At 40.5% G+C, this 72,089-nt stretch overlaps 6 protein-coding genes across 6 annotated transcripts; 3 read left to right on the top strand and 3 right to left on the bottom strand.

The window, feature by feature from the left end:
* Window positions 1-15,285: 15,285 nt before the first annotated feature.
* On the bottom strand, window positions 15,286-16,230 carry LOC101679367 (olfactory receptor 51I2-like). Its single transcript, XM_004779012.1, has one exon. The coding sequence runs from the start codon at window positions 16,228-16,230 to the stop codon at window positions 15,286-15,288; it is 945 nt and encodes a 314-aa protein (XP_004779069.1).
* A 12,783-nt stretch (window positions 16,231-29,013) lies between these two features.
* LOC101694499 (olfactory receptor 51I2-like) lies at window positions 29,014-29,964 on the bottom strand. The gene has a single exon (XM_004779058.3). It carries the CDS (start codon window positions 29,962-29,964, stop codon window positions 29,014-29,016), a length of 951 nt encoding a protein of 316 aa, XP_004779115.3.
* Window positions 29,965-41,695: 11,731 nt separating this feature from the next.
* LOC101679079 (olfactory receptor 52D1) lies at window positions 41,696-42,653 on the top strand. Its single transcript, XM_004779011.2, is given in 2 exon segments — window positions 41,696-41,998; window positions 42,000-42,653. Coding segments are annotated over 2 exon segments (957 nt in total).
* A 6,733-nt stretch (window positions 42,654-49,386) lies between these two features.
* LOC123389583 (olfactory receptor 52D1) lies at window positions 49,387-50,343 on the top strand. Its single transcript, XM_045071468.1, has one exon. The coding sequence runs from the start codon at window positions 49,387-49,389 to the stop codon at window positions 50,341-50,343; it is 957 nt and encodes a 318-aa protein (XP_044927403.1).
* Window positions 50,344-60,889: 10,546 nt separating this feature from the next.
* Window positions 60,890-61,846, top strand: LOC123389568 (olfactory receptor 52D1-like). The gene has a single exon (XM_045071357.1). The coding sequence runs from the start codon at window positions 60,890-60,892 to the stop codon at window positions 61,844-61,846; it is 957 nt and encodes a 318-aa protein (XP_044927292.1).
* A 4,037-nt stretch (window positions 61,847-65,883) lies between these two features.
* On the bottom strand, window positions 65,884-67,803 carry LOC123389579 (ubiquilin-1-like). Its single transcript, XM_045071425.1, has one exon. The coding sequence runs from the start codon at window positions 67,601-67,603 to the stop codon at window positions 65,975-65,977; it is 1,629 nt and encodes a 542-aa protein (XP_044927360.1). The 5' UTR covers window positions 67,604-67,803; the 3' UTR covers window positions 65,884-65,974.
* Window positions 67,804-72,089: the final 4,286 nt, after the last annotated feature.

The raw sequence follows: 72,089 nt of genomic DNA, 5'->3' as shown, positions 1-72,089 counted from the left end.
CATTGTGTAAAAATTCTAAATGAGCTTTAAAACCATGTTGTTGTATTCCCCAGAATACTCAGAATTAAGTAAATTGAATTGGGAAGAAATGAACTTTCAGTATTTGTTTAACCTTTCAACCTAGGCGCATGCTTTTGTGTCCATTCACCCAGCTTATTTTTTTATTTTATTTTACCTTTTTAGGGGTGTTGGGGCAGAAAGGGAGGGAAAGAAAGAATCTTAAACAGATCCCACCTGCAACATGGAATCCAACCCGGGGTTCATCTCACAACCCTGAGATCATGACCCAGCAGAAATCAAGAGTAACTGATTATGCCACCCAGGCAACCCTCAAGTTCATTTTTAAACACATCAATCATACATGAAGTTTTGTTCCATAACATAGACCATTGCAATATTACTAACAGAAATTAAATTTTTAAGTTCAAGAGTTGAATTAAAATATTTGTTGTTTTTGAAATTGCCAGTTTTATATTACTATATTTGGCAATTTTTTTTCAATTTTTAGTGATTTTTCTTCTCAGATCTTTGTGTTTTTTTAAATTTTTTTAATTATTATGTTAGTACATTATTAGTTTTTGATGTAGTGTTCCATGATTCATTGTTGGCTTATGACACCCAGTGCTCTCCTTAATACCCATCACTGGGCTAACCTATCCCCTCAAACCTTCTCCCTTCTAATACCCTCAGTTTGTTTCTTGGAGTCCATAGTGTCTCATGGTTCATCTCCCCATCTGATTTCCTCCCCCTCATTTTTCCCTTCTGCCTCTTAATGTCCTCCATGCTATTCTTTATGTTCCACAAATAAGTGAAACCATAGGATAATTGACTTTCTCTGCTTGAATTATTTCACTTAGTTTAATCTCCTCCAGTCCCATCTATGTTGATGAAAAGTTGGGTATTCATCCATTCTGATGGCTGAATAGTATTCCATTGTATATATGGACCACATCTTGCCCATTCATCTGTTGAAGGCCATCTTGGCTCTTCCCACAGTTTAGTATTGGGAACATTGCTGCTATGAACATGGGGTGCATATGGCCCTTCTTTTCACTACATCTGTATCTTTGAAATAAACACACAGTACTACAACTGCTGAGTCATAGAGTAGCTCTATTATTAACTTTTTGAGGAAGTTCCATACTGTTTTCCAAAGAGGCTGTACCACCTTGCATTTCCACCAATAGTATAAGAGGATTCGCCTTTCTCCACAGCCTCTCCAACTCTTGTTGTTTCTTGCCTTGTTAATTTTTGCCATTTTAACTGGTGTAAGATGGTATCCTAATGTGCTTTTGATTTGAATTTCCCTTATGGTTAATGATGTTTAACATTTTTTCATGCATCTGTTAGCCATTTGTATGTCTTCCTTGGAGTGTCTATTCATGTCTTCTGCCCACTTTTTGACTTGAGTATTTGTTCTCTGTTTCTCAACGGAGTTTGAGAAGTTATTTATAGATCTTGGTTATCAGCCCTTTGTCTGTAATGTCATTTGCAAATATCTTCTCCCATTCCATGGGTTGCCTTTTTGTTTTGTTGACTTACCTTTACTGTGCAGAATCTTTTTATCTTGATGAAGTCCCAACAGCTCATTTCCACTTTCCCTTGCCTTTAGAAATGTGTCTTGAAAGAAGTTGCTGTGGCTGATATCAAAGAGGTTAGTGCTTATGTTCTCCTCTAGGATTTTGATGGATTCTTGGCTCACATTAAGGTCTTTCACCCATTCAGAGTTTATCTTTGTGTATGGTGTAAGTGAATGGTCAAGTTTCATTCTTCCCTATACCACCATGCAATTTTCCCAGCACGATTCATTGAAGATACCGCCCCCCACAACTGGATATTTTTTTTTCCTGCTTTGTAAAAGATTAGTTGACCATAGAGTTGAGGGTCCATTTCTGGGCTATCTATTCTGTTCCATTGATCTATGTGTCCATTTTTGTGAAAGTATAATGCTGTCTTGGTGATCACAGCTTTGTAATATAGCTTGAAATCAGGCAACATGATGCCCCCAGCTTTGTTTTTCTTTTTCAACATTTTCTTGGTGATTCGGGGTCTTTTCTGGTTCCATACACATTTTAGGATTGTTTGTTCCAGCACTTTGAAAATGTCATTGGTATTTTGGTTGGGATGACATTGAAAGTATAGATTGCTCTGGGAAGCATAAACATTTTTAACAGTATTTATTCTTCTGATCCATGAGCATGGAATGTTTTTCCATCTCTTTGTGTCTTCCTCAATTTCTCTCATAATTGTTGTTTAGTCTCTAGAGTATAGATCTTTCACCTCTTTGGTTAGGTTTATTCTCAGGTATCTTAAGTTTTTTGGTGCTATTGTAACTGTGATCCATTCCCAAATTTCTCTTTCTACAGTTACATTGTTAATGTATAGGAAAGCAACTGATTTCTGTGCATCGATTTTGTATCCTGCCACATTACTGAATTGCTGTATGAGTTCTAGTAATTTAAGGGTGGAGTCTTTTGGGTTTTCCACATGAAGTATCATGTCCTTTGCAAAGAGAGAGAGAGTTTGATTTCTTTGCCAATTTGAATATATCGTATTTCTTTTTGTTGCCTGATTGCTGTTGATATTACTTCTAGCACTATGTTGAGCAATAGTGTGAGAGTGGGCGTCCTTGTCATGTTCCTGATCTTAAAGGAAAGGCTCTCAACTTTTCCCTATTGAGAATTATATTTGCTGTGGGCTTTTCATAGATTGTTTTTATAATATTGAGAAATGATCCTTCTATCACTATGCTCTGAAGAGTTTTAATCAGGAAAGGATGCTGTATTTTGTTAAATATTTTTTCTACATCAATTGAGAAGACCATATGGTTCTTCTATCTTCTCTTTTTGATGTGTTCTATCACATTAATTGATTTACTAATGTTGAACTACCCTTGCATCCTAGGGATAAATTTCACCTGGTCATGATGGATAATCCTTTTCATGTACTGTTGGATCCTATTAGCTAGGATCTTGTTGAGGGATATTGGTCTGAAATTCTCCTTTTTGATGGGGTCTTTGCCTGGTTTGGGGGTCAAGGTAAATGTGGTCTCATAGAATGAGTCTGGAACTTTTCCTTCTGTTTCTGTTTTTTGAAACAGCTTCAGGAGAATAGGTATTATTTCTTCTTTAAATCTTTTGTAGAATTCCCCTAGGAACTCATCAGGCCCTAGACTCTTGTTTTTTGGGAGGTTTTTGATCACTGCTTCAATTTCATTACTGGTTATTAGTCTACTCAGATTGTTAATTTCTTCTTGTTTCAGTCTTGATAGTTTATAGGTTTCCAGGAAGGTATCCATTTCTTCTGGGTTGATTAATTTATTGGCATATAATTGTTGGTAATAATTTTTGATAATTGTTTCTATTTTCTTGGTGTTAGTCATGATCTCTCCCCTTTCATTCATAATTTTATTAATTTGGGTCTTTCTCTTTCCCTTTTGGATAAGACTGGCCATGGTTTATCGATCTTATTAATTCTTTCAAAGAACCACCTTCTAGTTTTGTTGAACTGCTCTACTGTATTTCTGATTTCTAATTCCTTGATCTCTACTCTAATCTTAATTATTTCTCTCCTTCTGCTTGGCTTATGCTTTATTTGTTGTACTTTCTCTAGTTCTTTAAGGTGTAAAGTTTGCTTGTGCTTTGGGGATTTTTCTATTATTTTGAGTGATGCTTGGCTGGTTATGTGTTCCCCCCATAGGACAGACTTCACCATACCCCATAGGTTTTGAACTGATGTGTTTTCATTCTCATTGGTTTCCATGAATTGTCCAAGTTCTTCTTTGATTTCCTGGTTGATTCAAACATTCTTAAGTAGGATGATCTTTAACTTCCATATGTTTGAATTTCTTCCAAATTTTTTTCTTATGATTGAATTCTAGTTTCAAAGCGTTGTGGTCTAAGATAATGCAAAGGGTAATCTCAGTCTTTTGGTATCAGTTGAGCTCCAATTTGTGTCCTGTATGTGGTCTATTCTGCAAAAGAATGTGGTCTCTTCTCAAGAAGAATGAGTATTTTGTTCTTTTAGGGTGGAATGTACTGTATATATCTATGAGGTCCATCTGGTCCAGTATGTCATTCAAAGCTTTTGTTTCTTTGTTGATTTTCTGCTTAGATGATCTGTCTATTGCTAAAAGTGGAGTGTTGAGGTCTTCTGTTATTAGTGTATTATTATCAATACCTCTCCCTATTATGGATAACAGTTTTATGTTAATGATAATAACTAATATTAACTTGTGTAATTGGCTGCTCCCATGTTGGGAGCATAAATATTTACAATTGTTAGATCCTCTTGTTGTATAGACCTTTTAAGAATGATACAGAGACCTTCTGTATCTCTAGCTACAGTCTTTAGCTTAAAATCTAATTTGTCTGATATTAGAATTGCTACCCTAGCTTTCTTTTGAAGTCAGTTGACATGCAAAATTGTTCTCCCAGATCTTTGTGTTTTCTTAATCCACAAACTATATCACTTGCAAATAATAATAATATGATCGCATTCATTCATTTACCCAATCCATAAGCATTTATTAAAATGTGTACTATTTTGCAAGGTTAAGCTCTGAGAGTAGTTTGGTTATTTTAATGTAAGATTTTTCCTTTTTGAATACTTATTATATGCAAGCAATGTACCAACCATCTTGCAAACATTATCTCTAAACTTTATAAAAATATAATCTGGTTATTTTGGTAACAATATACAGATGAGTAAACTGTGAGGTTCAGAGAAGTTGGGATTTTTCTAAGGCTATGATCTGCCTTGTACAAAGTTCACATTCTTTCTAATGTTGAAAATTCATTCTTTCAGGAGGCTTATGATTCAAATAGGAGCTATATATGAAATAGTACAGAATGATATCTAGCTGCTATGGTGTAAATATACACAAATACATTAGAAGCATAAAAATAATAAAATCTCTGTTTTATCACTATTAGAGATGAGGGGACCAGGTAGCTAGAAGGCAGGTAGTAAAGGAATTCCTTAAAATGTTACACAAAGCAGATAACTGAGAAGCTGAACCACTGTCTGGCTCATTGTATCTGTCTAATACATATTTTTAATAAATAATTAGAATGTTATGTAATTTCTAGGCAGATAAAAATGGACAAGATTTTCTAAGTAAAAGTTTTCAGAACAAAGGTACAGAGGCATAAAACAGCCTGTTGGTTTGGGAATCACATATAGTTCCATATGGCCAGAGCAAAATAACATTGTTTGGAGGGCGGGGATGGTTGAGATATTAAGACATTGGAAATACAGTGGTGATATTATTAAGAGACATGCTAAGGCTTTTGGACTTTACCCATAGACAGTAAGAGCCATTGAAGACTAGAGGGTTTTGTAATCAAATAGAGTCTTTAAGAAGATCGTTCTGGCTGCAGTGTGAGAAAACAAGAGAAAAGATCATTAAACAATAGATCAGTTTGGAAGATATTGCCAAGTGAAGTGAAGATGATAATGAAAGCCCGAAATAAGGTAGCAACAGTTGTTAGGTAGAGGTAAAGATTGGAAAAATCAAAATCTAGAGTTGTCAGGATTTAGTATCAAGTTACAGATACAGGGTAAGGTAAAATACTAAATTCTGTCTTTTTTATTATTAAAGATTTTATTTATTTATTTGACAGAGATGACAAGTAGACAGGCAGGCAAAGAAGTGGGGGGAAACAGGCTCCCTATGGAGCAGAGAGTCCAATGCGGGGCTCAATCCCAGGACTCTGGGATCATGACCTGAGCTGAAGGCAGAGGCTTTAACCCACTGAGCCACCCAGGTGCCCCAAAATAGTCATTTCTATTTCAAGTTTCACTTCATCGCTTAAAGATTCCTCTAGAAAGTGGTAAATGGTGACAAAACAAACAAAAAAAACTAGATATATATATATATATATGGCAAATTTTTAAAAATTTAACCAGAAAGTATACCACATTAAGAAAATATATGGAGGAGGAGTCAAGATGGCGGAGAAATAGCAAGCTGAGACTGCTTCAGCTAGCCGGAGATCAGCTAGATAGCTTATCTAAAGATTGCAAACACCTGAAAATCCATCGGCAGATCGAAGAGAAGAAGAACAGCAATTCTGGAAACAGAAAAACAACCACTTTCTGAAAGGTAGGACCGGCGGAGAAGTGAATCCAAAGCGACGGGAAGATAGACCCCGGGGGGAGGGGCCGGCTCCCGGCAAGCGGCGGAGCAACCGCGCACAAAATCAGGACTTTTAAAAGTCTGTTCTGCTGAGGGACATCGCTCCAGAGGCTAAACCGGGGCGAAGCCCACGCGGGGTCAGCGTGGCCTCAGGTCCCGCAGGGTCACAGAAGGATCGGGGGTGTCTGAGTGTCGCAGAGCTTGCGGGTATTGGAACGGGAAAGCCGGCTACAGAGACAGAGCCGACAGTAAGCTCGCAGCTCGGTGTTACCTTGAACCGGTCGCAGGCTCGGTGAGCTCGGAGCGCGGCCAGAGGTCAGGCAGACGGGAGTAACTGGGCGCTGTTCTCTGAGGGCGCACTGAGGAGTGGGGCCCTGGGCTCTCGGCTCCTCCGGGCCGGAGACCAGGAGGCCGCCATTTGTATTCCCGTCCTCTGGAACTCTACGGAAAGCGCTCAGGGAACAAAAGCTCCTGAAAGCAAACCCGAGCGGATTACTCACCCCGGCCCCGGGTAAGGGCGGTGTAATTCCGCCTGGGGCAAAGACACTTGAGAATCACTACAACAGGCCCCTCCCCCAGAAGATCAATAAGAAATCCAGCCGAGACCAAGATCACCTACCAAGGAGTGCGGTTTCAATACCAAGGAGAGCAGCAGAATTCCAGAGGAGGAGAAAGACAAGCACGGAACTCATGGCTTTTTTCCTGTGATTTTTTTTAGTCTTGCAGTTAATTTAATTTTTTCTTTTTCATTTTTTTTTCTCGCCTTCGGGTAAAATTTTTTTTTAACTGTTACCTTTTTCTTTTTTAACGATTTTTTACTAGTTTATCTAATATATATATATATTTTTTACATTTTTCTTAGGTGTTTTCTTTTTTTAAAAAAATTATTTTCTTTTCTTTTTTTTTTTTTTTTTTTTCTTTCTTCCTTTTTGAACCTCTTTTTATCCCCTTTCTCCCCACTCACGATTTTGGATCTCTTCTAATTTGGTTAAAGCATATTTTCCTGGGGTTGTTGCCACCCTTTTAGTATTTTACTTGCCCCTTCATTTACTCTTATCTGGACAAAATGACAAGACGTAAAAATTCAACACAAAAAAAAAGAACAAGAGGCAGTACCGAAGGCTAGGGACCTAATCAATACAGACATCGGTAATATGTCAGATCTAGAGTTCAGAATGACAATTCTCAAGGTTCTAGCCGGGCTCGAAAAAGGCATGGAAGATATTAGAGAAACCCTCTCGAGAGATATAAAAGCCCTTTCTGGAGAAATAAAAGAACTAAAATCTAACCAAGGTGAAATCAAAAAAGCTATGAATGAGGTGCAATCAAAAATGGAGGCTCTCACTGCTAGGATAAATGAGGCAGAAGAAAGAATTAGTGATATAGAAGACCAAATGACAGAGAATAAAGAAGCTGAGCAAAAGAGGGACAAACAGCTACTGGACCACGAGGGGAGAATTCGAGAGATAAGTGACACCATAAGACGAAACAACATTAGAATAATTGGGATTCCAGAAGAAGAAGAAAGTGAGAGGGGAGCAGAAGGTATACTGGAGAGAATTATTGGGGAGAATTTCCCCAATATGGCAAAGGGAACGAGCATCAAAATTCAGGAGGTTCAGAGAATGCCCCTCAAAATCAATAAGAATAGGCCCACACCCCGTCACCTAATAGTAAAATTTACAAGTCTCAATGACAAAGAGAAAATCCTGAAAGCAGCCCGGGAAAAGAAGTCTGTAACATACAATGGTAAAAATATTAGATTGGCAGCTGACTTATCCACAGAGACCTGGCAGGCCAGAAAGAGCTGGCATGATATTTTCAGAGCACTAAACGAGAAAAACATGCAGCCCAGAATACTATCCAGCTAGGCTATCATTGAAAATAGAAGGAGAGATTAAAAGCTTCCAGGACAAACAACAACTGAAAGAATTTGCAAATACCAAACCAGCTCTACAGGAAATATTGAAAGGGGTCCTCTAAGCAAAGAGAGAGCCTACAAGTGGTAGATCAGAAAGGAACAGAGACCATATACAGTAACAGTCACCTTACAGGCAATACAATGGCACTAAATTCATATCTCTCAATAGTTACCCTGAATGTGAATGGGCTAAATGTCCCTGTCAAAAGACGCAGGGTATCAGAATGGATAAAAAAACAAAACCCATCTATATGTTGCCTCCAAGAAACACATTTTAAGCCCGAAGACACCTCCAGATTTAAAGTGAGGGGGTGGAAAAGAATTTACCATGCTAATGGACATCAGAAGAAAGCAGGAGTGGCAATCCTTATATCAGATCAATTAGATTTTAAGCCAACGACTATAATAAGAGATGAGGAAGGACACTATATCATACTCAAAGGGTCTGTCCAACAAGAAGATTTAACAATTTTAAATATCTATGCCCCCAATGTGGGAGCAGCCAACTATATAAACCAATTAATAACAAAATCAAAGAAAAAACACATCAACAATAATACAATAATAGTAGGGGACTTTAACACTCCCCTCACTGAAATGGACAGGTCATCCAAGCAAAAGATCAGCAAGGAAATAAAGGCCTTAAATGACACACTGGACCAGATGGACATCACAGATATATTCAGAATATTTCATCCCAAAGCAACAGAATACACATTCTTCTCTAGTGCACATGGAACATTCTCCAGAATAGATCACATCCTCGGTCCTAAATCAGGACTCAACCGGTATCAAAAGATTGGGATCATTCCCTGCATATTTTCAGACCACAATGCTCTAAAGCTAGAACTCAACCACAAAAGGAAGTTTGGAAAGAACCCAAATACATGGAGACTAAACAGCATCCTTCTAAAGAATGAATGGGTCAACCGGGAAATTAAAGAAGAATTGAAAAAAATCATGGAAACAAATGATAATGAAAATACAACGGTTCAAAATCTGTGGGACACAACAAAGGCAGTCCTGAGAGGAAAATATATAGCGGTACAAGCCTTTCTCAGGAAACAAGAAAGGTCTCAGGTACACAACCTAACCCTACACCTAAAGGAGCTGGAGAAAGAACAAGAAAGAAACCCTAAGCCCAGCAGGAGAAGAGAAATCATAAAGATCAGAGCAGAAATCAATGAAATAGAAACCAAAAAAACAATCGAACAAATCAACGAAACTAGGAGCTGGTTCTTTGAAAGAATTAATAAAATTGATAAACCCCTGGCCCGACTTATCAAAAAGAAAAGAGAAAGGACCCAAATAAATAAAATCATGAATGAAAGAGGAGAGATCACAACTAACACCAAAGAAATACAAACTATTATAAGAACATACTATGAGCAACTCTACGCCAATAAATTTGACAATCTGGAAGAAATGGATGCATTCCTAGAAACATATAAACTACCACAACTGAACCAGGAAGAAATAAAAAGCCTGAACAGACCCATAACCAGTAAGGAGATTGAAACAGTCATTAAAAATCTCCAAACAAACAAAAGCCCAGGGCCAGACGGCTTCCCGGGGGAATTCTACCAAACATTTAAAGAAGAACTAATTCCTATTCTCCTGAAACTGTTCCAAAAAATAGAAATGGAAGGAAAAATTCCAAACTCATTTTATGAGGCCAGCATCACCTTGATCCCAAAACCAGACAAGGATCCCACCAAAAAAGAGAGCTATAGACCGATATCCTTGATGAACACAGATGCGAAAATACTCAACAAAATACTAGCCAATAGGATTCAACAGTACATTAAAAAGATTATTCACCACGACCAAGTGGGATTTATTCCAGGGCTGCAAGGTTGGTTCAACATCCGCAAATCAGTCAATGTGATACAACACATCAATAAAAGAAAGAACAAGAACCATATGATACTCTCAATAGATGCTGAAAAAGCATTTGACAAAGTACAACATCCCTTCCTGATCAAAACTCTTCAAAGTGTAGGGATAGAGGGCACATACCTCAATATCATCAAAGCCATCTATGAAAAACCCACCGCAAATATCATTCTCAATGGAGAAAAACTGAAAGCTTTTCCGCTAAGGTCAGGAACACGGCAGGGATGTCCATTATCACCACTGCTATTCAACATCGTACTAGAGGTCCTAGCCTCAGCAATCAGACAACAAAAGGAAATTAAAGGCATCCAAATCGGCAAAGAAGAAGTCAAATTATCACTCTTTGCAGATGATATGATACTCTATGTGGAAAACCCAAAAGACTCCACTCCAAAACTGCTAGAACTTATACAGGAATTCAGTAAAGTGTCAGGATATAAAATCAATGCACAGAAATCAGTTGCATTTCTCTACACCAACAGCAAAGACAGAAGAAAGAGATATTAAGGAGTCAATCCCATTTACAATTGCATCCAAAACCATAAGATACCTAGGAATAAACCTAACCAAAGAGACACAGAATCTATACTCAGAAAACTATAAAGTACTCATGAAAGAAATTGAGGAAGACACAAAGAAATGGAAAAATGTTCCATGCTCCTGGATTGGAAGAATAAATACTGTGAAAATGTCTATGCTACCTAAAGCAATCTACACATTTAATGCAATTCCTATCAAAGTACCATCCATCTTTTTCAAAGAAATGGAACAAATAATTCTAAAATTTATATGGAACCAGAAAAGACCTCGAATAGCCAAAGGGATATTGAAAAAGAAAGCCAACGTTGGTGGCATCACAATTCCGGACTTCAAGCTCTATTACAAAGCTGGCATCATCAAGACAGCATGGTACTGGCACAAAAACAGACACATAGATCAATGGAACAGAATAGAGAGCCCAGAAATAGACCCTCAACTCTATGGTCAACTAATCTTCGACAAAGCAGGAAAGAATGTCCAATGGAAAAAAAAGACAGCCTTTTCAATAAATGGTGCTGGGAAAATTGGACAGCCACATGCAGAAAAATGAAATTGGACCATTTCCTTACACCACACACAAAAATAGACTCAAAATGGATGAAGGACCTCAATGTACGAAAGGAATCCATCAAAATCCTTGAGGAGAACACGGGCAGCAACCTCTTCGACCTCTGCCGCAGCAACATCTTCCTAGGAACAACGCAAAAGGCAAGGGAAGCAAGGGAAAAAATGAACTACTGGGATTTCATCAAGATCAAAAGCTTTTGCACAGCAAAGGAAACAGTTAACAAAATCAAAAGACAGCTGACAGAATGGGAGAAGATATTTGCAAACGACATATCAGATAAAGGACTAGTGTCCAGAATCTATAAAGAACTTAGCAAACTCAACACCCAAAGAACAAATAATCCAATCAAGAAATGGGCAGAAGACATGAACAGACATTTCTGCAAAGAAGACATCCAGATGGCAAACAGACACATGAAAAAGTGCTCCATATCACTCGGTATCAGGGAAATACAAATCAAAACCACAATGAGATATCACCTCACACCAGTCAGAATGGCTAAAATCAACAAGTCAGGAAATGACAGATGCTGGCGAGGATGCGGAGAAAGGGGAACCCTCCTACACTGTTGGTGGGAATGCAAGCTGGTGCAGCCACTCTGGAAAACAGCATGGAGGTTCCTCAAAATGTTGAAAATAGAACTGCCCTATGACCCAGCAATTGCACTATTGGGTATTTACCCTAAAGATACAAATGTAGTGATCCAAAGGGACACATGCACCCGAATGTTTATAGCAGCAATGTCCACAATAGCCAAACTATGGAAAGAACCTAGATGTCCATCAACAGATGAATGGATCAAGAAGATGTGGTATATATACACAATGGAATACTATGCAGCCATCAAAAGAAATGAAATCTTGCCATTTGCAACAACATGGATGGAACTAGAGCGTATCATGCTTAGCGAAATAAGTCAAGCAGAGAAAGACAACTATCATATGATCTCCCTGATATGAGGAAGTGGTGATGCAACATGGAGGCTTAAGTGGGTAGAAGAATAAATGAAACAAGATGGGATTGGGAGGGAGACAAACCATAAGTGACTCTTAATCTCACAAAACAAACTGAGGGTTGCCGGGGGGAGGGGGTTTGGGAGAAGGGGGTGGGATTATGGACATTGGGGAGGGTATGTGATTTGGTGAGTGCTGTGAAGTGTGTAAACCTGGTGATTCACAGACCTGTACCCCTGGGCTAAAAATATATGTTTATAAAAAATTAAAAATTTTTTTCTGTGCAAGAAAAAAAAAAAAAAAAAAGAAAATATATGGAAAAATTTATGGAAATATATGGAAAATATACAGAAAAAATTATTTTATTTTTATATATTTTTGGATTTTTAGGTACCCTTTCTGGAATCTACTATTGCTTACAATTTTTTTCATGATTCCACTCATTAATATGATTAATTATATTGATGAATTCCTGAAAAATGAGTCATTCTTTTAATCCTAGAATAATGTTGATTATTCTTGGTTTATATTATTAATTGTACTCACAACTTTCAATATTTACACATATGTTCCCATTAAGATGTTTTGTCTACAAGAGTGTTTGCTGACATACTTTTTTTCTCTATTGTTTATCAGGATTATATGTGCTCTTTTGTAGTTTTCTAATTTTATTTATGACAAGATATATAAAAAGCGTGATCTATTTCTTGAAATGTGGGAAGAAAAGCAAAGAAAAAGATCTTGTACTATAATATGTTGGAGATGTGAGAGTGTAATTGTTAAGTTTTAATTTCTTCCTCAATTATCAGTTAAGTCTTCATGGATTTACATATTATAATTTTCCTTGAAACACCCATTCATCTAAGACTTCATATTACTTATAGGACATGCTACTGTAATTTAAAAAGATACCTCTAATCTAGTATTATATATGATTCTTAAGTTTATTTTTCATTTCATTAGATTTTTGGAGGTTGTTCTATTTTGGGAGTTTGTTAAAGATTGATTATTGGACTATTTTTAGTATTTGTCATTCACTGTCATTCAGCCCTTTTAACATTTTTTTTTTAAGATTTTATTTATTTATTTGACAGAGAGAAATCACAAGTAGATGGAGAGGCAGGCAGAGAGAGAGAGAGAGGAAGTAGGCTCCCTGCCAAGCAGAGAGCCCGATGCAGGACTCGATCCCAGGACCCTGAGATCATGACCTGAGCCAAAGGCAGCGGCTTAACCCACTGAGCCACCCAGGCGCCCCCCTTTTAACATTTTTGTTTTAAAATAATTTTATGTAATATTTTATTCTTTTACAATGTCTAAAATTGAATACTTAATTTCTTTATTTTTAAAGATTTTGTTTGTTTATTTGACACACAGAGAGAGATCACAAGTAGGCAGAGAGGCAGGCAGAGAGAGAGGGGGGAAGCAGGCTCCCTGCTGAGCAGAGATCCTGACTCAGGACTCGATCCCAGGGCCCTGACATCATGACCTAAGCCAAAGGCAGAGGCTCAACCCACTGAGCCACCCCAGCACCCTGAATGCTTAATTTCTTATCTTCCTCTCTTTTTCTGTCATAAAAAGTACCACTAACATTTATAAGACCATGGATTTACGGAGAATATACCACTGCATAGGTCTCATGTTTTGCCATGCAGTGTGCCCTCTTTCATTGTTTCTTTATTGTTTGTTAATAAAAATAATGATACTGTTATGCTGAAAATAAATGAAAAAAAAATAAATAAATGCATTTCTATTGTTCATATTTATATGAACATATATGGTGTGTATGTGAACATATATGCTGTATATTGTAATACACACTATACTAAATTTTATTTTAGAAACCTAGGTTACGTAGTACAATTTATATCACAATTGTCTTGATTTCATCTTAAAAGTTGGTAAATAGGGGCTCCTGGGTGGCTCAGTGAGTTAAAGCCTCTGCCTTCGGCTTGGGTCACTTATTCATCTTGCTTAACTTTTATGTCCATCAATTAATAACTGGTTATTTCCCTCTTTCCCCAGCCCCTGGCAACCACTATTGCACTCTTTGATTCTATGAATTTGACTATTTTCTGTAACTCATGTAAATGGAAGCATGCAGTACTTGTCTTTCTGTGACTGTCTTATTTCACTTTAGGGTGATGTCCTCAAGGTCTTCCATACTGTCACATAGTGCAGAATTTCCTTCTATGGATGAACAGTATTCCATTTTATTTATTTATTTTCTTTATCCCTTCGTTGGCTGATGGACATTTAGGTTATTTCCACGTAAATAGTGCTGCGACACAGGCACGGCAATATCTTTTTGACATCCTGTTTCAATTCTTTTATAAATATCCAAAAGTGAGATTGCTGGATCATATGGTTATGACAGCAAAAGCACAGGTAACAAAAACAAAATAAACAACTGAGACTACACCAAACTAAAAAGCTTCTGTATAGCAAAGGAAAAAGTCAAGTGTAAACTCAACGGTGAAAATATTTGCAGACCATATATCTGATAAGGGGATTTAATCTCCAAATATATAAGGAACACCTACAATTTAATAGGAAAAAACTAATAGCCTGATTTGAAGATGGGTTATGGAGTAGCATAAGCATTTCTCCAAATAAGACTTTACAAATGGTCAACAAGACATACAATGGCTCAACATCAATCACCATTAGGGAAACACAGATTGAGACCACAATGAGATATTACCTCACACCTTCCAAAATAGCTGTTATCAAACAGAACAAAATAAAACAACAACAACAAAAAGACGACACATGTAGAGAAATTTGGACCCATGCACACCATTGGTGGGAATGTAAAATAGTGCATCCACTATAGGTAACAGTAAGACTATCCCTCAAAAAGATTAAAAAATAGAACATTTGACATAATCTTGGGGAAACAAATTCCTTTACCCATTATGACAGAGGTTCCACAATTTCTTTTGTGCTGATTCACTTTCAGCAAAGATAAGACAAATATACCACACTGAAATGAGGGACTAGTTATGAGAATATATATTTTTAAACATTTAAAAAGGGAAACTGAGCAGATGTGGTTCTGTTTTCTTTATTTGTTTTTGCTAAATTATGACCCAGTTTACCTGGTCAAAACCTGTTGACTTGGGTCATAACTATTGTCAGGAAGAAATCCTAATATTGCTTTGTGACTAAAAAGAAATTTTAAAAGCCTTGTCAAAACAGTTTTTAGAAACTCAAATTTGTGGACTAACAACATATATCCTCTGAATCTTGGAATTTTAACATTTCTTGCTTAAAACTTATTTCCTAGTAGTATTTTGCAAAGCCTCTGTTGAATCTCTTTGGTTTTGATGGAATAGATGACCGGGTTGAGCATAGGAGGCACAAAGAGATAGATAAGGGACAAGAGTGTGTGCACGTACTGTGGGGCATGCCTCCCATAGCGAGCAGCCATGGACACACCAACCATGGGCACACAGAACATGAGCACAGCACACATGTGTGACACACATGTATTGAGAGTCTTAAGTCTTTCCTCCCGGGATGCAATGGCAAGTACAGAGCACAATATGAGCACATAGGAGAGCAGAATGAGTGCAGAATCCAGACCAAAGTTAGAGATGACAATGAATTGACCAAAAATATTATTGATGGTGATGTCACCACAGGGTAAGCGGATCAGATCTGGATGCAGGCAGTAGGCATGGGAGAGTACATTGGCCTTGCAGAAGGGCAACCTCTTCAGAAGGAAAGGCAGTGGAAAAGCCATACAGAAACTGCGGATGATAACAGCCATGCCCATGTGCACCACACGGGCATCAGTGAGCACTGTGGCATAACGCAATGGGTTACAGATGGCCACATAGCGGTCAAAACTCATAACCAGCAGAATTCCAGACTCCATGAAGGAGAAGAGGTGGATAAAGAACATTTGAGCCATGCAAGAATCAAAACTGATCTTTCTTAAGTGGAAGCAAAATGTGGCCAACACCGTGGGCAGTGTGGAAAAGGACACACCTAGGTCATTAATTGATAGCAGGGATAGGAAGTAGTACATAGGCTGATGCAAACTCTGTACCTCCTTGATAATGAAAAGGGTAAGGTCATTGCCCACAATGGAGACAATGTAGAGGATACCAAGGAGCAGAAACATCCAGTGTTGAGAGGTCTCCAGCCCTGGGAGCCCTGTCAGGGTGAAGGGAGGGAACTCTGAGCTGTTGTGGGGCTTACCTCCCATATTTGCACTACTGCTTAGGTTCTAGGACCACTAGTCTGTAAAGAAGACAAACATACAGTTTAATTCAAGGCATAGACCTAATATTTTAAGACTCTCGTGTATCATCCAACCCCTTACTTTAGAGTATTAATCAATCTTGTTCACCAAATCACTTAACCCTGTTCTCTCTTTGTCACCAGGATCTCTGGAATTATCTGAATTTTCTCAGTTTATCCAGTTGGCTAAATAGGTCACATTGCCTTCCTTACACCTGTGCCTACTGCCACAATTCTCCTTCTCATATTTAAAGCTGTGAATTCTTCTCATCGATCTCTGGGCATCATTTTATTCAAGACCTGTGACAAAATGGACCTGATCACTACTTCCTTGCTAATGCAGTCCCCTTTCTTAGCATGTCACGTCTTCACCAAACCATAATCTTTTCCTCGTTCCACTCTCTCATGCTACTGAAACTTTACTATCTTATTTTGACTCTCCAACTTCTCTACTCTTATATAGTCTGTCAGTTCTTCTATCATTCATCCTGACACAAGATAAATGGGTAGAAATATATCCATCCATAGAGATAACCTTCCACATGTTCAACAAGATGCACTAGACTCCCATATTCCCACTCATCTTTGCATTCTTCTATCCAGTTAACTTAATTTACTTTACTGGATAACTTAATTTACTGAACATCAGTTCTTAATAATGTCTTTCAGAACCAAATGGCACCTGACTTTTGGATCAATAATCATTTATTTATTCCATGAAGTTCCTTCTTATCTATGTTCTCCATCTCTTTGCATAATACCATCATTATGCCTAAGATTGAGACTCAAGATCCAAATATCATTTTGACTTTCTTTCTTGTATCTATTGCATTAAACCAGGTAAGACCCAAGGAAAATAAAGACCCCAAAAATGCCTCTGTCAGTACCTTCCTCTATTCCCTTTCACCTGCAGTCTCCCCTGCAGACCCAGACAATCACACTCTTATACCATAATAACATCCTCCTAATAAAGCTCACACCAATCTCTGTTTCATTCTGGAGTAGGACTACTTTAATCTATAGTAGAACTAAAGTAATATTTTTTAAAGGTAGGATCTGAAAATAGCACCGTTCAATTAGAAGCCTTGAATGCTCCCTCATTACCAAAGGATCAAATCCAAACTCATTAGCCAAGAGTTGAAGGCCTTTGTAGTCAGTACTAAATCAGTAGTTTTGGCCTCAATCCTCAAAATTCCCTTCCTTGTACCTCAAGGAAACCAAATGGATAAGAACTACAACCCCTCAGCTCCCAAAGACTGCCCTGAGCATGAGAGCATACCCATTCAATCCATCTTCCATGGTCAGGATCAGCAATGCCCTCTGTCATGAAGACTGGCTGGTCATGGCCAGCAGTAGTAATTTGTCTCTTTGCCACAGCTCTTGTAACTGTAAGTTTGCATCTCATTTTGTGCCCATTTCTCTGTCTGGTCTCCGTGAAATCCTTGTGAATTCTATCTTATCGTCTGACTGGCCAGCTCCAAGAACTCAGCCCTGCCTCTCTTTTGTTGTTGAGCCCCTCTTGCACTTTAGTGCAAGGTCTCACACAGGAGACGTACCCCCTGAGTCACTGATCTCTCCTGGGTTTTTGTTCTCTTTGTTGTAAACTAGAGATGCTAAGAAACTGAGCTAATGGGGTTGTGAGGATCCAAAAGCAGAGAGGTGTGAAAACTTTCAGGGCTTTGCAACTCTGAGTTCTAGAGCTGCTCTCTGCCCTCACCTCCAGCCATTCATCTACCTTTGCCAAACCTCCATCTGACTCAGGACTCCTCTAACCTTTCCTCACAGGATGCATTTTCCCCTCTCTTCATATTTTTAGGGCTGCTTCATCTTCCTTACCTGAAAACTCTTCCTAAACATGTTTGTTTGTCTCTGCATGCAATATGCAGATGCCCTTGATTGATCATAGGGTCTTTTAGCAATAAGTAAGGTCCTGCCAAGTGGTTTCCAAAGTAGCCAATATCTTTTTATATATGCCCCTGATGCCAGATATTTGGAGGGTGCTTGTTCACATCAAAGCATCTATATCCAGGTATAGCCTAATGGGAAAGTCATGTCTAAAGCAGAAAGCATGGCAGGATTTAGAGAACAAGAGCAACACCTAGCAAATGTAGAACTGGGAAGGTGATGAAAGTAAACATGTGCAGGAAATAAAACAACCTGACGCAAATTAGGAACAGGTTTTCCTCCTTCAGACAGTCATATTATACCACTCAGGGGCAGAACACGTTAAGGCTTGAGACTGGAGTATCTGACCCTCCCCTTGACGTACCTGCGAGAGCTCCACAGACAGAAGGTGCAGAGGAAGGAAGAGGGTAATGGGGGCTCTTCGTACCTTGCCCCAACCTGCACCCAGTTATGTCCACCAACTCCCTGGCCTGAGAATATAAGGCCCCACCCAGGAAGTCCCTTGAGCTTCTATCAGCTCAGGTACTCATGGGCTGCTGGGAATATGGAACATCTACATTTACTTTCCTGGGAGGACGGTAAAAGAAGTTGGGTTTAGAAAGATGCCCTAAGATTACCTAATAATTGTCTGGGACGAACCAGACTGAAAATACAGTCATCACTTCCAAAAACTCCAACTTGTAGATAAGTCAGACCAAAGGATTCAGTGTGTCACCTGATCCCCTCCTGCACCTTCTTGCAGTCACACAGATGGTCATGGGAAAAGGTCAGGAGACCACCCAAACCCCAATCAATATGCACAGATTTATCAGTATTCTGTGTCTACTGGACTTTTGTCATAATTCTTGCTCTTTAATTTCCCATATAAAAAAATGCTGTCTTTTCCTTTAAACAAGGTCACAATTTTTACCCTAAATTTAGGTCTATGGTATAAGGTATAAGGTGTATGGTAACAAAAGTCATTATAAATCAAGTCATTTATTCAATAGTCTTGGGGAATGTGTAGATAAATAAGCATAACAGTTCATAGCCCAGTCAGGAAGACTCCTAAGGAAACACTTATGTATATTTCAGTGACTGAAGATAAAAGACACAAGGTAGGACAGAACAAAGGAGGGGGATTTGTAATATTCTAGGGCAGCCAGAGAAGATTTTCAGGTGCATCTCTTGACTCTCAAATTATGAGCAAATATTTAAGGGAATGTGGTAGGCATATGCCCCCCACAAAGATGTCCAAGTTTGGTACCTATGAACATACACATCTCATGGCAAAAGGACTTTGAAGATATAATTAAGATTATGGACCTTAAGGATTTTTTTTTTTTCCTTATAGATGATCCATGCAGACCTAATTGATTTACACGAGTCCTTAAAATTAGGGAACTTTCTCAGGCTGGAATCAGAGAAATATGGCAGAAGAAGTCAGATTCAAAACGAGAGAGGTGGTCTGTCCACAATGACTAGAGGGGGCAGAATGAACATCATGAGAGTGGTGTGGACAATGTTAAGGAGCATTTGCAAGCCCTTAGCTTATAGTCAGCAAGGAACTTGAAATGTCAGTCCTACTTGTATGAGGCACTGAATTCAACCAACAGCTTAAATGAGCATCAAAGTGGCTTCTTCCCCAGACTCTTCAGTAGGGAACTCAGCCCTGCCATCACTGTGATCACTTTGAGAGACCCTAAACATTTAAAGTTTCTGGATTTCTGACCTACAGAAACTATGGCATAGAGATTTTCATTGTTTTATTGTTTGTGGTCATTTCTTTTCTTCTTTTTCTTTTTCTTTTTTTAAACATTTTATTTATTTGAGAGAGAGAAAGATAATGAGCTGGTGTAGAGGGATAGGGAGAAGCAGACCTCCCACTGAGCAGGGAGCATGACATGGGGCTCAATCCCAGGACAGTGAGATCATGACCTGAGCCAAAGGCAGATGTTTAATCAACTGAGCCATCCAGATGCTGCTGTTTGTGGTAATTTCTTAAAGCAGCAATATACAGTGAGTCTCAGGTAGAAGGGAAAGGACAGAGAAGCAACAAAAGAAGGATCATTTCTGGTGGATGTGTCATACTTGCACAGGTCTGAGGGCTTGAGTATCACCCTCGCCCTGCAAGGATGACAAGAACCCTGGTTCGGATGCATCTTCTCTCTCTTTATTTCCGCAAGTCTACACACTTATATACACTTACACGACCAATCAGTGAGCAGGGTACAGGAGGGAGCGAATCAGGCTGTGCACCTAAACGAACAACTTCGCTAGCAACCAATGCTGTTTACTTCCTCTTTGGGCGTTCCGCTTAGTCTCAAGAGGCAATCCTAACCTGGCAACTAGCCAGGTGCCATCTTTTAATGGTGGAGGCCGCCCTGGCCAGGGGCCTGCCTCCGACATTTCCCCCTTTTTTCTTTTATGGCAGGGATCGTGCCTGTCTTAGGTTGTCAGTGGTGGGGAATATCCTTACCAGTCATCAGACGGCAGATATCAATGATCTGCATCCTGTCTTAGGTTGGTATATTTCCCCCACCAATCTTACCCGTCGTTGACTACCGATCCAGCATACTTAGCCACACTTGGGGGGATGTTCCAGCCTCGATGGCTAACAAGGCCTGCACCATGGCTTGCTGTTGCCTATGTTGCTGTCGCCTCCAAATTTGCAGTTTCCTTACTAGCAGAATCAAGCCCACTACAAGGATTATCATCAGACCAATTATGCTAGCCTATTGTTTCGTAAAGGTTAACACATCTTGCAATGTTTTGATTATCTCTGGGAGGGTTGCAAGCTCAACTCTGGTGTTATTTATCCTTGTTATGCCTAGTAGCAGGTGCTGAGTATAGTTTTGGAATTCTGCGGACTAATTCCCCCGCAAGTATTGGGAGTGCTGTCGGGAGACATTCTGTAAGTCACTCATATTAGTATAGGCTATGGGAGTTACACAAATTGCTGGGAAGGGTACTATACATCCCAGTCCCAATAGGGCCCCCCATATGTCCACTTGTTCTTGAACCAAATCCACTCTCTGGTTGACTATCAGGATTCCTGCTTGCAGGTGTGCATTGATCTGAGTCTGTGTTTGAAGGGCAGCCGCCGTTCCTTCTGCAAGGTGTTCACAGCTTCCGCAGTGGGTATAGTTGTAGCAAGCGAGACTGCTGCTGCCGTGGCAGCTGCTGTAGATATAGCCAATGCTGTCACAATGGCGGCTGTGATACCAAAATCTCTCTTCTTTCTGGATAGCACCGCCGGTAACTTGTCCTCTGGAATGGAAACTGGGATAGGAACATGGGTAGGGATACACATAATCACAGCCAGCTTAAAGGCCGTAACATTCCAGCACTGGGAAAGACAGCAATTCTTAGTGCAATTCAACGTATCATTCAGCTCGCTAGCATTTGTTACGAGGAAAAGGAATGGTGGCGAGACCCATATGGGAGTGGGCTGATAACTAATATTATTGGGACAAGACACATTAACTGTTGTCACAAAGGTACTAGAGTCATTTTGTTTATAAGAACAGTTGAGGAATTTGCCACCATTTAAGATGGACACTGCTGAGATATCAGTACATGCTCCTAGCAAGTTATAGACCTGCCATGCATCAAAGGGAGAGGAGGGAATATGAGAGAAGAGTTAGTCACTGGTAAAGGATATGGCCATGCTTTAACCACTGCCCACAGCTCTCTGGCTTCAGTCTGCCACAGGAGGTGTAGCATCCCCAGAGTTATCATCAGCATCTTCAGCATCATGACTGGTGTTTGGAGGCAAGGCTGCACACACCAGCCACTCTGGGATCCAAATTGGAGCCTCCTTTTCCTGTGGAAAAACACATACAGACCCCCTACTCCATACTAACACTGGATCTGGTCCATTCCACTTTCCTGTGAGGATGTCCCTCCAAAGTACTAAAGGCTTAGGGGAAGCAGCAGCATCACTTGCATGTCTGCAGCTGATTTACCCTTTTTGTCTAACGTTAAAAAATTCAAAATAAAGAGAATGGTGTTGAGCTTATCTTTAGGGGACCTGAAGGTGTCCCCTATTCCCCCTTTTTGTTTATAAAGCGCATTTTTTATTGTAAGACGCGCACGCTCCACAACACCCTGTCCTTGTGGGTTATAGGGTATTCCATGTTCTCAAGTGAATGTCAAGTTGTTGTAGGAAGGCTTTAAAGGGTTGTGAGGCGTAAGCTGGACCATTATCTGTCTTTAATTGGCATGGCTTTCCCCATGCCGCGAAAGCCTGTAGGCAATGGGCGATAACATCTCTGGATCCCCCCGCCCCATGTACTGAGGCGAAAATTATTCCAGAGCAGGTATCTACAGAGACATGAATATATCTTAACTTTCCAAATTCTGAAACATGTGTGACATCCATATGCCATATATGATTAGGTAACAAACCCTTAGGATTAACCCCCAAGGACGGTGCAGGTAGTAAGATCACGCAATTTCTGCAGGAGACTACTATTTCCCATGCCTGTGCTTTTGTTATGTTAAATTTGAGGCGAAGAGTTAAAGCATTCTGTTTCTTCAAATCCTCCCCTAAGTGGTCCCATTGAGGTATGTTTAGCAAGCCTTAATCTAGGAACCATGGAGCCGCCTTTTACACTGTATTCAAAAAGGCCCGAGCAGTTTTTGCTTTTAGAGAAGTTCCATTGGCTTTCAGCAGGTGTTCTAAAGACCCTTCCAACCGCACTCTAGATACTTCAGATCCCATTATGAACACACAGACAACAGACGTGGACGTTAAAGACTCGCCGCTAAATTCCGGCTCTAAGGCCTTCCCGCTTCTTATTGCGGACTTGTAAAATCCTGGCTATAAGGCCGCCCCGCTTCTTATTGCGGACTTGTACAAGATTCCCACCACTTTGATCATGGTCCCTTCCTCACTTACCTGCAGTTTCCATAAGAAAATCCCGGCTCTATGGCCACCCCGCTTCTTGTTGTGGTCTTGTACAAGTTTCCCACCACCTTTGTTGTGGTTTTACCCCGCTTACCTGCAGACTTATCCCTTGCAGGGTTTTTCTATTTTTACTCCCCGCTTTACCACGGAATTCCCACTTTTGAACGTGGCCTTTACTCCCCGCTTTACCGCGGAATTCCCACTTTTGAACGTGGCCTTTACTCCCCGCTTTACCGTGGAATTCCCACTTTTGAACGTGGCCTTTACTCCCCGCTTTACCGTGGAATTCCCACTTTTGAACGTGGCTAATGTCCCCGCTTACCTGCGGACCTTTACTCCCCGCTTTCCTGCGGATTACCTTGCAAGATTCCTTTATTTAGTTCCCGGGTGCCGGCGCCATTCATCGCCCTCGGCCCGCAAGGACGACAAGAACCCTGGTTCGGATGTATCTTCTCTCTCTTTATTTCAGCAAGTCTACACACTTATATACGCTTACATGACCAATCAGCGAGCAGGGTACAGGAGGGAGCGAATCAGGCTGTGCACCTAAATGAACAACTTCGCTAGCAACCAATGCTGTTTACTTCCTCTTTGGGCATTCCGCTTAGTCTCACGAGGCAATCCTAAACTGGCAACTAGCCAGGCGCCATCTTTTAATGGCGGAGGCTGCCCTGGCCAGGGGCCTGCCTCGGACACTTGAGAAGCAACACTGAGGAGGAGAATGGGAGACAGAAGGGCTTAGGAGGGTTAACAAATAAGTTGGATATTAGTGAGAAATTAATCCATCAATGCCAGACAATAAATAGCCTCAATTGTGAGTCCAAGAAATTTGGAGAAGAGAGATGCTTATGGCATTGCTATACACAGGAGAAAGTAATGTTAAAAACAAGACAATGTGCTTAACATTGGATCACTTAGGGTAAGCCCCACACCACCAAATAGAGACTTAGTTCTAGATTTGCAGTTTCAGGAATGGAATCTTAAACCAGTCAGTCAGGAATCCGCTGATCAGCACTACTGCCTGATGGACGTCTGTCATCCCCTAAAGGAATGTAATGGCATACAACATCCAGCTCTTATGCCATCGCAAGTCCTCCTTAGTGCCAAGTTACCCCATTCCCCAGTCCACCTCCCCTCCAACAACCCTCAGTTTGTTTTCTATAGTTAAGACTCTCTTGTGGTTTGCCTCCCTCTCTGTTTTGTATTATTTTATTTTTCTCTCTTTTCCCCTTTGTTTATCTGTTAATACCATATAATTTCACTCATATGTGAAATTTAATTATTAAATGCTTTTTGATCTTCTAGGTAACTTCTCCCTGAAGCCCTCTATTTTGTTGGTTCTCAAGTCTCTTATGCAGACAGCAGCAAGGAGTTTGTCCTTCTTTTCTCTTGGGTTGGAATCCCACTTCCTGGATTACATATTTTTTTTCCATCATCCATATTTGTTTGCTGTGGGTGGAGGGGCCTTTCCTCTTTATACTTTATCTTAGGAAGGTATTCTTATTCAGTTGCATACCACTTCTTCATTTCTATGCAATATTGTCTTTCTCTCTTTTTTCTGTAGAGAAACCTTCCTGTGCCATACATTGTGCTAAGCACCCTAAATGTTTAGTAGCAATTGCACTGCATATATGCAGGGTGGGGGGAGGATTTCCCCCAATATCCAAGCAACTCTTTGACATTAGCTCGGTATCCTACAATTTAACTCATTTCTGATTCTATCTACCTAGAGATAACCTCAGATCCAAGGTGAAAGTCTCAGTCCCATAAAACTGCCCTTTACTTCAGATACCAGTAGCAAGCTAGGGTTGTTACCTGTGCTTCTGATTCACTGGCTGTAGACTGGAGTTTCATGACCTGTTCCTTGAATTTCAGACACTGGAAACACTCTATGAGGTTGAGGTATAGCACCCCACATATTCTCAAACAGCAGTGTGAGGTGCTGTGTAGAACTAGAGGGAGTTAGGCACAGAAGGGACTGTGGGACCTCACTGGAGTTGCCACAATCACGTACAAAGGCAGATGGTCAAATATCCCCTCTAGAACTCAAATCTCACTCAGAGATACCTCCCATGCCCTACACTCCTCCAATGTATGTGTCCAGGAGGTTCTCCATGAACCAGCACCAAGGTGGATTTTGCCTTCACCTTCTGTTCCACAAAATAAATATCCTGCCATTTGCTTCCAACAACTCAAGCAAATGCTTGGACTGGATGGCCTTTGGACCTACTTCCAGCCCATAACAAGAAGGTGACTCTAGTTTATCAACTCATGTTATAGTTCTAAAATAATGAATTAAGATGTGATTCCTGTGAGGCTGAGTACTTGAGCATCTGACTGTTGGTTTTGGCTCAGGTCATGATCTCGGAGGTCATGAGAGGGAGCCCACGTAGGGGCTCTCTGCTCAGCAGGGAGTCTGCTTGAGATTCTCTCCCTATGCCCCTCATGCTCTATCCCATGCCCACTCATTCTCTCTCTCTCTCAGTCTCTCTCAAATAAATAAATAAATAAATCTTAAAAAGAAAAGAAAAGAATGGAATAAGAAACCACACAACTACCCAAACAGTGGAAATTGAATCATAGGAAGAGATTTAAAAAAGCTAAGGACTCAAGCTAGATGTATCTGATGACCTGGATAACCAGAGCCCTGTGATGGTGAGAGTATTGGTGTAATCACAGCTCTCATTAGTAAACTAGGTCACAGTCAGAGAAGTACTTACATCCATACTGGCAAGTTACATATCCAGGCAGAGTCATGAATCTTCTCTTTAATGGACTAAATAGAAGAAGACATAGACAGCAAATATCTACTGAGCTTCTTTTAGACTAGGCAGATATCTTAGTCCAAGAGAAGTCCAAGAAATATCTTAATCCAAGATATATCTTAGTCCAAGAGAAGAATACTAAGTATTTTTATTTCTAGAATGTGATGTGGAAAATAGCCCAGATATTCCCAGAGAGCTTGTCACAAGTACATAAATGAGCCAAATAGTTTCAAAGTCCTTCAGATTTAAAGAAGAAAGCAAAAGTATTTATCACTGAAAGAATATTGTCCACTTATTAAGGCAATAACCTCATTAAATAGCAACAGTGTTTCTCATATATATATATATTTTTTTTTTTCTTTTTCCCCCCACATGTTAAAGGTCAGGCACAGTGCTGGCATTCTATTGAAATTTCTATGGGCCCACTCTCCCTACAGTATATAAGTCTGAGCAGTATAAATATGCAGGGCACATTTGTGAAAAGCTTGAAAATTTCAAGTACCATTTATTTTTTATTTACTCTGGTCATATCCATAATTCATATGGTATTTAGACTCTGAACAATATGCAAGTATTCCTACAAAATTGTTATTTGATAAAATTATTACCTATTTTAGAATAAACATTTTAGGATATGGTAAGTCATTGAAATATAAAGAGATAATTAGTATGCAAATAAATACAAATATAATCACTCAATAATTCATTTCTTAACTTTTATGGGTATGTCTGGTATATTTCAGGCCTTATGTTAGAGACTGAAGGGTATAAACATGAATAAAATAAATTCCTGGGCATAAGTTGTTTATAGTCTGATGGAGTTTGTTTAAAGTCTGTTAACAGTCTTACAAACTACCCAAACTAATGGACATGATTAAAGTACATTCTGAGTACAGTGGAGTCATAAAGCAGCTATAAAAGAGTGCTACCTAGGGCTCAAGAAAAATCTTAGATGAAATATTTATTCAGACTCTGGTTCATATTCATGATGCTTTGAAGCTAAGCACTGAATTTTGTATTTATTCTTGTTGAATCAAAATAATATGAGTAAATAAATTATATGTATCATTATATAATTTTAGAGCAGTTTATTTTACTCGCTCTTCAAAACAAACATATAAGGTAGATAAATCAAAGATCGGTGTCCCATTTTTACAGATAAGAAAATTAAGACTGAGGGGCACCTGGGGGGATCTGTACGTTAAGTCTCTGCCTTCAGCTCTGGTCATGGTTCCAGGATCCTGGGATTGAGCCCCACATCAGGCTCTCTGCTCAGCAGGGAGCTTGCTTCCACCTCTCTCTCTCTGCCTGCCTCTCTGCTTACTTGTGAGATCTGTCTGTTAAATAAATAAATAAAATCTTTTAAAAAAGAAAAAAAGAAAATTAAGACTGAAAGATACAGCCCACTTACTCAAGAAGTCACCTCTCTGGATGGGTTAAGTAACCTTACTGTGGTGATGTTGCCACAGTATGTACATACAGTAAATCATCATATTGTATACCTTGAGCTTATATAATATGTCAATTTTAACTATATCAACAAAGCTGGAGGAATAAAAAAAAAAAGGGAAAATAAAGATGTCATCTCTAAGTTACACTTCCCTCCATAGAGAGAATTATGAGGTAGAGGGGAAGGAAGTGTTTCCTGACATGAGATTCTGATTTAAGAAAATGTATTATGGGGTGCGTGGGTGGCTCAGTCGGTTAAACATCCGACTCTTGATCTCAGCTGAGGTCTTGATCTCAGGGTTGTGAGTTTAAACCCCACATTGGGCTTCATACTGGACTTGGAAACTACTTTAAAAAAAGAAAATGTATTATTAGTTCTTACATTCATTCAGTAATTTATTCACTTATGATTTTCTTCTAGAGAAATGAATAAGATTCATTCATCATTATTTATTCAACCATTTTTCACTTACTCTTTCATCATTGCTCTAGCATCATCAGACATTATCTAAATGGAGAGCCTAGAGTCTATCTGATGTATATGGACAAAGCTATTGACAAAATTGCTGCTTTAAGGAGCTCAGATTCCATGAGGGGAAAGCAGATAGATATAAAAGAAGGAAAGTTCATGGCAGAGAGATAAAAACAGGACTGTCAGGTTCAGTGAAGGTTGGCAGAGCCAAGTGCCTACATATTTCAGGATTTCCCATGTGAAAAGAACATACCAGGAATCCTAAAGTCTAATGCTTATTACTTAAATATTGTAGCTGTTGGATTAGTCAGGGCTTTCCAGATAAACAGAACCAATAAGATGTGTGTATAAAGATATTTATTATATTTATTATAAGGAATTGGCTCTCACAATTATAGAGACCCAGAAGTCCAGACCCAGGAGAATTGATAGTTCCAGTCCAGAGTTAAAGATCTGAAAACCAGGATAACCAATGGTTTCAGGCCAAGCCTAAGACCAAAGACAGACAATACTAATGTCCCTACTTAGAGACAATCAGAATGAGATTTCTTTCATACTTGGACTTTTACTTAATTCAGGCATTCAGTGGTTTGGATCAAGCCCACCTACACTGGGGAAGGCAATAAGCTTTACTTAATTTACCAGTTCAAATGCTAATCTCATCCAGAAACACCTTCACAGTTACAGACAGAAATATTGCTTAACCAAATATCTAGAAACCTGTGGCACGGCCAAGTTCATATATAACATTAACTATCACTTCTATCAAACTCTAAGACTTGATTTTTCAAAGAGTATGATGAGAAGAACTCTGGCTCCTGGCAACATCAGAAACCAATCACCCAATCTAAACTTGCATACTGGTAAAAATGTGATATCTAGGTCATAATTATCCCCTCTTTGCCCTGGTCTTTTTCAGAATTGTGCAGGCCCATTACCAGAAGTCCAAGTATCATGTCACCAAGCATCTTGAAGATATTTCCCTGTTCCTCCAGAAAATAATCTCACTCTGGAGTGATGTTTGACATTCTTTGGGTTATTCTTGAAAAGAGACCATTTTTTCTCTGTCTAAAGGGCATTGAAATAGTTGATTTATGGATAAGATCTGAGATAGTCTTGGCAGGTGTTGACCCAATATACCAGACTACATGTTTGATCATTGGCCCTATAACTTAAAGTGTAGGGATTGATCCTCTCCCCCTCTGGTGTCTAAATGGTTCTAACTCTAACACCAAATTTTCCAGGGCTTCTAACTCTATGAGAGACTCAGGACTTAACCCTAAAGAGCATCTTGAGGAGCCTGCGACCTATCTCCTTTGTCTTAATGGAGTAAATGATAGGGTTGAGCATGGGAGGCACAAATAGGTAGAGAACAGACATGAGGATATGAACAGCATGCGGCAGGCCAGCACCAAAGCGATGTACAATGGACACGCTCACCATGGGCACATAGAAGATGAGCACAGCTAGGATGTGGGACACGCATGTGTTCAGTGTCTTGAGGCGCTCCTCTCGGGAAGCGATGGCAAGCACTGATCGCAATATTAGTACATAGGAGATGAGTATGAGTGCGGAGTCCAGGCCAAAGGTGAACAGCACAATGGACAGCCCATAGTGGCTATTGAGGGAGACATCAGTACACGCCAGCTTAATCATATCCACATGAAGGCAGTAGGCATGGGAGAGGATGTTCTGGGGGTGGCAGAAGGGCAGTCTGTGCAGCAGCAGTGGAAAGACTAGGATGAGGGCAAAGCCTCGGAGAACAGTACACAAACCCATTGCCACAATGCGGGCACTAGTGAGCACTGTAGCATAGCGCAGGGAGTTACAGATGGCCACATAGCGGTCAAAGCTCATAGCCAGAAGGATGCCAGACTCTGTCCAAGAGAAAAGGTGGATAAAAAACATTTGGGCCAAGCAGGCGTTAAAGGAAATCACCCGGGCGCGGAAGCAGAGGGCAGCCAGCCCAGTCGGCAATGTGGAAAAGGATACTCCCAAGTCATTGACTGAAAGGAGAGACAAGAAGTAGTACATGGGCTGGTGCAAGCTTTTCTCCTCCTTAACAATGAGGAGGATCAGGGTGTTGTTTCCCACAATGGAGATAGCGTAGAGCAAAAGGAGAGGGAAGAATAGCCAGGACTCCATGGCCTCCATTCCTGGGAAGCCCATCAGGATAAAGGTGGGAGCATCAGAGATATTGATTCTGAGGTTACTCATGAGAAGCTGGGGATGTTTGTTATCAGCCAGTCCAACTTTTTGAAGAAATTATAACTTGTGTCTAAGACTATTATTGTTCCTAGGAAGGAAAAACAACATAAAGGTTTATAAACTGTGATTACACATAGATTTTATTTCTAAAATACACTGGGAGGATGAGGAGAAAGTCATAAAATGCTGGCCATTGAAAGAAAGAATTCTTTCTTAGACATCTTTCAGAAAAAGAGTAGGTTAACTGTTCTTCAGGGTCGTTGACTAGCTCATTAAGTCTAATCAGTAGTCCTCTAGATGCCTTCCATGTAATCATCACAGCTGTCCTCCAAACGTTTAAACTTACATAGCCATGATATTAGCTACTCCACAACAGATGTCCACACTTACATCCAGTCTGACATATGAGGAACCAAGTATCCAAAAAAGGGAAAAGAATTAGTCCAGGTCTTCTTGGAAAGCAGTTACATGACTTGAACTAAATTTCACTAATCCAATCTCCACCCTGAGGTGCTTACATGGTCTACAGCCCACATATCACACTGGAAGTGTCTATGCAGGACCCCTGGAAAATCAAAATATCTCAAGAGACATCAGAGATTTCTAATTAAGAGCATGGCACCAGAACACTCTGGGTTTGTGTTCCAGTGACATTAGGTAAATTTCTTAAACTCTCTTCCCCAGTTTCTTTACTTTTAAGAAAGGGGTAAAAGAGAGTTGCCATATGCATGAGGATACAAGCTTATGTAAGATAGAAAGAGGGAAACAGAGAGAGGGTGACAGAGAGAACTTGGATTTGAAACAGGTCCTGCCCACAGTAAGCATTATAGAAGCACTCCTATTATTGTTATTATTGAAAAGTTATTATTTTAAAAGCATGTTTAGATGAAAAGTAAATAGCACATTGTGCTTTACAAAAGCACAAAAGTCATTGAATGCATTTATATTAAATAAACATTTTTTAAAACTCTTGTTATCACATAATAGCGTTTGGTATAGACAAGCAGAAGTTAATTGGCAAAATCTTGAGAATTACCAAGAGAGAAAACCTGTAATGCTAAAAACATTCTTTCCATTACCTTTTTTTTCCTTATGAGTTATTAAAGAATAGCATTCTTTCATTTCTGCCATTGCTTTTCATCTCAGAGTCTGTCAAAATTCAACAGGAGTAGAAAATGAGAAACACTTCCTTACACCAACCCAAATGAGGTTGTAAGAGGGGATGATAAAAAAGGGGTGGGGTTGTGAAGTGGGATGATAAAGGATGATCTCTACATTTGTCATCTTTCTTGTTTACTGTGGAATTTCAAAAATAACCATTTGGGGAGGGAGCTACATTTAGGAATATTTCATAATGTCTAAAACCCCTTGCATACTCTGTGATAAGTGGCTTCACCTGTTAGTTTTAGAGTTCAGGTGTTAAAGGCTCTCTATCCCTCATGGTTAGTTGAATTAAATTACTCACCACTGAGTAATTTATTATTGTATGTATCTTTGGAGTTGGGGGGAACTTGCTTTCTCTCTGGCATAAAGCCAGCCTTACATCAATGAACACTCAGATTAGAAACCAGAGAGAAATTCCCTGCTAAAGGGATTAAGAGTCTGGGACAAAGTTTCAGAGAACCACTGCAGAAGGCTGGGGATGCTGAGCCCCAGGCCTCGACTGGAAATGGTAAGAGGATGAACCAGATAAGACCTGCAAGCTGTGCACATTATAATTATAATGAGCTCTCAGTAGAACCGCACAAAGAAACTGAGGGAGGATTTTAGAGGAGATGGTCTTAAGGAGATACCATGGGTCAATCCCTTCCTGAGCACCCATTCCTGGATTTTGATCCATCCTGTCACATGTTCCACTCGAAGGAAATCTAAAATTGTCTTAAGAGCCTCCGGAGGCAGAAGGCCAGTTTCAGTACCTCCTTTCTGTCCTAATTAGAGACATTCGAGTTCAGCTGAGTGTTCTACTCTGTTCCTTGTTTTCTCAGAGTTCATGCAAAGCAGAAAGTGGGCCAAAAGATGAAGAGAGACACCGTGAAGAGAAAGAGGAAAAACCAAACGGCAGGAAGAGACAGAGAGAAGTGGATAAAGAATATAGAGGAAATGCTATGGAAATGGGAGAGTCAAGCGAGGGAAGGGGAATGACAGACCAGAGAAGGAATTTTAGAGAGACAGTAACAAGAACATTAAACATGGAAAGGAAGAAAGAAGAGAAATAAGGCCAAGAAAACCTCTTGAGAATAATGAGAACATCACAGGATGATGTATTCCACGAGGATGGCCTTTCTTTTTCCCAAGCTAGGTCAAGTCTGTCAAAGGCCCTACACACACCACATTTCACAGGAGCTACCTGCCAGGCTCTTAGCAGTGGAGGGCCGGCCTACAGTAAGCCCTTAATATCCCCCAGTCAAACCCTGCTGGGAATAGGTTCCTCCCAGCAGAATCCCAGTGGACTCTGCTTGCTGTCTATTCCCATGGGAAATTCAGATCTGACTTCCAAGGCCAAGGCAACAAACACTTCCTTTCCTCCCAGCAGAGCAGGGCTTACCTGTCCCCATACCATGTCTTCATGGCTTCTGAGATGTTCCTAAGGATGGGTTTTAAGATAGCTCTAGCAGATGATGAGAGTGAGCACCAGGGGTCCCAGTGCTAGTAATTGGGAAGCTAAGAATATAACTCAAGCTTCCTGATCCTCAGTTCCAAAGTTTCCTTACCCCACAGTAAGTCTCCACTCCAGGACCCTCTTCTTAGGGGACTTTCAGAAGGCAGAATGTAGGGATAGAAATGTAATAGTCAACAGTGATACTGGGTGTTTACAACGTTCCCTAAACTCCAAGAACTTTATGAGCCTTGTCTTGTTCTATTCTGACAATCACACTTAGAAATAAATGTTCACTTTTTTTTTTTTTTTAAGATTTTGTTTATTTTTCTGACAGAGAGAAAGAGAGAGCACAAACAGGGGGAGCGGCAGGCAGCGGGAGAAGCATGCTTCCCGCTGAGCAAGGAGCCCAATGCAGGGCTCAGTCTTGGACACTAGGATCATGACCCAAGCTGAAGGCAGGCATTTAACGAACTAAGCCACCCAGGAGCCAGAAATGTTTACTTCCCATTTTACAGATGAGAAAAATGAGTGCTAAGAGGTTAAATGAGGTCTAAAGTTATACTAGCACTGAGTGGCAGGGCTACATCCAAACATATAGACTGTTCACTTATTCACTTAACATTTTTAGAAAACCTAATAAAAATTTTTATCTAGCAGTGCCCCGGAACATACATCATATACCTGTTAATCATTACCATCTTTATCTTTTTCCCCATTTATCCTTTCTTTCATATTTGATTACCTTTCTTACCTTTGCCTTTCTCTGTGCAACCTCCCTCAAAAACAACTAGAGAACACAGAAGGAAAAAAAAAAGGGTAAAATAAATGAAAACTATTATTTTTCATCCTATGACTGTAAATGTCTGGCCTGCTACTGGCAACTCTCTGGAAGACAAGCCTGACCCCTTCCTCAGTACCCCTAGCCAAAGGGCTTGCAGCTGCTTTAGGTATGGTGTGGTGTCACATAAACAGCTGGGTCCCGGGCAGATGAACTTCTAAGTTTCAAAGATTACATGATTTTATGATTTCCTTTTTAAAACTTTGCTATTACCGTATTACACACACACACACACACACACACATTTGCTATTATATTTATTTATTTATATACTATATATTACCATACATATTTTATTTTTTTTTTATTTTATTTTATTTTGATTTTATTTATTTACTTGACAGAGAGAAATCACAAGTAGATGGAGAGGCCATAGATAGAGGGAAGCAGGCTCCTGCTAAAGAAAGCCTGATCACCATAGGACCCTGAGATCATGATATATATTTTTAAATATCACCATATTTGTATATATATTTGTTATATATATTTGATAAAATATATATATTTGTTATATATATTTGTTATAGTTATAAATATATATACTTATAACTGGGTTATATGGTAATAGCAAATTATATATATTATATGTATATAATATATATAAAATTCAAGTTTTAAGTGTATAAGTCAGTGATCTTTAGTGTATTTGGAAAGTTGTGCAGTCATGATCAATACCTAAGTGCAGAATGTTTTCATCACTCTGAAAAGAAGCTTCAGTACCACTAAATTCACTGCCCATTCTCATTTATCTTAGCCCCCTGGCAACATCTCATCCACTTTCTGTTGCTTTGGACTTGACTATTTCTGAACGTTTCAATTAAATGCAATAAAATGTGAGGCTGGTTATGTCTGGCTTCTTTCACTTAGCATGTTTCCAAGGTTCATTATATGTCAGTGCTTCATTTCCTATATAATTTTCCATTGTATACAAAGACTACATTTTGTGTATTGGTCATTTGATGGGTATTTGGATTATTCTCAATTTGGGGCTACAAATAATGCTTCTTTGAATATTAATATGTAAGTTTTTGTGTGGAAATATGTCCTCAGTTCTTTAGAATATATACTGAGGAGTAAAACTGCTGAGTCATTTGGTAACTCTACATTCAACTGTTTGAAGAAAAGCCAAATGGTTTTCCAAAGTGGCTTCATCAATTTACATTTTACCAGCAATGTTTGAAGGTTCTGATCACTCCACATTTTTACTAATATTTGTTATTTTCTGTTTTGTTTTCCTAATATGTGTACAATGGTATCTCACAGTGATCTTGGTTTGCATTTGCCAAATAACTAATGAAACTAACATCTATGTGCTTACTGGCTCTTTGTATGTCTGTTTTTAGCAGAAATGTCTATTCAAGTCATTTGCCCATTTTTAAAGTGGTTCATGTGACTTTTTGTTGTTGAGTTATAAGACATCGTTATATATTTTGAATATGAAACTACTGTCAGACAATGATTTGCAAATATTTTCTCCCATTTTGTTGGTTATCTTTCCACTTTCATGATACTGTCCTTAGAAGCACAAAAGATTTGTTATTGTTGTTTTTTTATTAAGTCCAATTTATATATTTTTTCTTTGGTTACTTGTGCTTTTGGTATTATATCAAAACAAACATTGTCTAATATACCTAAGTTTTCTTCTAGAGGTATTCAGTTTTATACCTTACATTTAGATTTTTTAATCTATTTTGAGTTAATTTTTTTAAATTTTCCTTTTTTTTTAAAGGTTTTTGTTTGTTTGTTTATTTGAGAGGGATAGAGAGACAGAGAGAGAGCGAGAGAGAGAGCATAAGCAGGGGAAAGAGAGAGAAGCAGGCTCCCCACTGAGCAGGAAGCCTGATGTGGGGCTCAATCACAAGACCCTGGGACCTTGACGCAAGCCAAAGGTAGATGCTTCACCGACAGAGCCACACAGGCACTCCATTTTTTTTTTTTTTTTTAATTTTGAGTTAATTTTTATATGTAAGTTGAGAGATGGGTCCCACTTTGGTCTTTTTCATGTGGTTATCCAGCAACCTTTGTTGAAAAGATTATATTTACCCATTAAGCAGTCTTAATACCATTGTTGAAAATCCATTGACCATAGATGTGTGGGTTTACTTGTGAACTGTTCGCTCATTTCTATACTATTACCCTTTACATTACCATGTTTTCTCTATTAAACTAGATTTGTATAGAGAAAGCAGACAGCATGGGAATTTGAGATACTGTTTCCAGTCAGCACAGGATTTTGGGGAGTGCTCAGGCATGGACAATAAGAACCAAAAGCGGTCTTCTGATTTTACCAAAATGACAGTCAAAGGCCCACTATTTTCTTTCCCCTGATTTCTTATTAAGGGCACTGACATTATCAGCCATGGCCTGAACATTTTTATGCATCATTAATGTGTTTTCTCGCAACCGTGTTGTCTGATTAGTTGTCACATCTTATAACATTTCTTCAAATTGCTTTGCCATTTCATGATACCATATCTTCCCAAGAGTAGACCTTCAACATCTGAATTCCCAAAACAGACTTCCATTGCCCCCTGCACCAAATCTGCCTGGACTCAGCCATTCTTTCCCTCCATTGGCAGAATTATTTTTAAAAATCCAAATATTTTTGCTTTAGCTCTTCAAAACAGATCTCCCTTGGTTTAAAAGCTAAACAATGATGGGGACATGAATAGTTCTTTAGGTATGGGTCTTAACTCATCTCTCTACTTCTTCTGACCTATATTATCTTTTTTAGCTGGAACATTCAATCCCTTCTATTCCTCAAGTCTTATAAGGAGAAGTGGGCTTTCTACAGCTTGGAAAAAGTGGCTACATTGTGACCGACTAACGACCCACACATAGGCCACCCTTCTCACGGTCTCTTCTTTCTTGTTCCTTGTTAACTCCCTAATGGACTGTATTTTAGTGATGTCACACCACAAAACTATGCTTCCAATGTCACTGCTGATCTCAGCATTGCTAAATACAATAGACTCTCAGTGCAGAGACAGTCAACCTCGCTTCTTTCTTGATTTTTTTCCTCCTTTCTTGGATCAGTCATGTCACTCTTTCCAGGTCATCCACCTATGTCCAATGCCTCTCTTCAGTTTCCTTGGCAATTGGCTCTCCCTCTATTCACTCTTAATTATTAATATTATCCATGGTTCTTTCCTAAGCTAGCTTCAGTTTTGACTCTGTGTAATCACTCCGCATGACCTTGGAAGAAAAATCAGATTTTCATATCTTTGAAACACACTAATCAACTCATCTGTGTATCCTGCTCTAATTTACTTCTTGTTTTCCAGCTGACCGCTTGGCATCTCCAATTGGCTGGAGATCAAAAAGTCCAATATATGAATATAAGTTTTTTTTTCCTTTCCAATCAAAAAGATCAAAAAGTCCAATATATGAATATGTTTTTTTTCCTTTCCTCTTCTCAGTGAGTGGCATGACTTTGATAGCTAAAGCTAAAACCTAACCATCATTCCACACATCCTTTCTCTCATGCATTTTTCATAAGTAGTCGCCAAAATCTAAATATTCTGCCTGCTTATTATAAGTGGTGCAGCAAGTTCTAAGAGAGGAGTGGGTGTTTGAAATGGCGGTTAAGGGGAATGATAGAGAAAATTAACTGTATCAAATAGAATAATTTCTTGGTAAAGCTGAAGTATGAAGCTGCATATTCACATTGTGTTACTTTGTGGCTATTTGTGATTTTTTTTCTAGAGTATTAGGAAGTCCTCAGGCTACCATCAGAGAAGCCTGATAATATTGGTCCAGAATAGATACCAAGGAGCTAGTTTGATGGAAGAATAAAGTCTAAATTGCTGAAGGGGGGGAACACCTCTGGTAGAAAAAGATCAGTCTTTATGATATTGATTTTAACTTTCTTTGGATTATGGTTATAAACTTAGTTATAAAAATTCAGTTATCTGAAAAGGAAACATTTAAAATTCAATTTCATGCTTTCTTGTGTTCTGCTCTGGCTTCTGTGCAGCAAGTATTGGGAAAATTTCAACAACTGACTCAGAGCAAGCCACTTTATCAGTTACATCACCACATATCAGCTAGGTTTGCTTTCCCTGCCTTATACATTTTATTTTAAGAATAATAGGTGGCTTTGGATTTTAGTATTTTGGCAGTATCTGAAAGTTCTAAAATTAAATATATTGTTAGGCTGTGCCAATAGGAGCCATTAGGAGCTGACTAGAAGCTCAGAGAAGGGATTTACTTTTCCTGTTAGCTTTCTGCTTCTGTCTTATCACCCAAGCAACTGTTTTATCCTTGGCAACAGCAGTTGATTCTTATAAAAGCAGCTGGTTCCAGTTTGTGGTGTTTTTTTCTACACTTAACTCCAAACAGCCTTGTCATACAAATCACATATGATTTGTATGTGATTTGTAGAGCCAGCTTCTGGTGGCCCATTCTTGAAGTTCTTGGCCCCAGCTCTTTGGGCACTCTCTTTTAAGCTTCTAAAGCAGAATCTCCTTTCTTTCAGCAGAAATTGATTCCAGCACTTACTGAATCTCTATTAAGTCAGTGTGCCAGGCAATTCAAACTCCTTACACTCATAGCTATTGATTTAAAAACAAGGGTTCCTAGAACTTAGTTTTATAGAAGTTAAATGGAGATAACTAAGGGTGAAACTTGTCTCATACCATCAATATTGATTTTTTTAATATATAAATTCCCTGAAGGAATAATAAGAAAACCCCCATCAATCTTATTAAAAACTTTGTATTAAAAAAATGTTTATGTATAATAATTCATGAAATTAAAGCTTCTCTATATTGCTTTTATTAATGCATACTTAAAATAATTGTAATTGTAGAACATTTTAACACTCACAACCTAATGATTGAAGAAAATAAAATAAATAATTCCAATTTGCATATATTTTTTATTGGAAACAAGGAAAGAAGGGTTATCACCACAAGATTTTTAAGCACAAAAATTAATATGTAGGAAAATGAACCAACTTCAAGTAGACAAAGCATTAATGTTAAATTTATGACAGTTACAGGGAGCCTGGGTGGCTCAGTAGGATAAGCATTCAACTCTTGATTTCAGCTCAGGTAAAGATATCAGGGCCATGACACTGAGCCCCACATCAGGCTCCATGCTTAGTGCACAGTCTGCTTTGACTTCTCTCTCCATCTGCCTCTACCTCATACACCACCCCCACTCATGCTCTCTTAAAAAAAAAAAAAATATATATATATATATATATATATATATATACACATATACATATATATGCATTCATTTTTTTCATTCATTCATTTCACTCATATATAGAAAGATATACATATATATTATATATGAATGACAGTTATGGAAAATTTATTCATTTGCTCATGTATTTTTAAATGGATAATAAATGAGGGGAAGAAAATTTCAAGGCTGTCTATATTCCATAGGATACACTTAAAGACTGATGTAGTATTTTTATCTTAAAAAAAATCAATATTCACACTATACTGTATGTTATATTTTTTCTAATATTTAATAGAAAATGACAATTTTTGATGTCAACTTAACAGTTTTGAGGGAGTATATACTATTGAAAAATTCTTTTGGAAATTATCTGGGCAAAAATTTTTGAAGACCACTGCTTTGTATTAACACGAGAAGAGGGGTGCCAGAGTGGTTCAGTAGGTTGAGTGTCTGGCTCTTGGTTTCAGCTCAGGATGTGATCGTGGGTTAATGGGATTGAGCCCTGCATGGGGCTGTTGGTCAGCATGGAGTCTGCTTGAGATTCTCTCTCCCTCTGCCCCTCCCCCCACTCTCTTGCATGTCCTTGCTCTCTCTTTCAAATAAATAAATCTTTAAAAAAAAAATTGAAAGGAAACAAGTATGAACAAGGGAAAATAGTGCAGCACTCTGAAGGTTTTGAAGGATGGAAGCCTTTGTGTGAAGGCTTGATAGATGTGGTAATGTCAAAGGCTCTGAGTGCATCTGGCTAGAGAACTGATGGCTTCACTCCTAGGACAAGGTCTGTGGGTGTGAAACCTGCACAGTGGCATAATGCCTATGCTCAGAAGGTCCTGTATTTGGTTTAATATTCTACTGCCATGTTCTTAAAATCTTAGTAACTTATTCTTGAAATTATGGAAGTTAATGGGACAATGGAGCCTGAGCCTCTCTACCACCATTTCTTACCACCATATTTACATATAACATTGATGATGCCATGTGTACACGGAATACCATGGGCCACTGTATATGTAAATTCAGAGAGATACCATAATTAAGGGGGAGAAACAGAGAAAAAGAAGAAAATGAAAGAAAAGGGAAAGTAAGAGAAGAGAAGAGAAACATAAAACTTAATAGATTTTATTGCTACTTTCCTTGAAAATTTCCTAGGGAAATGTTCTTTCCTCATTTCTTTCCCTTTTTTCAACCCCGCCCTATTGTCTCTCTAAGAATGAGCACCATGGATCAAATCTCCAGAGCCAAACAGCCTTGGGTTTTCATAATTAGCATCAGAGAGAGTCAATAAATAACCTCACTTACCAAATCTCTTGATCAGAAGAGGCTGAAAGTCAGAACTAAGCTGAAGACCTCAATGATCTCACAAAAGTGAGGGAAGATCTGACTTTTGAACTCAGATTCCACACTCGGCCCCCATCATTCTCCAAATCACGTCCATCCATCCTGCACAAGAACACAGCTTCCACATCCCTGAAGTACTCTCCACACAGCCCCACACTGGCAGGTGACACCCATCACAGAACCCCAGCTTCAGCACGCTCAACTTGTAAACAAAGGTCACCTGACACAGGTATGTTTTTGAAATCAAACTACAGAAAAAAGAATATGTGCCAGAAAGAACTCAGAGTTCAATTATTAAAGTCTAGGTTTCCAAGGCATCATAGTGACCCAGAGCCAAGGCCAAAAGGGATGAATTTGGAAGGATTCCTGCATTCCACCCAGAATGTTCCTCCAGCTCAGTGTATTTTTCACATTTTTCCCCTGGAAAACAACCTTGTTTGGACCTAGGCTTTCTGGTACCTACGTAGAATGTCAGAGTAGCTCACAAAGTAGTGGCCTCCTTATAGTAGTCTTGGAAAATCTTCCTTTGCTGGCAAGAATAGGCTGGGAAGGGAGAACAGGAGAAGGTGGTACTGCCTCCAGCTCTCCACTCCTCCACCCATGTTCTTTCCTCCAGGGCCTGTGGGCATCACTGGAAGTCCCCAGGCAAATAGGAGGAGCTTTCACTAGTATCTGTTTCTTTGAAGTCCAGATAATGAGTAAAGGGTTTGCCACATTAGATACTGATTTTAGAGTTATCTGGCAAGGAAAAGAATTCAAGTATTGGCCATATAAGTGAGGCTACTGTGAGGTGAAAACACCAAACTTTTAATCGGAAGATGTGAGATGTAATTTCAGTCTGACAATAACACATTTTGTGGGGCGCCTGGGTGGCTCAGTGGGTTAAGCCGCTGCCTTCGGCTCAGGTCATGATCTCAGGGTCCTGGGATCGAGTCCCGAATCGGGCTCTCTGCTCAGCAGGGGAGCCTGCTTCCTCCTCTCTCTCTGCCTTCCTCTCGGCCTACTTGTGATCTCTCTCTGTCGAATAAATAAATAAAATCTTTAAAAAAAAATAACACATTTTGTGATCTGAACTGCATTAGTTTATTTCTCTGAACTTGGACTTCCCCTTGATAAAACAGATGTAGAATAATTATAATACTCTCTATCACTCCAAAATATGACTACAGGAAAAAGAGCTTGCACAAATGAGAAGGACATTATTTTTGGTGTCCAAACATTTTAATCCTACCATATACCTACGGCTTTCCTACCCCCCAAAAAATCACGTGAAATAAGGAAGCCAGGTGTGTCATTTCCAACTTATAAATAAGAAAATTGAGTATCAAAAATATTGTGGAACTTATCCAATGTTAAATAGTGAATAAACAGAAAAGCTGTGACTAGGATTCCAGGCTCATTATTCTTCATACTTGGAGACTATTCAGAGAAAAGATTTTTCTCAAGGTTCAGCAACATTTTTGTGACAGATTACAACTAATGTTTAGGGGTGCGGGTATCCTACAAAGATTCTGGTAGGTATGGTTGGCGTTTGGAATGTGGAAATCAAAAAACAAACTTTGACTATAGAAAATAGATGAAAATAATGAATTATATGTGATACAGTATTTTAATATTTGGAACAAGTTAAAAACAATATATGTTTTTCTCAGCCTAAACAAGATTGTTTCAGAGAAGGGTCATCATTTTATGTGAATGAACCAAAACTCTGATGTGAGAGGGCAGTCATACAGTCACCCCTTGGATAGAGCCCTTTATTTCCACGCAGAATGGCAGCTTCCAACCTCAGTGATGATGGTCTCCCAGCCACTCTGTTCCTGACAGGGATCCCAGGGCTGGAGTGGGCCCACGTCTGGATTGCCATTCCCTTCTGTGCTGTGTATCTGGTAGCTCTGGCTGGGAATGCTGCTCTCATCCTGGTCATTGTGACGGACCGGGCTCTTCATGCACCCATGTACCTCTTCCTGTGCCTTCTTTCACTCACTGACCTGGCTCTCAGCTCTACCACTGTGCCCAAGACATTAGCCATTTTGTGGCTCCATGCTGGTGAGATTTCCTTTGGTGGATGTCTAGGCACAGATGTTTTGTGTCCATTCTATCTATGCTCTAGAGTCCTCAATTCTTCTTGCTATGGCTTTTGATCGTTATGTGGCTATCTGCAACCCACTGAGATATACAACCATTCTCAACCATACCATCATAGGCAGAATTGGCCTTGCCGGCATACTCCGGAGTATAGCCGTTGTCTCTCCATTCATCTTCTTGCTGAGGCGGCTGCCTTACTGTGGTCACCATGTCATGGCACACACATACTGTGAGCACATGGGCATTGCTCGCCTGGCCTGTGCCAACATCACTGTCAATATTGTCTATGGGCTGACTGTGGCTCTGCTGGCCATGGGTCTGGATTCCATCCTCATTGCCATTTCCTATGGCTTTATCCTCCATGCTGTCTTCTGCCTGCCATCTCAAGATGCCAGGCACAAGGCTCTGAATACCTGTGGTTCCCACCTCGGAGTCATCCTGGTCTTCTACATTCCTGCCTTCTTCTCCTTCCTCACCCACCGCTTTGGGCAGCACCAAGTCCCCAAGAATGTGCACATCTTTCTGGCAAACCTCTATGTTCTCGTGCCTCCTGTGCTCAATCCAATCATCTATGGGGCTAGGACCAAGGAGATTCAGAGTCGACTTCTTAGACTGCTCCACTTGAGGAAGGGCTCAGTGTGAGTTCTGAGTAGCACTTGGAAATGATAAAGAAAGGTAAGTGAGAAGAATAATTGTCTAGAAGCTTTTATATTAATGGGAGCCTATCATGTGAGATAAGGGAGGAAGAGAAATAGTCATATAAATTGGAAATGTTGAATATGATGGTGAATGTGCTCCTTGAGCAATTCTGAATTGCCCAGAATGAGATTATATTTTTTCTGTCATCTCAGTTAGGGGCTATAATTTGTCAAGAAGAAAGACATTCCTGTCTGGAATTCACACTGTACCTCATGGTTGCAATATTCTACTGGGAAGTGAGGTGAGAAACAAAGGGAGAACATTCAGAGTGCATTTGAATCTGAAATCCAAGACTTTGGGCAGTGGCTAAGAGCATGAAAACTAAAATTAAATCAGGGTGATTATGTTTAAATGGTGTCTCCTCTAATTTTTATCAGTTTTGTGCTTTGAGCAAGTTGATAAATACTTTTCTCCTTATTCTGGTTGACTGTTTAATGGGGGATAATGATCATTTTCAACTCTTGAGGTTGTGGTGAGGATTGACAAACTACTGAATGTATGTAGAAATCTTACAATAGTGTCTGAAACATAAAATGCTAAATACATAAGTGTAAGATGTAAAAGTAAACATCTCAAAAAATGTAACTTCTCAAAACATTTCATTTTTATAACTTATCTAAGTCTTGTAGTATCTGAGCTCACACAATTATAATAACTCATGTCTGAAAGTTAGACAGTACTGGGGATATGATTAGTGCTCAATAAAACCATATTATCTCCCGTTACTTTGCCATAATTTTACCCCTTATTAAGTTTATAGAAGCTTGATTAGAGTTCCAGTACCTTTATGGATAGTCCCTTGTTGACATCAGTAACTGTCTTTTTCAAGTTTATCCTACTTGCAATCTGTTGAAATTTTTGTATGTAAAAATTAATATTTCTCAGCAAAAGCATCTATTTTTGTCTTTGGTGATAACAATTGATTCTAATAGAAGCAGTAGGTTCTGAATGGATATTTTTTATTGTTCCTTACTTTGAAACAACCCTGTATGCCCCTCAGATAGACCACCTGACTGGAATCCCTCCTCACAGGTGTGGGTCCAGACATAAGGAAACTCTCCTTTGCCCAAACCTGCTCACTTAGGACCATTGCTATTTACATATAATGTAGCATTTATTTCAGGGGTACGGGTCTATGAGTCATCAGTCCTATGAAATTCACAACACACCACAACACATACCCTCTCCATTGTCCATCACCCAGACACCCTATCCCTCCCACCCTCAACAACAACATGTGTTGCAGAGGATGTGGAGAAAGAGGAACCCTCTTACACTGTTGGTGGGAATGAAAGTTGTGCAGCCACTTTGGAAAACAATGTGGAGATTCCTCAAGAAATTAAAACTAGAGCTTCCCTATGACCCTGCCATTGCAGTACTGGGTATTTACCCCAAAGATACAGATGTCATGAAAAGAAGGGCCATCTGTACCCCAATGTTTATAGCAACAATGGCCACAGTCACCAAACTGTGGAAAGAACCAAGATGCCCTTCAACAGACGAATGGATAAGGAAGATGTGGTCCATATACACTATGGAGGATTATGCCTCCATCAGAAAGGACGAATACCCAACTTTTGTATCAACATGGACGGGACTGGAAGAGATTATGCTGAGTGAAATAAGTCAAGCAGAGAGAGTCAATTATCATATGGTTTCACTTATTTGTGGAGCATAACAAATATCATGGAGGACAAGGTGTTTTAGAGAGGAGAAGGGAGTTGGGGGAAATTGGAAGGGGAGGTGAACCATGAGAGACTATGGACTCTGAAAAACAATCTGAGGGTTTTTAAGGGGCAGGGGGTGGGAGGATGGGGGTAACAGGTGGTGGGTTAGAGAGGCACGAATTGCATGGAGCACTGGGTGTGGTGCAAAAACAATGAATACTGTTATGCTAAAAAAAATATATATTTTTTTAAATCACTGTTTAAAAAAATAGAAATGCAAAGGAAAAACACAGGTGTATGTATCAAAAAGTTCAGGTTAGAAGGTTATTATGGAATTTGATGTACTGGACATCTTACTGTGATGATAAATAGTTTAAAAATTATCTATATAAAAAATAATGAACCAGAATAGTGGGAACGAGTTAAAAATAAAATTTGTCCTATGAAGTAGTGGTGGTTGTTCTCTTGTAGTCTTTTTATTTTCTTTCTCTTTTTCTTTCCTTGTTGTTTTTCTGGGGGAGGGGCCTGCCACGTGGGTTTTTAGTCAATGATGTTCCCTGAGTTAAGTCCTCTCGCCCCGCTCAAGGGGGTGGGCTCTGAGGAAACAGGTTTTTTTCAGGCTTTTGTTCTCTGGAGGCTTTTTATGTTTGTTCACTTTTCTTTTTTTTCCCTCTCTCTCCTTGACCGCTTTTGATGGTTTTTGTAGGTTTAGAGCAAAGCAATCTGCACCCTGACCTCCCTCTCAGAGAGAAGCCTCAGTCTGGTCACCCATGGGTGTTGCAGAGTCCATATAAATCCCCCCTTGGTCGCTGGCAGAGCATGTTCTGAGTCGCAGTCCCTGGGGATGCAGGATCTTCTGCTTGTACCCAAAACCATGGCAGCAGCGGCTGTCTGGGCAGCTCCTGGCCGCTAGAGAGGTTCCAAGCAGTGATGGCACACTGAGATTTTCCCACTGGCCGGGGCTGGGAGTGCCAGTCTTTCTGGGTCTAAGAACACCAGGCTTGCGCACACCTCTCTTAGGGGAGGTTGCGGGTCGCACGCTCCTGTCTCAGGCTCTGAGCAGCAGGTCCGAGACCACCAGTCTGGGCCTTCACACACCTCTCTCAGGGGAGAGTGAGGGGTGCACCCGTCTCAGGCTCTGTAGCACGGCTCAGCGTACTGCCAGCTGGCGAGGCTCCCAGCCCCTCACAGGAGCGGGACCCCAGGCATTGGCGCTCTGGCGACTCAGGGACCAAGACCTGGTTTCTCCACTGCACTCTCTCTGGCTCCGCGCCAGGGGAGGCTGTCCTGGGTCCGGGGACTTAAGCCCCTGAACCTAGCCTCCCCGATTCCCACAATCCCCCCCCCCAAAAACCTTGCTCTTTCTGAGTGCTTTTAACCAGTCTCCAAGTTAATGGTGGTCCCCAGACGCAGGGCACTCTCACTCGTGTTAGGGATATTACTTTCCAATCGGTCACCTCTGGTGGCTCCCTCCCCCTTTTATATATCTTCCGGTTTCAGTCCAAAGTTCCCACTCTGCTTTATCTGCCCACTGGCGTCTTCTACCCCTGAAGAGATCCAGACATGTATAATTCTGATCTCAGGCTGATTTCATGGGTGATTGGAGTTCTTTGGTAGGTAATCAGGTCACTTTAGGGTACAGGTTGAAACGACGCCTTCTCCTACTTCCCCACCATCTTGTCTCTGTTCAAATACTTTAAATGGGTAATGATGAGCTGGAAATTTCTAGGGCATAGAATTTCCATAATATAAATTAAAACTTATCATATAGGACTTCTATTTTTAAATGCCCATATTTACAGTATACTAGATATTAAAACTTTACTACTCTTTGAACTTTTAATGATAATTCTTAGACTCAACTCAAAGTTATGAAAGGGGAATGTAATGTTTTGAAAACTCTTTTAGGTAATCATCACATAAAACTATTTTCTAAAGATTTATTTACTTACTATTTTAGAGAAAGAGAGTACATATGGGTGGACAGGGGCAGTGGGAGATGGAGAGAAGATCCCAAGCAGATACCAAGCCCAGTGCTCCTAGTGCATAATCCACTGAGGGGCTCCATCTTATGAACCTGAGATCATGACCTGAGCCAAAATCAAGAAGAGGGTGCTTAACTAATGCAGGCAACTGGGTGTGACAACAACATAAAATTTCTGAAGAACATTAAATTGAAATAATTTGAGAGGAGGGAGGTATGTTACAAGGGAAGAGAATAGTGTATGCTGAAGTCATAGAAGAAAAATCAGTTAATCCTGGAAGGTGCTTTCACAGAGGGAATCTTTCATGTAGGGACCTGATGGATGGCTGAAGTTCAGGTATCTGCAGGGGTCTACCTAGGGTATGGTTAACATTTCTTACCAGGTCTGATTCCATGGCAAATGAAGGGGACACTTGCATAGAACCCATGCAGAAAAGGACACTATGCTTTCCTTAATACTCTATGGTCACCCTCATGAAATTCATTTCATTTTTGAGCTTGTGTTTTGTAGGTGAAGCCTATATTGCAACAATGTATTCATGTGCTCACCACCATTGTTTGCTGCCCATGAGCACAGAAGTCTGATGAATTTACAGTGAGAGGAAGTTCAGAAAAACACACAGAATAAAGAGAAGAGAAGAAATGAAGGAAACAAAAGAAAAGAGAAAGAAAGAGAGGAAAAGGGAGGACAAAACCTAAAATAAAATACACCAGTAGTTTCATTTCCTTTTTCCTAGAAGAGTCATCAAGGAAGATTTTCCAAAATACTCCTCATGTTATCAATGCTCCTTCTCATTCTTTCTCTCAAAATGTGCATCACAGACCAAATCCCTGGAGGAGGCCAATTTGGTTTACACTCCTGAGCATCACAGACAGAGGCAATAAATAAGCTTGCTTATGAAGCCCATTCACCAGCAAAGGCTGGGACACAGAGCTGAGCTGAAGACAATCACTGAGCCCTGAAAACAGAGAGCAAACAAAGATCAGACGTTTCAACCCAGATTACACATTCAGACCCTTCTGTTCCCTCCTACCACACCCACCTGATCCTGCACTGAAACACAACTTTCACCTCCTTAACTAACTCTGTGCATTCAGATACCCACCTCCTGCACAAGCTGTCACTCGGGCACCCTCTGCCCACACACAGCTTCACACTCAGTACATCCTCTCACAGAGCTCCAACTTCAGTGGGCTCCACCTGCAAGTGCGTGTCTTCCATACAGGTATGTTCTTCAAATCCGGTTGCCCAACAACTGTGTTCTATGACAGAACACAGGGTTAAATTTTGGGGGTCTAGGTCAGGACCTCAAAGGCCAGACCCTGAGACAGTTTCCAGAGGATGCTCCCATTATGGACCAGAGTGGCACTCCCTCAGTATCCATATCTTATTATTTCCTAGGGGAAAAAAAAATTCAAACTCGGCTCTAACCATAGGTTTTCTGTCCTTCACATCCCAGATGGTCACAGAGTACTAGTACCTTATAATTCCACTTGGAATGTTCCTTAATGGGCTAAGAATGGGCTGGAAAGAATAGGGAAGGGAAGACAGTAGCGATTCCAGCTCTCTACCCACCACCATCCAAGCCTCTCTCCCCACTGCAGTCAAAGCATGTGTCAAGTCCAAGCCCAAGACCTTCATCAGTAAAAGTCTCTATACAAATACGAGGGACTCCCTAATTCTCTTTACATTTGGAATTCAGATAATTAGGAAAGTGTTTGCAGCCTTATGAATTGATATTTGACAAATGCCTTGTTTGAGAGAGGGGAATTCAGATATTGGTCATAGTCATGGACATCTGGGTCAGGTGAAACTTGAAACTAGAATCAGGACCCCTAATTTCAGGACCCTCTGCAGTGAACATGCTTTGTGATCTGGATGACATCAGTTTACTTCTCTGGATATTGTCTCCCTTTGATTAAGGGTGCAAAGGACTATGACACTATATTTTCTCCAGAAGGGTGTTAGTAGATAAAGAGCTTGCCACAAAAGGGGGCAATGATTTCGGGTGTCGAAATTTTTTTTTTAATATTTTATTTATTTATTTGACAGACAGAGATCACAAGTAGGCAGAGAGGCAGGCAGAGAGAGAGAAGGAAGCAGGCTCCCCACCGAGCAGAGAGCCCTACGCGGGGCTCAATCCCAGGACCCTGGGCTCATGACCCGAGCCGAAGGCAGAGGCCCTAACCCACTGAGCCACCCAGGTGCCCCTCAGGTGTCGAAATTTTTAACTCATACATACTATTTTAACTTTTAAATTTTTAACTCATACATACTCTGCTGGCCATGGGTCTGGATTCAATGAGGATACCATCCTCATTGCCATTTCCTATGGTCAACTATAAACTTTGTGAAGGTAATAAACCATATGATGTGATTTCAAATTGAGAGTTGGAAAAAAGAAGTCCCAAAGAGGTTGTGGGATTATTCCAATGCCACATAAGGAACAGATGGGAAAGGAGAGAATGATTATAGAGTCATTGATTTTTTTTTTTTTCAAATTAAGACAGGCCAAGAAGTAGAAGATTTATTCTCAGTCACAGATCAATTCTGTTAGAGTATCAGGACCAAAATTCAAGTTTCCTAGAATCCCACACAGGTTTCTTTTAAGTAGACGATGTGCTTACTTAAGGGGAATGTTTTTGAATAGTAGCTAGCCTTCCACAGCAAAACCAGATTCCCTTCCAGAATATCTTCACTGTGTCCCAAGGACAATAATTTTCTGCCTTGATCTGCCTCTGTCATCCCTTGGTATGCTCATCTAGCCTGAGTATTCAGCCATCACACTGCTGGGTGTGCAGGACCTCTAGCTGCCTTTGCCACAGTACTGACTGGTGTCTCTCAACTAGACTGTCTGATAGCATCTTTAAGATTCTTGAACAAGTTAATAACAAATAATTTTCTCAGCCTAAAAAATATTGTCTCACAGAAATATCATCATTTTATGTGAATGAACCAAAGAACTGATGCGGCAGGGCAGTCACACCATGACCTTTTGTATCGAGCCCTTTATTTCCATGCAGAATGGCAGCTTCCAACCTCAGTGATGATGGTCTCCCAGCCACTCTGTTCCTGACAGGGATCCCAGGGCTGGAGTGGGCCCACGTCTGGATTGCCATTCCCTTCTGTGCCATGTATCTGGTAGCTCTGGCTGGGAATGCTGCTCTCATCCTGGTCATTGTGACGGACAGTGCTCTTCATGCACCCATGTACCTCTTCCTGTGTCTTCTCTCACTCACTGACCTGGCTCTCAGCTCTACCACTGTGCCCAAAATGCTGGCCATTTTGTGGCTCCATGCTGGTGAGATTTCCTTTGGTGGATGCCTGGCACAGATGTTTTGTGTCCATTCTATCTATGCTCTGGAGTCCTCAGTTCTTCTTGCCATGGCCTTTGATCGCTATGTGGCTATCTGCAACCCACTGAGATATACAACCATTCTCAACCATACCGCAATAGGCAAAATTGGCTTTGCTGGACTTGTCCGTAGTGTGGCCATCATCTCTCCATTCATCTTCTTGCTGAGGCGGCTGCCTTACTGTGGTCACCATGTCATGGCACACACATACTGTGAGCACATGGGCATCGCTCGCCTGGCCTGTGCCAACATCACTGTCAATATTGTCTATGGGCTGACTGTGGCTCTGTTGGCCATGGGTCTGGATTCCATCCTCATTGCCATTTCCTATGGCTTTATCCTCCATGCTGTCTTCCGCCTGCCATCTCAAGATGCCAGGCACAAGGCTCTGAGTACCTGCGGTTCCCACCTCGGAGTCATCCTGGTCTTCTACATTCCTGCCTTCTTCTCCTTCCTCACCCACCGCTTTGGGCAGCACCGAGTCCCCAAGAATGTGCACATCTTTCTGGCAAACCTCTATGTTCTGGTGCCTCCTGTGCTTAACCCAATCATCTATGGCGTTAGGACCAAGGAGATACGGAGTCGACTTCTGAGACTACTTCAATTGAAGAAGGGCTCAGTATGAGTTCCAAGCAGCACTTGGAAATGAAAAAGACTGCTAAATGGGCAGGGTAATTGTCTAGGAGCTTTTACATGCAGGGGAGCCCATGATGTGAGACTCAGGAGGGGGCAGTGGAAGAGAAATGGTCAGATAACTTGTTGAATATGATGGTGAATGTGCTTCTTGAGCTATTCTGAATTGCCCTGAGCAAAATTATATTTTTTTTCTGTCATCTATAACTTGACTATAATTTTCCAAGAAGAAAAACATTCCTGTCTAGAACTCTCACTGCATCTCATGTTGGAAATACTCTACTGGGAAATAAAATAAAAGCAAACAAAAAAAGAGAACATTCAGAGTGCATTTAAATAAACTCCAAAGCTTTGTGCAGAGATCAAGAGCACAAGACACAAGTGGAATAATCAGAGTGCCTGGGTTGAACACTGGATCCTCCACTCTCTAGTTTTGTGCTTTGAACATATTGCTAAATCTTTCTATGCCTATTTTTGTCAACTTTATAATGAGAATAATAATATCTAACTCTGGGGGGTGGGTAGTAGGGATAAAATAAATTATTGAATGTGTAGAAATTTTAGAAGAGTGAAGCATAAAATGCCTAATAAATAAATGTAAATAAAAAATAAAATAAATGTAAGATAAATAAATGCTTAATAAATAATCTCTCAAACATTATTATTTTTGGTTTTTAACTCATCTAAGAATATTTTGTGTTTTCTACTCTCACATAATTTTTGTTACTGTATTATATAACTGTTTCATAAATTTAGGCATTGCTTGGCATATTATTAGCACTCAGTATAACCATATTTTCTTCCATTATATTAAGGTTCATTTTCTTTTAGCCACAAATTTATCCCTTATTAAGGATATACAGAAGCCTGTTCAGAGTCCCAGTGCTTTTCTACATAGTTGCTTTTTGACTTTGGTTACTCAGTGTACTTTTAAGTTTATCATACTTGAAAATTGTTGAGCTTCTGTAAATTAATATTTTTCATCAAAATTCAAATAGTTTTTTTTAGAAGATTTATTTACTTATTTTAGAGAGAGAGCATGAGCAGGAGGGACAGAGGGAGAGAGACTCTGAGGCAGACTCCACACTGAGTGCAGAGCCTGATGTGGGGCTTGATCTCATGACCCCAGGATCATGACCTGAGCCAAAAGCAGGAGTCCAGTGCTTAACCAACTGCATCACCCAGGTGCCCCTAAATTCAGAGAGTTCTGAATGTTAATTCTTCAAATATTCCTTCCTTCTTTTTCTCTCTCTCTCCCTCTCTGTTCCTTCTTAGACTTTCATAAATACATATTGGCATTCCTGATGATGTGTCACAGGTCTCCAAGGTTCTGCTCATTTTACTTAATTCCTTTTTCTTTCAGTTACTCAGACTGAATAATCTTCATAGACCAATTTTCATGTTTGCTTTTTCTTTCTTCTGTATGGCCAAATGTACTCTCAAAATCTTAGAGTACATTTTTTGTTTCAATTATTGTTCTTTTTAACTCCAGAATTTATGATTTTTAAAAATAATTTTTATCTCTTTACTAATATTATCACTATCACAATTTCCCTTAGTTCTTTGGCATATTTGAAATAACTCATTTAAAGTCATGGTTTAGTAAGTCCAATGTTTTGGTTTCCTACAGTTCCACTTGATATTTTTTTTTCCTGTGCTTGGGCCTTAATTTTCATTTCTTTTGATGTCCCATAACCTGTTGAAAACTGAAAATTGTAGCTTATTTATTTATTTATTTATTTATTTTTAAAGGTTTTATTTATTTATTTGATAAAGAGACAGAATGCACCCAAGAGTGGGGAGAGGGGCAGAAAGAGAGGGACAAAGGGAGAAGCAGGCTCCCAGCTGAGCAGGGAGCCCAATGTCGGGCTCCATCTTGCTGGGATCATGACCTGAGCAAAAGAGATGCTTAACCAACTTAGCCACCCAGGCAACCCTGAAAACTCAACATTTTAAATAACATAATGTGGCAACTTGGAGAATCACATTGTCTTTCCCCAGAATTTGTTTTTGTTGTTGTTACTGCTGCTGATATTTGCTTAGTGATTTGCCAAATTATTGCTGAAGTCTCTGCTGAGCTAGCTCAGTGGCCAGTTAATAACTGGAAAGAGATTTCCTTACATACCTGGAAACAGTAAGTCTTTGTCTTTACTCAGAATACTATATGCAGGCTGGAGCAAAACTTCAACACTCAGCCATTCAGTGTGGGACTCTATGTTAGCCTTCCTTTTCCTTCTCATGCAGAGCTTCAAGTTGAGACAGGGATGTTTGGGCTTCCTCAGATCTTTTCTGGTATATCTACAGCCCTCAAGCTGTGCAGAGACCTGGACATGCTCATGGCTTTCTATGTTTTGACATGTGTCAAAAACACTCAAAGCTCCTACAAATATAATATTTTCCTCTTTAACTTTTTGGCTAGTCTCTTATTTTTTCCCAACTGTTATCGGCTATCATAGGCAGCTACAAAGTTAATTGATTGCCTGTAATTGTTTTTGACAATTACCCATAGGAAAAAATAATGTTTACACAAAAAAATCTATGGATGAGAACAAATACAGATAACTTGCAAGAGTGGTCTTCAGCCATTGATTTTTGGCTGGAATACTCAGTCTACTCTCTCTTCTAGGCAGCAAACAAGGGACAATTTCAAATCCTGATTTAGAGCAAGTATTTTTTTTAATTATTTTTTATTTAAACTCAATTTAATAAACATATAGTGTATTATTAGTTTAAGAGGTAGAATTCAGTGATACATCAGTTGCATACACACCAGGACAGCAGTTACTTCATCACTCAGTTACTTCAGTTACTTCATCCCTCCGCCCAGTTCCCCTTCAGCAACCCTCGGTCTGTTTCCTTCAGTTGAGTCTCTTATAGTTTGCCTCCCTCTCTGTTTTCATCTTATTTTTCCTTCCCCTCCCCTATTTTCACCTGTTTTGTTTCTTCAAGTCCACGTATAAATGAAATCATATGGTATTTTTGTTTCTCTAATTGATTTATTTTGCTTAATATAATATCCTCTAGTTCTATCCACATCATTGCAAATGTCTTCTTTATCCATTGGTCCATCAATAGACATCTGGGTAGAGAAAGTCCCTTCATTAATTTATTTTTATTAACATATAATATATTATTATCCCCAGGGGTACAGGTCTGTGAATTGCCAGGTTCACACACTTCACAGCACTCACCATAGCACATACCTTCCCCAATGTCCATAACCCAACGACCCGCTCCCTAACCCTTTCCCCCCAACAACCCTCAGTTTGTTTTGTGAGATTGAGTCTCTTAAGGTTTGTCTCCCTCCCAATCCCATCTTGTTTCATTTTTTCCTTCCCTACTCCCCCAACCCTCCCCCACTTTGCCTCTCAAATTCTTCATATCAGGGAGATCATATGATAATTGTCTTTCTCTGATTGACTTACTTCATTCAGCATAATACCCTCTAGTTCCATCCACATTGTTGCAAATGGAAAGATTTCATTTCATTTGATGGCTGCATAGTATTCCATTGTGTATATATACCACATCTTCTTTATCCAGTCATCTGTTGATGGTCATCTAGGTTCTTTCCATAGTTTGGCTATAGTGGACATTGCTCCTATAAACATTCGGGTGCATGTGTCCCTTCTGATCACTACATTTGTATCTTTGGGGTAAATATCCAATAGTGTGATTGCTGGTTCATAGGGTAGCTCTATTTTCAACTTTTTGAGGAACCTCCATGCTGTTTTGCAGAGTGGTTGCACCAGCTTGCATTCCCACCAATAGTGTAGGAGGGTTCTCCTTTCTCTGTATCCTCACCAGCATCTGTCATTTCCTGACTTGTTAATTTTAACCATTCTGACTGGTGTGAGGTGGTATCTCATTGTGGTTTTGATTTGTATTTCCCTGATGCCAAGTAATGTGGAACAGTTTTTCCTGTGTCTGTTGGCCATCTGGATGTCTTCTTTGCAGAAATGTCGGTTCGTGTCCTCTGCCCATTTCTTGATTGGATTATTTGTTCTTTGGGTGTTGAGTTTGATAAGTTCTTTATAGAATTTGGATACTAGCCCTTTATCTGATATGTCATTTGCAAATATCTTCTCCCATTCTGTCAGCTGTCTTTTGGTTTTGTTGACTGTTTCCTTTGCTGTGCAAAAGCTTTTGATCTTGATGAAGTCCCAATAGTTCATTTTTGCCCTGCTTTCCTTGCCTTTGGTGGTGTTTCTAGGAAGAAGTTGTTGACCTGAGGTCAAAGAGGATGCTGCCTCTGTTCTCCTCAATGATTTTGATGGATTCCTTTCTCACATCAAGGTCCTTCATCCATTTGGAGTCTATTTTTGTGTGTGGTGTAAGGAAATGGTCCAGTTTCATTCTTCTACATGTGGCTGTCCAAATTTCCCAACACCATTTGTTGAAGAGACTGTCCTTTTTCCATTGGATGTAGAGAAACTCTCTTCCATGAGCCATTAAATCACCATATACTTGCCTAAGGCTTGCTTTCACTGCTTATACATATTTATTTTAAGAGCAATGCATGGCTTTAGAGTTGAGTATTTTGACAGTGTTTGTATGTTCTGAATATAAATATATTATTGAAAACATAAGCAGGATAGTGGGAGTGGTTTTGTCTCTTTCATCCCCAATCTTAAGTTAAAGAAGTCAAATTTCTTAATGGGGAGTTACATGAAAGAAAATTAGAGAAAGATGCAAGCAGGAAATATTGCTTTTTTTCATATGCTCAACTTTGAGGAATTTTTGCAATTGTAATTAAATATCTATCATTAGCTTATGTTGTTAACTAGAAAGAAAAGAACCCCAAATATGTGATTCTTACATATAGTAATCCTTAATATAACTGACACATTTTTTTATAATTTTTTATTTTTTATAAACATATATTTTTATCCCCAGGGGTACAGGTCTGTGAATCACCAGGTTTACACACTTCACAGCACTCACCAAAGCACATACCCTCCCCAATGTCCATAATCCCACCCTCTTCTCCCAAACCCCCTCCCCCCAGCAACCCTCAGTTTGTTTTGTGAGATTAAGAGTCACTTATGGTTTGTCTCCCTCCCAAGAAATGAAATCTTGCCATTTGCGACAACATGGATGGAACTAGAGCGTATCATGCTTAGTGAAATAAGTCAAGCAGAGAAAGACAACTATCACATGATCACCCTGATATGAGGAAGTGGTGATGCAACATGAGGGCTTAAGTGGGTAGGAGAAGAATAAATATAACTGACACATTTAATGGACTACTGTATTTTTCAAAATTCACTAGGTGACCTTCACAGATGAAAAAAAAATATGTCATGTGTATATATGTGTTTGGTTTTAGAGATGTGTGTTAGAAATCCAAGCATTATTCAATTAAAATCTATTTTCATCAAATTATGTAAAATATTTTTGAGTTACATTCAATCCTAAAATTATTTAATCTCGTGAAATATTCCGTTTCCTTAGTCATGTAACATTTCTCTTACATTTAATAATAATTTAAAAATTACAGTAAGTTACAACAAAATGAAATTATATCTGATTTTTATATATGATTTACATTTCCTGAATCATCAAATATCAAACAGGTTATATCACATGCATGCAGACATGTGAACTATAGGATACTGTGTTAATTGCTAAGCTATTGCCTCTCAGCTTCAAACCCTTCTGAGGTCAGCGTGTGGATGCCTGGGATGGTACCACCTTTGTCCTCTACCTGCTGGCTGGCTGTTAGGCTCTACCAGTAGAGGGCAGTAGAGGTTAATTAGAGGGCTGGGACAGGGACAAGGGATTTGTTTATCTTATGCATATTCTGTCCTGCTGGTGTCACCCAAGCATTTGTTATTTTCATTGGCAATAGCAGTGGATTCTATCAGAAATGGTAGGCTCAGTGGGTTAAGGCCTCGCCTTAGGCTCAGGTCAGGATCTCAGGGTCCTGGAATCCAGCCCCACATCGGGCTCTCTGCTCAGCAGGAAGCCTGCTTCCCCCTCTCTCTCCACCTACCTCTCTGCCTACGTGTGATCTCTCTCTGTCAAATAAATAAAACCTTTAAAAAATAAAATAAAATTGCCCCTTACTTCTAGCTAACCTTTTATGTCCTTCAGATAGACCAGCAACAACTGGCTGGAATCCCTCCTCAGAGGTCTGAGTCCCAGCTATAATGGCACTCTCCTTTGCCAGATCCTCCTCTCCTAGGACCATTGGTGGTTACAGCAGTTACTCTCAATCATGCCGTGATTGCCACAGTACAGAAACAAAACTCTATCTACCCCAGCTAATGTACATACAGAAACAAGGGTTCTCAGCGGTTACTTTTATAAAGATAAAATTAAGAAAAATTAAGTATTAACCATACTTCATTGAACCAATATTGACTTGTGAATACATGAGATAGTTTGGAAGAAAATATAATCTCCATCAATCTCATTAAGGAATAATATTTCCAAAACTAATTAAGCCTATGTTTATAATTTATAAAATTTAAAGATTTTCATATTACTTTCATTAATGCATGATTATAATAGTTTTTATAATTACACATTTTAACATTTAGAGCCTATTGTTATAGGAAACATAAATAATTCCGATAGTATTACTAGTACATAAGAGTTATCATAATGAAATATTTAAAAATATATATATACATGTGAGAAGATGGTCCAACTTCAAAGAGACAAAGCAATAATTTCAAATTTCTGACAGTTAATAAAAGCATGTTCATACATTTTTAAATGGGTAGTGATGACTTAGATTCTAGTACGTACAGCTAACAAAGGATAAGTTTGTTATATAGAGGTTTTATTTTTAAATGCCAATATTCACAATGTTCTGTAAATTACATCATTTTCTACTCTGTAAACTTTTAATGACAATTGTTAGAATCAACTTAAAATTATGGAAGGGGAATACAGTGTTTTAAAAATTGTTTTAGGAAAGAGCCAGATAAAGTTTTTGAAGATCACTAGATGGAATTAATTTGAGGGGGGAAAAGTATGTTCAAAGGGAAGAGAGAAAAGTACTCTGAAGTCATGGAAAAAAGATCAGTTAAACCTGGGAGGTGCTTTGACAGAAGGAGTCCCTGGTTTAGGGACCTGATGAATGGCTGAAATTCAGGCATCTGAGGGGATCCACCTAGAGTACAGATGTCATTTCTTACCAGGTCCAGCTTCAAGGCAATGGATCAAGGCACTTGCAAGGTGCCCATCATTTCCTCTTTCTTAGAAAAGTCATCGAGGAAGATTTCCCAAAATATTCCTCATGTTATCAATGCTCCTTTTCATTCTTTCTCTCAAAATGTGCATCACATCACCACTTCCTCATATCAGGGAGATCATATGATAGTTGTATTTCTCCGCTTGACTTATTTCGCTAAGCATGATACACTCTAGTTCCATCCATGTTGTCGCAAATGGCAAGATTTCATTTCTTTTGATGGCTGCATAGTATTCCATTGTGTGTACAAGAAGAATAAATGAAACAAGATGGAATTGGGAAGGAGACAAACCATAAGTGACTCTTAATCTCACAAAACAAACTGAGGGTTGCTCAGGGGAGGGGGGTTGGGAGAAGGGGGGTGGGGTTATGGACATTGGGGAGTGTATGTGCTTTGGCAAGTGCTGTGAAGTGTGTAAACCTGGTGATTCACAGACCTGTACCCCTGGGGATAAAAATACATGTTTATAAAAAATGAAAAATTAAAAAAAATGTGCATCACAGACCAAATCCCTGGAGGAGGCCAATTTGGTTTACACTCCTGAGCATCACAGACAGAGGCAATAAATAAGCTTGCTTATGAAGCCCATTCACCAGCAAAGGCTGGGACACAGAGCTGAGCTGAAGACAATCACTGAGCCCTGAAAACAGAGAGCAAACAAAGATCAGACGTTTCAACCCAGATTACACATTCAGACCCTTCTGTTCCCTCCTACCACACCCACCTGATCCTGCACTGAAACACAACTTTCACCTCCTTAACTAACTCTGTGCATTCAGATACCCACCTCCTGCACAAGCTGTCACTCGGGCACCCTCTGCCCACACACAGCCCCACACTCAGTACACCCTCTCACAGAGCTCCAACTTCAGTGGGCTCCACCTGCAAGTGCGTGTCTTCCATACAGGTATGTTCTTCAAATCCGGTTGCCCAACAACTGTGTTCTATGACAGAACACAGGGTTAAATTTTGGGGGTCTAGGTCAGAGATTGGGACCTCAAAGGCCAGACCCTGAGACAGTTTCCAGAGGATGCTCCCAATATGGACCAGAGTGGCACTCCATCAGTATCCATATCCCATTATTTCCTAGGGAAAAAAAAAAAATTCTAGCTCTGCTCTAACCATAGGCTTTCTGTCCTTCACATCTCAGATGGTCACAGAGTACTAGTACCTTATAATTCCACTTGGAATGTTCCTTAATGGGCTAAGAATGGGCTGGAAAGAATAGGGAAGGGAAGACAGTAGCGATTCCAGCTCTCTGCCCACCACCATCCAAGCCTCTCTCCCCACTGCAGTCAAAGCATGTGTCAAGTCCAAGCCCAAGACCTTCATCAGTAAAAGTCTCTATACAAATACGAGGGCCTCCCTAATTCTCTTTACATTTGGAATTCAGATAATTAGGAAAGTGTTTGCAGCCTTATGAATTGATATTTGACAAATGCCTTGTTTGAGAGAGGGGAATTTAGATATTGGTCATAGTCATGGACATCTGGGTCAGGTGAAACTTGAAACTAGAATCAGGACCCCTAATTTCAGGACCCTCTGCAGTGAACATGCTTTGTGATCTGGATGACATCAGTTTACTTCTCTGGATATTGTCTCCCTTTGATTAAGGGTGCAAAGGACTATGACACTATTTTCTCCAGAAGGGTGTTAGTAGATAAAGAGCTTGCCACAAAAGGGGGCAATGATTTCGGATGTCGAAATTTTTAACTCATACATAGACCACTTTTTGGTCAACTATAAACTTTATGAAAGTAATATGCCCATATGATGTTATTTCAAATTTAGAGTTGGAAAAAAGAAGTCCTAAAGAGGTTGTGGGATTATTCCAATGCCACATAAGGAACGGATGGGAAAGAGAGAATGACTATAGAGTCCTTGATTTTTCCAACTTAAGACAGGCCAAAGAAGAAGATTTATTCTTAATCACAGATCAATTTTGTTAGAGTATCAGGACTAAAATTCAAGTTTCTTGGAATCCCACGCAGGTTTCTTTCTTTTTTTTTTATGATACTTATTTGTTTGTTTATTTATTTATTTGATAGACAGAGAGAGCTCACAAGTAGGCAGAAGGAAGGCAGAGAGAGAGGGGGAAGCAGGCTCCCCACTGAGCTGAGCGCCTGATGTGGGGCTGGATCCCAAGACCCTGAGATCATGACCTGAGCCGAAGGCAGAGGCCTAAACCACTGAGCCACCCAGGCGTCCCCCACACAGGTTTCTTTTAAGTAGACTGTGTACTTACTAACGGGGAATGTTTTTGAATAGTAGCTAGCCTTCCACAACAAAACCAGATTCCCTTCCCAGAATATCTTCACTGTGTCCCAAGGACAATAATTTTCTGCCTTGATCTCCCTCTATCAGCCCTTAGTATGCTCATCAAGCCTGAGTATTCAGCCATCACACTGCTGGGCATGCAGGACCTCTAGCTGCCTTTGCCACAGTACGAACTGCTGTTTCCCAACTAGAATGTCTGGTCCATTTCATTCTTCTGAATACTCAAATCACTGTAGATACTGAATCATGCAATATGTGAGCACATTCAGGTGACCTAACTTCTTTCTAGGCATTCCAGGTGAGATACAAAATGTTGTTGTGTAGTGTATGTTTATGAAGATATATTAGAAAAAGAGAAAATAGAGTGATTGTATTATTATATCACAGAGTGTAAAAGTCAATGTTATGTTACATTGACTTTAGTGAACATTGAGTCTTGAGTGAACATTGATCAAAATGCCTAGGTCCTGACACAAGCATGGTCAGTGTGGAGGTTATAATTTCTAAGGGCATAATCTCAGCCAACTGGATTTTATAGTAGTAGAAGAATGAGAAAAAAAAAAAAGACATTAGGGATCAGAAGAAAGGGCTGACTTCTGGGAGGCAGAAAACTTGCATCGAAGCTTAGAAAACAGAGAAGGATAAAATAAAGCCTGAAGACTCTCTAGGCCTGGCAAAAAGGCATGAATAAAAGAGGCAAGGAACATTGGTCCTTATGAGTTGACTAAAGGTTAATAAATGATGGCAAGATGTTTAGGAGGTGGGTCATAAAGGACCAGATTGGAAAGATGCTTTAGCAGTTAGTTTGTGCTTAGAAGATAAAACTCAAAACATGATTGAAAAGCACAGGAATTAGCAAAATGGGGGGGAAAAAAGGAGACTATATGTGATAGAATCTTTAAGGTTCTTGTACAAGTTAATGATGAATATTTTTCTCAGCCTAAAAAGTATTGTTTCACAGAGGGGTCATTTTATGCAAAGAATGAACCAAAACTCTCATGTGGCAGGGCAGTCATACCATGACCCTTTGTATCGAGCCCTTTATTTCCATGCAGAATGGCAGCTTCCAACCTCAGTGATGATGGTCTCCCAGCCACTCTGTTCCTGACAGGGATCCCAGGGCTGGAGTGGGCCCATGTCTGGATTGCCATTCCCTTCTGTGCCATGTATCTGGTAGCTCTGGCTGGGAATGCTGCTCTCATCCTGGTCATTGTGACGGACAGTGCTCTTCATGCACCCATGTACCTCTTCCTGTGTCTTCTCTCACTCACTGACCTGGCTCTCAGCTCTACCACTGTGCCCAAAATGCTGGCCATTTTGTGGCTCCATGCTGGTGAGATTTCCTTTGGTGGATGCCTGGCACAGATGTTTTGTGTCCATCCTATCTATACTCTGGAGTCTTTAGTTCTTCTTGCCATGGCCTTTGATCGCTATGTGGCTATCTGCAACCCACTGAGATATACAACCATTCTCAACCATACCGCAATAGGCAAAATTGGCTTTGCTGGACTTGTCCGTAGTGTGGCCATCGTCTCTCCATTCATCTTCTTGCTGAGGCGGCTGCCTTACTGTGGTCACCATGTCATGGCACACACATACTGTGAGCACATGGGCATTGCTCGCCTGGCCTGTGCCAACATCACTGTCAATATTGTCTATGGGCTGACTGTGGCTCTGCTGGCCATGGGTCTGGATTCCATCCTCATTGCCATTTCCTATGGCTTTATCCTCCATGCTGTCTTCCGCCTGCCATCTCAAGATGCCAGGCACAAGGCTCTGAGTACCTGCGGTTCCCACCTCGGAGTCATCCTGGTCTTCTACATTCCTGCCTTCTTCTCCTTCCTCACCCACCGCTTTGGGCAGCACCGAGTCCCCAAGAATGTGCACATCTTTCTGGCAAACCTCTATGTTCTGGTGCCTCCTGTGCTCAATCCAATCATCTATGGAGCTAAGACCAACGAGATTCGGAGTCGCCTTCTGAGACTGCTTCACCTGGGGAAAATTTTAACGTGATATTTGAGCAGTTTGGAGATAAGGAAAATAAGTGGTTATGGTAGTTGTCTAGGTGCATTTACATGGATGGAGATCTCTGATATACCAGAAATGTCTTACAGGAGATGAAGCACTGGAAAAAAAGAGAAAGTTAGATGAATTGAAGGTTTCAAAAATCATATTGAACATACCATAATCCTGAGGCTCCCAGTATAACTCTGAAGAGCTCAGAAAGATGATAGTATTTTTACTCTTTGGAATATTTTACGATTAGGAATAATCGCACCTTGGAGAAAACTCAGCAACTATGATATGCCAGTGTAGAATGTGCCTAACATTTTTCTCTTTTGCTGCAAATGTTTCTGTGACTTAATAAAAAGATCAAGTCAATTCCTGTTCTTAATTGAGTCTGGGCTTCATACTGGAATATTCTTCTGTGAGAATTTTTTTAAAAATGAACATTTGAGGTAAATTTCATCTGATTTCCAATGCTTTGGGTAGCCATGAAGAACACGAAGTCTGAAGTTAGAGTACCTGGGTTTGAGTCCTTGTTCCTCTGCTTACTAGTTTTGTAGCCTTGAACATGTTGCTCAATCTTTCTGTGTCTCAGATTAACCAACTATCAAAAGGACGATGTTAATATCTGACTCATTTTTTTAAATATATAACTCTTAATGCTATTTCTAAGATTAAGTAAGTTAACAAATGTAGGAAACTCAAGATAGTGGATACATGTAAAATACAAATAAATAAGAGAATCATATATAAACTTGGAAATTATTAGCCAACTCATACGTTATTTAGGACTATTTTTTGTTACATTATTTTACAGGGTTATTACAATAACTATGTTATAAAACAACATCTCTAAAATATTTAGATAGCTCTTAGGATATGAATAGTGATCATTAAAACTGTATTTCTCCCATCCCTCCTCTGGTCTTCCATTTGGAAGTCCCTTTCCTTATAGCCATAAAGTTATCCCTCATTCAGGAATCATAGAGACTTGGTCAAAATCCAAACTGCTTTTTTGATAGCCCTCCTTTGCCTAGTTACCTCAGTTCTAAAATACCCAAGTAAGTCCCCAATTACTGCTCCCAATAATTCAAAATGTGATTATCACCTGCAATTTAAGTTAAGAGTCTGTGACTCAGAGAGGCTACTATTCCTAAGGTTATATATAACCATATAGATATATGGACCATAACTCAGGCATTATCCAGAATGCAGTATGTGTGAGGACACCAACCTGCAAGAACACAGAGCAACAAAAGTGAAGATTCTTTGTTTCTCTTTTTTTTTTAAGATTTTATTTATTTATTTGACAGAGAAAGATCACAAGCAGGCAGAGAGGCAGGCAGAGAGAGAGAGAGAAGGAAACAGGCTCCCTGCTGAGCAAAGAGCCCGATGCGGGGCTTGATCCCAGGACTCTGGGATCATGACCCGAGCCAAAGGCAGGGGCTTAACCCACTGAGCCACCCAGGCGCCCCAAAGATTCTCTTGAGGTAGTAAATGGTAAAGAGACCCAGCAGTGTAATGATTTCAGGAACAGAGAAAAAATATATAAAAAGAAACTGAAGGTGGAGATGGGCAAGGGCACGGCTATTCTGCCCTTGAAATGCTTCTTTGTGGGTCTTGTGCCTGCTCCCCTTAAGATGCTGGCTTCATTTGATCAAAAGGTCCCCCCTCAAAGGCAAATTGTCACCATTCACACTAATTGTCTGCCATGAAACTCACATTTTCCTTAGAAGAAAGTGGTGGTCAGGAATCCAGGAAGTTAGTATCAAAGGCAGAGCCAGGATTCAGGACTCTGGACTCCCATAGTAATATTTAAAATCCTACCTGTGGACTAGATTTCCAGGACCACACAGCCATAAGGGACTTGATGGACTGGTAAGGAAATTCAGGTGCATGAGTAGGCAAAAGATGTGTCTGGTATTAGGCCACAAGTCCCATAGCTTGCAGCCTAGTGCTCCCTCATCTCACCCACAAATTCATCAACCATTCATCATAACTCTTGGGCTATCCTCCTCTTCTAGCAATGTCTGTGGCCTCAGAGGGGGTCAAAGGAGAAAGGTCAAATGGATAATGCAAAGACTAGAAGAGGAGGGGTGCAGGATCCCACAGAGGCCGACACCATAGCACAGGGGTCTAGATGTGACCTATACTCTGGACTGATTCCCTGTGGATACAGCATAGGGCCTTCTTCCCCATGGTTTATTGACCAAACTCCAAGTTTCACATACCATTAGATAACAGACAGATGGAGGATTCTGCAGCCCTGACAGCAAGCTCCACTCCCTAAAGCTCTGGTTTAGGCTTTTTTATCATCCTGAAGCTAAAATGCAATAGTTCCTAGAAGGGAAGGGTGATATGTAGAAGCCAGTTAGTCCTTCTAAACGACTGCAGGTAGCAGGATCCAGTCCCTAGGAAGACTATTAAGCGTATTGCCAAGATCTCCCATCTCACTCAGGTGTCTGGCTACAGGAGCCCGCATGATAAAGGAGAAAACATGCTTCTAGAAGCCCAGGAGACTGCCCTTCCCATTACACCCATTTCACCCCCAGACTCCTTCTCTTCCCTGGGAAGAATTAGTGTACAACACTAATCTCAGAAATTCAGACCAAGATCCTAGTTCCACAGGAAAGTGAAAGTTAAACTGTGTATCAGGATCATTGAGGGGCCATGCAGTCCCAAAGATATTTTATGCATGGTCCCTGACTGCCACAATCTTCAGGTCTCTAGGCTCATGCAGTGTTACAAGTCACAGTGTGTAGCTCAGAGATGTCCATCTTTCCAAGCCCCCAGGAAGCATGAGATTCAGTTGTTTTTCAGCCTAGGCTCCTAAAGCTGGCTCTGAATCTACAGTCTCTGGTATCCCCAAAGTAATGTCTCCAATATGCTTCCCACCTCTCTTTCATCAGGTGGTATCCTGCTACAGTTTCATATGGCCCTTGGTCCTCTGGGGCACACTTCGTGTGCCTGTACTGTGAATTACCTCAATGACTGATCAGAGTCTACAGAAAAGACTGGGTGGATTGGGAAAATTTGGGGACTTTCACCAAGACACAGGGACCCCAGAATGTAGAGTTGGAATGGGGCCTGGGGAAAGATGTTGAACTACATCTGGCCATGCTGAGCAGAGGTTCCTCTGTGGCACCCAAGAGAAGGCTGGTAGGCCTTGGAAAGTCCAAATAGACTCAGAGATTGAGGAACCACGAACACAGACATTAAGAGTCACAGCCAAAGACATGGTCAAACTCCCTTAAAGATTAATAGAGAAAGAATCAGTGTAACATACTCAGGAAGCACCACTCTATAAAAATAAAACCAAAAAATGGATAAAAAAAAATAGATTAAATAAAGCAGCTTAAGGAAATACGGGTCAGTATATCAGATTCTGTACAAAACTGAAAAAAAAAAAATGGGAAGATGGGGAATGAGAAAGTTTTGAGAAAGCTTCTACACCATCCTGGGGGTGTCTGACTACAGAGGATGGGGAGATGGGGTCACTTTCGAGAAATTCAGGGATGAAAGGAGAGAGAAGTTCGGTGGCTGAGAGGGCAGCAGAGTCAAGGATTTTACAGTGTGAAAGGAAGAAGCCTGTCCAGGAGGAGAGGATGGGGCTTCAGAAGTGGTGGGGGTTCACCTCACAAAGCATGGATCCTGACACAAGTAGTTAAGAGTGAAAGAGTCCGAGCTGAGACGGGGTTTGGCCAGGCTTTCTATAATAAGGAGAGACTAGGTCTGAAGATGAAGATACTTGGTGAAAGAGAGAGTGGCTTCCTGGGGGAACAAAATCCAGGATTCCTTCAGAGTTCCTCTGGAGTTGGACCAGAGGTGGCTTGTGATGATGATAATGTTGGTAAAGAGTTAGATTGCTGAAAACACTCAGGACGTTGCCACCTCACATTTAAATTTGGAAAACACTCTGAGATTAGGAGTATGAGAATATGTGCAGCCCAGACCCAAGACCCTATAGCATGATCAATCTCTTTCCCAAACAGCATTCTCTTCACCCACCTACCCCCAAACTGACATCACACATGAGATCCAAGCAATTTTTTTTAATGTAGAACAGGCTTGGGCAGTGAGGGAGGGGGCTGTTCAAGTGTGCACATGATCTGAGTAAGAGGAATTCAAAATATGTTACTTCCCCTCCCCTCCAGTTCCCCTTCCTTTTCCTCCTTCTCCACTGTGGGCATCCACTGGAGGGACCTGGGCCTCTGGTTCACCCAGCAGCCTCTCAATGGCAGCATGAATGTCTCCTCCTGTGGCCATAAGGGCCTGTAGATTGGCATCACAATTAGCAAAACCCATGGCCTTCAGATGCTCCAGTTCTTGCTGGTAGCAGCCTTCAATGAGGAGGGATGAGGATAATGAGGCTTGTGTGGACTGGGAGCAGGCATTGGACAATGCATGGAGAAGCTGAAGAATGGCCAAGGTGGGCTGCACAGAATCTACTCTCTGACTCTGCCCTCCACCCCTGGTTTCAGGGGGTTCTCTAGTCCCATGTGACCTACCTGGGCCCCATAAGCAAGGTTCCAGCCCAGGAACCTCCTTGGACAGTGTCTGCAGGCCCTTTTCTATCTGGATCAATGCCTGCAGTGCACGTGGGTTGGTCAGGATGGGAAGTAGTGGCATATGATGTCGCAGGGGGCTTCCAGTTGCCAACTGGTGTAGCAGAGCTGGATTTTGCTGCAGGTCATGCAAGGCTCTACGCAAGGCAGAGGGCGAGAGTCTCAGCTGACTGGTGAGAGGGGCTGTCCCTACTGGCTGCTGGATCTCCTGGGAGAGAAGATCCTGACTTGAGTTGACATCTGGCACACCAGTCCCACATCCTGAACTGGCCTGATTTGAGGCCACGCACCTGGCCTGGGAAACATCTCCTACCCTGACCTTCTGCGCCAATGGCCTTGCTGGGGCCAAGGCTGTGGGGATGGTGGCAGTAGTGTCAGTATCGATGTGAGCACTGGCCACCTCTTTGCAAAGCTCTGAACCTGCGCTGTGGCCTTTGGAGGTAACCAGTGGGGCCAGAGTGAAGAGCATGAGCTGCTGGATATCAGAGCAGACTGGACGCATGGCATTGTCACCTCCCGGCACTACCTTCAGTGCCTCTAGCCCCCGCTTATCTTCCTGCAGGAGTTCCTGCTGCCGGGACGGGTTGTGCAAGGTTTCCAGAGCCTTAAGAGCTGGTTCAGGTTTCTGTGCTAGCCTTGAGGATTTGGGAGTATGGCTAGTATTGGCTGGTTTCTCATTTGCCAGGCCTTGAACCACAGGGCTTTCCAAGAACTGCACCACCGAATCAGGTGCGGCCATCAGGAGTTGAGCCAGCTGGCCAAGAAAGTCGGCCAGCTCAGGAGAGCTACGGGCCAGCCGGCCCAGCCTGGCCAGCATCCCAGCACTCTCCGAGGTAGATGGTTCAGAACGATGCATGCAGTGGCCAGCAGGGCCTGACAGAGTTCCGGGACCAGGCAGAGTTCCTTTCAGACGGGTCCTCACCACCAAGTGGACTGTAGTGCCATCCAGGATGCCACGCTGGCTCAGAATGTCTTGATCCCGGAGGATCTTTCCAGTGAAGATGAGTACCAATCTGTCGGTGTCACAGTGAAGGCGTTTGGAGATCTGTTTCTTAAAGTGGTGGACACTGCTATTTTCTGCCAACATAAATTCCTGGCAGTCCTGTGGGGTCTTGACAGACACTCTGATGATGTGTGATGACAGCTCCCTACCAGATACCAGCCGGCTGTCCCCTGCTTCTTCCCTAGCCTGAGCCATATTTCTTCAAAAGAGGAATGCAGGACCCCAGGACCACTTGAGGACCTGTCGAAGCCCAGGTGCAGGAGTAAGCACACCTTTGTGCAGGGACCAGTAGGTGTTGAGGAAGGTCCACTCACCCACGACCTCCAGACACTGCTTCTTAACGTAGCCTCGAGGTCACCTGGCTCCCATAGAGGTGTTGGCTGTCCTTCTCCAGGTCCAGCCTTAAGGGATATGACATCAGTGATGATGTCACAGTTAAGAAGTAGACCCGCATGGGGGAAGGGCAGAGGTCTCTCCTACCTTCTGGAGGTTGACTCTCTTCACAATTTGACTTAAAGAGCAATAAAGAAAAATTAAATATTTATGTCTAGAAACCTGCTGCTCACCAGCCTATTTCACTGTTGAAAATCATACCACCTGAGATTGGTAAATGAGTATAGCCAAGTAGGAAAGTACGGGTCTGAGAATTGGCTCAGGAAGTGCTGGTTCTAGTCATCTGCCTTGCGCTGAATGGGCTGTATATACTGACCATGGCCCAGTCAAGGCCACAAGTTCCCTTGTTTCCATATGAATAGAATGAAGATGTGTACAGTTAGTCCATTCAGCTTCAGCGGGAGCTTGAGGGCAGCTTGTGTCTCCAAGGCCCACCAGGCTGAGTAACTCATCCACACAGTTCTAAGGAAAACAGCATCGTGTTCCCAAAGAAATTCTGGACTAAGTTGTTCTCAAATACAGAAACTATGATCTCAAGTCTCTGGGATTAGAGCTAAGGCAAAAAAAGTTATAAGAAAGTAATAATTTTACTCTAGGTCTTTATGACTTAACAGTGGTTAGATTTAAGATCTATTTAAAGAGGAAAATGTCGCTTGGAAGCTGACATATTTCAGCTGCAAAAGCAGAAAAATGATGATTTTCTACGGCACTGTTTTGGCCTCCAGGCAGGTGGGACTCCAGGTAAAGTCTGTCAAATCTGTACCAACTTTATTTTTTTACATGAAAATGGATACATCAGGCTGCCAGGCATTTGCCATTATATCCTTGACACTTTTCCTGGTTCTGGAATTTCCAAGAACTATAAAATTAGCACTTGACTGTCTACAATAACACCTTCAGAAGGTCGTGCTGGATGTGGGAAACACAAGCCTCTAGAGCCCTTTCCTACAAGATATTGATAGATGTTCTTAAACCTGGACCAGTCTGAATCAGTGTCTCCTGTACCCAACTGATATCAAGACTCTGATAAGTTGTTATTCCTGAGTCTAAAAGACCTTCTCAGTCTGAGGAAACTTCATGGAGTGAGCCTTGTGGCTGGCTGGCAGCAAGCAGTCTAGTAGGCCTTTCCCTGAATGCCCAGATCTCAGAACAACTTCTACCACACGAGTATTATTAGCAAAACCAATTCCTTTGGGGAATTTTCTCAGTTTCACCCAGCAGAACTGGATTTTCAAACTAATGTTCCTGGCTCTTCATTAGTTAATAAATTAATACATAACAGGAGTTGAAGAACATTCTGGGGGAGAGTTATCCAGAATCGCTTTCTCATATCTCATGTTTCCATGGTGGTGGTGGTGGTGGTGGTGTCTTCTGCATAGCCTGTGAGGTGAAGCATTCCTTCACTCCTCTCTTTCAGGCTCTATTGTCAGGACCTGGAATGTCTCTTTCCCAAGCACCCACTGACAGCCCTTGCCAGTCCATTTATACCCTGTGTCTCAGGGAGGGAGCCCTGCACATGCTGCCCACTGAGTTCTTCAAAACAAAAATCTCCTTTGTCCTTCCTGAGAAGCCAACATCACTGGAATGTTTTAGATTATACCTAAATTCCTTTTATAATTGGAAAATAAAATAAAACAATCAACTGGCAATTTATTCAATCAATTGAAAACTTATCAGTTAGGACAAAAAAAGGGGGGAATGTAGACTCCCTAGAAGAATATAGCCCTGGTTTAAATCCCACTTCTACCACTTAATAACATTCAACTAGTCATTTACTTCTTTTAAGCCAGGATCTCATCATCTATAAAATGATCGTTCTTCACAGATTTGTTTGAAGATTGAAGGAGATAATGCATATAAAGTTCTATCCAAAGTATTTGACACAGAGCAGACATCTGTCAAATATTGAGTATGATTTCAACAGTACAGCCACTGCCAATCCTCCGCACATCCTGTGGTCAGGTCCGTAGCTAGACTGAGAGACACGGAGAGCAGATGTTGCCTGTCAGGTTTGACCAAATGTCCGGAGACATGTTCAGCTGCAGATGCTGGAGACAATTCCAAGCAGACTGGGAGAAAGTGTGGTATCTTCTGTTAGACCCAGGACTCCAACTAGATTAAACGCTGACTTTATGCACCTGATTTAAAGTTTATGGTAGTAAGATCAAATTTCCAGGAAACATATTATATCTCCATATTTTTCAGAGATTGACTAACGTTTTCTCATTCCAAGAATAGTTTTATTAGACATCAAACTACATGAAAAGCTCAGCATTTTTTAAAGATTTCTTTGACAGAGAGAGCACAAGCAGGGGGAGTAGCAGAGGGAGAGGGAGAGGAGAAGCAGACTCCCCACTGAGCAGGGCGCCTGACATAGGGCTCAACTCCAGGACCCTGAGATCCCGGGACCTGAGCCAAAGACAGACACTTAACTGACTGAGCCACCTAGGCTTCCGGAAAAGCTCAGTATAATATGCAGTTACAGTGTTTCTTGTCAGCACTTTGCTTCCGAAAGATCTAGTGAGAGTTTAATTTTTTTTTTTTTTTTTTTTTTTTTAATCAGAACTGTCACCTGGGAAAAGATCGCTCCTGGTGGCCAGGTTAACTGAACAGGAAGTGCTATAGGGATTGTTATTAAAAGAGAAATGCCTGATGGGGAGCCTGAGAAGCTCAGTGGGTTAAGCCTCTGCCTTCAGCTCAGGTCATGATCTCGGGGTCCTGGGATTGAGCCCCGCATCGGGCTCTCTGCTCAGCAGGGAGTCTGCTTCCCCACCACTCTCTCTCTGCCTGCCTCTCTGCTTACTTGTGATCTCTGTCTGTCAAATAAATAAAGTCTTTAAAAAGAGAGAGAGAAAAACGCCTTATTCTGTTAGTGAGCTGTGCTTTCCCTCCTAAATACACTGAGTAGGTTTGAGCCAAGTATGGTTTGTGATAATCTCATTTATTTAATTAAACCAAAAAGACCCTCTGATGAGAGTAACAAAGACTACCTCCATGTTACTTCTGCAATAAAATCCAAACTCCTTGTCTAGCTACAAAGCCTCCCCTAGTTGGATTCCTGCTCATCTCCTGGACTTCCTGATGATGATTTTCTCCTTTTCTACAAAACTTGGCCACACTGGCCTCCCTTTTATAAATACACTGGCTTCCCTTTTATCTCTGAAACAGGCCAAGTGCCTTCCCATCCTTAAAGTCATTGCAATTGCTGTTCCCTAAGGCTTTAATGCTTGTCCACCTAATCTTTACAAGGCTCATCCTTCTTACCTTTCAAATCATCTCTTCACAAAGCCCTTCCCAACCATTTCGTATCTTATCAGTCTATTTTAGTTATCTGCATAGAACTTACCATTATGTCATTATTTCTTCTTTACTGTTCGTTTATGTTTCCATGTCCCTTTACTAGAATATAAGCTCCACGAGAACAGGGACCTTATCTTATTTGCTTTTGTAACCCCATTGCTAGCAAACACTAAATAAAAAATATACAGGAAAGAGGAAAGAGAAGGTGGGAAGGAGGGAGTTAAGGAGGGAGAAAGGGAATTTGAATTAAAGACACAGACCCTAATTTATTGCCCTGGCAGTTTGTGGTGTTTCGCTCCCCTAAATAAATATCCAGCAATAGGTGAACACGGAGCAAGCATATATGACAATCCTTGGTTGTCCTAATGAATGGAATCACATAAGACAGTGAATGAACTCCTGTCTCTCTCTCCACAAACCTGTTTGTCCCATTGAATTCTCTATCTCGGCTAATTTTACAAGCAAGACAGCTTATGTCAGATGAGAAGCTCCACTGACCGCTCCTCCCAGCCCCTTCTCCCTTCTCAGACCATCGTTCATTTAGTTGTTCAGGCCAGAAACACAGGAATCACCCCTGAGTCCTTTCTTTTCACACAACTAATTTATCAGTAATTATTCAGGGTTCTTTCTTCGAAATGTGATCTGACTCTGATCACCTCCACTCTTTTTTTCTTTTTCGTTTCTTTTTTTCTTTTTTTTTCTCTCTCTCTCTTTCTTTTTTAAAGCTCCACACTGGGTGTAGAGCCAAATGTGTGGCTTGAACTCACAACCCTGATATCAAGACATGAGCTGAGGTCAAGAGTCAGCTGCTTTACCGACTAAGCCACACAGGTACCCCACCTTGATGTTTTAAATAGCCTCCTAGCTGGATTCCCTACTTCCTTTCTTGGTCCATTAAAGTCACTACTTCCCATAGTAGCAAATACAGATCAATTAACCTCATCTCTTTACACAAAACCACAAAAGGTTTTCCTGTGATACGTGGATT

The sequence above is a fragment of the Mustela putorius genome, unplaced genomic scaffold, assembly GCF_011764305.1.
Source record: "Mustela putorius furo isolate JIRA1106 unplaced genomic scaffold, ASM1176430v1.1 tig00003987_pilon_pilon_pilon, whole genome shotgun sequence".
Classification (NCBI taxonomy): Eukaryota; Metazoa; Chordata; class Mammalia; order Carnivora; family Mustelidae; genus Mustela; species Mustela putorius.
This window is presented reverse-complemented; position numbering and strand designations above follow the sequence as displayed.

Bases quoted from the DNA above. Each gene is read 5' to 3' on its own strand.
- LOC101679367 (XM_004779012.1), bottom strand. From the start codon at position 16,230: ATGGGAGGTAAGCCCCACAACAGCTCAGAGTTCCCTCCCTTCACCCTG.
- LOC101694499 (XM_004779058.3), bottom strand. From the start codon at position 29,964: ATGAGTAACCTCAGAATCAATATCTCTGATGCTCCCACCTTTATCCTG.
- LOC123389579 (XM_045071425.1), bottom strand. From the start codon at position 67,603: ATGGCTCAGGCTAGGGAAGAAGCAGGGGACAGCCGGCTGGTATCTGGT.
- LOC123389583 (XM_045071468.1), top strand. From the start codon at position 49,387: ATGGCAGCTTCCAACCTCAGTGATGATGGTCTCCCAGCCACTCTGTTC.
- LOC123389568 (XM_045071357.1), top strand. From the start codon at position 60,890: ATGGCAGCTTCCAACCTCAGTGATGATGGTCTCCCAGCCACTCTGTTC.